This window comes from Pinus tabuliformis, chromosome 1_2 (genome assembly GCF_031772625.1).
Source record: "Pinus tabuliformis cultivar Carrire ecotype Pingquan chromosome 1_2, CPIR1, whole genome shotgun sequence".
Classification (NCBI taxonomy): Eukaryota; Viridiplantae; Streptophyta; class Pinopsida; order Pinales; family Pinaceae; genus Pinus; species Pinus tabuliformis.
Genome location: NC_142298.1, coordinates 945,539,081 through 945,611,169, shown reverse-complemented (window position 1 = coordinate 945,611,169; position 72,089 = coordinate 945,539,081). Strand labels below are relative to the sequence as shown.

Below are 72,089 nucleotides of genomic sequence, written 5' to 3'. Positions count from 1 at the left end.
CTTTGCAGGTGGTAAGGGCAGTTTCTTTTAAACTGTTCATAATGATTATTTTGATGGTTTCAAGCTGCTTGAATTCCTTTTGAAAGATTCTTTTGTTCCACTCTTTCCAAGTATTCCAGACTATAATACCAGGGTAGAGCCTCCAAAGGGTGTTAACCATATTGCAGCTGGAGTAATTTGTGCGCCAATTTGCAATGGAGTCTACAATAGAGTCTTTGTGTCTATCTGTTTGTTTGAAAATTCCTTTCATCCATTCCCACAGATTATTGGTCCAGTTACAGTCATTAAGGAGATGGTTCATCGTTTCCTCATCCTTTTCATAGAGGGGGCATCTGGACGGCCCAATAAAACCTCTCTTTACTAAATTCTCCCAGGTAAGGATTTTGCGATGCATGATAAGCCAAATAAAATATTTTATCTTTGGCCAGAGAGCACTGTTCAAGACATTTGGGTACCAAGCTACTTTGTCTTCGTGGTTCTGGTGCTCAAGATGAATTCTAGCTTCCTTGAGGTTGAAAGTTCCTTTGTCAAGTTTTCCCCACCTGAGTTGGTCCTCCTCCTGAGTGGACTAGATCATTCTCTTATTCAAATCAGAGTTTAGGTTGCTGAGGAGGACTATCATGTCTTCCTCGGGGGAGAGGCTCTAGGTTCCATTTCCTCTAGTGCTGGTTCTCATTGATATTAGACCAATATTGATGGACTCGTATCTTGCCCGTTGCCTGAAACCATCTCTGAAGGGCTTGATAGTTGGGGTTTTCTAGTTTAGGTAGCTGTTGCCATGCATCCTCCCAAATAAAGCCTTGTTGCCATTTCGAATTTCCCAGAAGCAGTGGTTTTGAATGAGGTGGTTGTTAGCTCTGGCCAGATTCCAAATAGGGGAACCTTCAGGGGCATCTGTCATTCTGATTAGGTCCTCCGATCTCCACGTTTCAACATATTTGGCCTTCCATAATTTTTCCCAAGGTGTATGGGGTTCCTTGAGCCATCACCACCAAAGCTTGGCTCCATAAGCTTTGTTAATAGTGTCCGGGTCTTGTAGCCCTAAGCCCCCTAGAACTTTGGGCTTGCATAATTTAGTCTAGGCTACAAGTGCCCACTTATGCTTATCTGCTTTGCCCGACCAAAGAAAGGCTCTTTGAATATTCCTAATTTTATGTATAACCATTTTTGGAGCTGGGAGGATAGAGAGCATGTAGAGAGGAATGGCTTGCAGAACCACCTTAGTCATTACAAGTCTTCCTGCAAAATTTAAAACTCTATTGGTCCAGTAATTCCCCCTGTCCTCTAGCTTGGAGAGAAAATGCTCCCAGTGGAGTTTTTGCCAAGGCTTGCCAGTGAGAGGAATGCCAAGATATTTAGAAGGAAGGTTGCGCCTCTTGAAACCAAGGATATTAGTGAGGTGCTTTTGGACCGCCAAGTGCGTATGGAAGAAAAATTAAAAGATTTAACCAAGTTAAGATCCATACCAGAAGCTCGGCTGAACAGGTTCAAAATGGCTTTGAAACCTTGGGCCTCCTTAACTGTAGGGGCACCATGCAGCATAGTATCATCCATGATTGCTAATGGGTCATTGTAGGAATGTGAATCAGGGGCTGAAGACCTTTGATGTTATTCTTGTCCTTAGCTGATTTGATGTTGCGATTAAGTCCTTCCATTAAGATAACAAAAAGGAAGGGGGAGATGGGATCTCCTTGACGAATGCCTCTAGAAGGGAAGAAAGGGTCTGAAGGGGCTCCATTGACTAAAATAGAGAAGCTGGGAGATTTTACTATGGCTAAAATCCAATTGATCCAATGCTGGGCAAACCCAAAAGCTTTCAAAATTCCCTCAGGATAAGTCCAACTAACCTTATCATATGCTTTTGAGAGGTCCAGTTGAATGATCATTCCAGCGTTTTTCTGAGACTGAAGGGTGTGGATCATTTCCTATGCTATTAAAACATTGTCCATGATTTGCCTCCTTTCCACATATCCCGACTGCTCTTCAGAGATGATCAAAGGGAGAATATGATTTAACCTATTGGCCATGACTTTGGAGATGATCTTGTACAACACATTACAGAGGGCTATAGGTCAAAATTTAGAAGGTGTGCAGGCAGCCTCTTCTTTGGGGATGAGGGCAATAAAAGTGGAGTTTATGGATTTGAGAATGGAGGAGGATCTTCTAGAGTCTTCGAACACTGCCCAAATGTCTGCTTCACTATGTCCCAGCAAGCTTTGAAGAAATCAATGGTGAATCCATCTGGTCCTGGGGCTTTGCCATTGGCCATATATTTGACTACCTCTTCTACCTCCAGGAGGATGACCGAGCAGTCTAGAGATCTATTCTGTTCCTCTATGATTAGCTTGGGAATAGAGGTAATGACTGTATTGATTTCCTCTTGTCTGTTGATGTCCAGTTCTATGGCAATAGGACTAAAGTGGTTCTTGAGGATAGAGGAAATCTCCTGATGAGATTGAAAGGAGGTTCCTTGTTCATCCTTAAGCTTGGTTATTTTATTAGTGCCTCTGTAATCCATGGATGAACGATGGAAAATTTTGGTATTTTTCTCCCCTTCATTCAGCCATTGAATACGAGATTTTTGTCTCCATAAAGTATTTTCCTGATTGCATCTATCATTCCATTTTTGCAGGAGTTCACGCTTCGTGTTAATGGAGATTTGAGATATGTCCCCCTTGATCCAGTTGTTATGTATTAGAGTCATCTGATCCTCCAGGGCTTGCTTGTCCTCAAAGATGTTGCCAAAAACCTCTTGGTTCCAAATTTGAAGCTTTGCTCTAATGTGCCTCAATCTAGCTTGGAGTTGAAACATTTTGGTTCCTCTAATGTCCAGATGCTCGTTCCACCAAAGTTGGATGTTGGTGGTGAAAGTTGGATGACTGAGCCAGAATTTTTCAAAACGAAAGGGTCTATTTTTTGGTGTGCCTAGAATGGTTTCCTGTAAAGAGATGGGCCAATGATCTGATCCTCCAGATGGAATAATCTCAGATTCCACTGTGATTCCTTCAAGGAGAATGGTATCCGAGATTAGAAACCAATCAAGCCTAGATGCGATCAGCCTGTCTCCTCCTCTCTTATTATTCCAAGTGAAAATGCCATTTTTTGGTTGGATTTCCACCAAGTTAGTCGTTCTTGTGAAAGATATGAAAGCCTTTGCATCTCTGTTTAGGGTTTTAAGTACTCCCTTCTTTTCCCCCAAAGAGGTAATCATGTTGAAATCTACTCCATAGATGGCCTTAGCATGAGAGTTCCTTTGTTGAATCTTGGATAGGTTGTCCAGTAGCTGTATTTTATCCTCCAGCCTTTGAGGGCTGTAGACATTTGTGAATAAGTAGGTGCCAGCTTCTCCCAAGATTTGCATTTCAATGGAAATGTATGATCTGGAGGCTTCGGCGTTAAGGAGGAGTAGGGAATGGGGGTTCTAGAAGATGGCTAGGCCCACTTCCAGACCATTACCCTCTACACCCAAATGCTCCATTCTCTTTCCCAATCTTATGCCAATTCCTTCCAGCTTTAGCCTAGAGCATTTGGTTTCCTGTAGGAAAACAATGTCCGATTTTCCTGAGTGACTTTATTTTTCAATAATCGTTGTTTGGTTTGGCTGTTGAGCCCTTTTGCATTCCATGAGAGTATCTTCATAGTTAAACTATAATTATGAAGAGAGAGGGAAAGCCTCCAGGACTTTCATCTTGCCCGATATGATGAGAATTTGGCCGAGCTCATGTAGTGCCTCATTGTTTGTTCTTCTGCCCCATTTATTTTTGTGTTTTGCATTAGAATAGGTTTGGTGTAGGTTTTGTGCATTGACGCACAGTTCTTTTGTTGCGCCCATACCCCTTTTCTGCCCTCTCAGGGCTGCATCCTACCTTGAATAGGATTTTAATTTTTATTAACCTCTAAAATTAAAATAAATATGAAATAGTTAATACCTTTTATGTATTTTTAATGTAAAACCCCTTTTAATTTAATAATAGTATAACTAACAATTGATTTAATAATTTGCTAAATTCTGTAACTTTAACTTATTTTAATTTCAATTTTTAATTAAATGCTCTCCTTTCCCTTGGTCTGGTCCAACTAGCCATTTCCTAGTCAAATATAGCCATGAGCTGGTCAATTTAGCCATTGCCTGGTCAAATATAGTCGTTGGAGGTTCTGCATTGATTATTTAACATGCAATCTAGACCTGATTCTTTAGCTTGTCCTAATGATGAACCACACTAGTTGGTTCGAAACGCATTGACAAATGAAATATCATGTGATTTACGCCAAAGAATTTCTCATAAACTTTTTCAACTCACTTAAAACTTCATATGGTTGAATTCTTCACTTTCGTCTTGTCAATATGATTCTAGAAATATAATTTTTTCTTGATACAAAATTTAGATCAAAAGTTATGACCACTTAAAGTTTTAAACCACATCATCAATTCACCATGTGGCATCCACGTGGTTCCTACGTGGCTATCCCAGTTTTCCCTTCAATGCCACTTGGAACTAGTGCATTGGTTGCTAACCTGTTCATGACCTGTGGTCATAACATAAAAATACATGTGTGCATACAACTTCGCTCTCTTACGTCAGTACAACAAGCCACTACTACCATGTCACCCTAGAGGAAACTCTTCCCAGAGAAAACCATCTCGGAGGTTTGAGTGGAGTAGCACTACGAGATACTTTTAAGATCTGAGATTTCAAGATCTTGGAGAAAACCATCCTGACAAAAACCTTGGAGGAAAATTTCTCGGCGAAAACCATTCTTGGTGAGAACCATTCTCGAAGAGAACCTACCTTGAAGAAAATATGCAATAATAAGTCCTTCTCAGGATAACTATTCTCGAAAATAACCCATTCTCAGGCCCACTCCCACCATGTCATCTTAGAGAAAACTCCTTGGAAGAAACTCTAAGAGACTAAGTTCATAATCATCGAGATTGACAATTTTTGTTGGAAAATGATGGAAGAAGCACCTATTAAGTAATGAAAATACCTTCCATCTCAGGTGTTTGGTGAGTCAAAGCACATAGACAAAGTCTAAAGCATGATGGTGACAAGAACCCCTTTTTTCGTCCTAAAATAAAATTCTCATATATAATTTCCCGTCTTGGAATAAACTCTCAGAGGAAATTCTCCCCAAAGAAATCAAAGGGAGATGTAATGTCTTGGGTTCCAAAATGTCAAGATCTAAGATTATAGGATCTTGGTCACCAAAAAAATGTCATATGAGCTAAAATCTAAAGAGTTGAGGGCCAATTCAAATCTGGTTGTGTTTATAATAGGTCATAAGCCACTCTTGAATGACTTAGTCCATATCTCAGTTGCGATGGTTCTAAAGAAGTTTGAGACTAACTCCAAGACTTGGACATCGCCCTTAAGGTTTTTACATGACACACCTTGGACCAATATATCCTAATATTTCACCAAGAGTTATCCCTCTTGAGCTTAGAAGTAATAAAATTGGAATTGCTAGCAAATTATTTTTCCATGCCATATATAAAATAGGGAGACTTGTCCATTCAGATTACATAGAACAAGCACCTTTGTTCCCTTTACCAAAGCATAAGAAACTTAACCAATTTCCTCAATTGCAACATGAATGCATAATCATGCTAGTATCAATCACGAAAATAGTGTACACATAGTGATGACCATAATACATGCCAATCACCAATTTCATCAAATTTCACAATCACACATAGAGATTTGTTTAGTCCCTTAAATGAAGAATCACTATAAATCATGTTCACATAACACACACATATAAATTTAGTCATTCCTTCAATTATTTATACAAGGAACTCAATATCTAATAACACACAAAGAAAATCACATTTCTCAACCAACATAAGCTTACTGCGAGAATGTTGAGCCTGTACATGTTACTTAAACATAACAAGCATAGTCAGATAAATTATCATGTATGGTAAAAATGATTGGTAACTGAGAGTGTCACTTAAACTCTCCAGCCAACCATAGACAAGCTACATTCGCTATTACTTGTAGTTTTCACCCCTGAGCCATATTCCAAAGCTTGAGGTGGAGTGCTTTTAAGAATTTTAACCAAATCCACCAGCTACACACTTTTCAATCAAATTGTTTAAGCATATTCTCATCCATGCCAACACATCACACTGCAAAGAACTATATCTCACTTTCAGGAGAAGAGAGTCCATTATAAAGAAGTTTCTTTAGTGGTTAAGCTACTAATGGGTAAAGAAATCATTTCTCCAAGTGGTTCCTCAGTGAGTCAAGCACCAAAGCTTGAACCCCGAGGAAACTTCTGGTGATTCATCAACCCTAAAAAACACCTGAGTGATTATTACCAATCCAACAAGTTCATCAATCCAAAAGCCTCTAATTGGTTTTCTAGCCCTATAGGTAAGCTACACTCTCTAAAATAAATCACCCAAAAAGACTCACTCAGAGGGTTCCTCAGCTGGTGCCCTTTTCCAGGATTCGATTCAATGTGAAAAATCACTTGATCTCTCTTTCAACATTGTGTTCTTATAAAAAAATTATAAACATTGTGTCTTATGCATATGCCTCCTCCTTTGTGGGGTAAAGAGTGCAAAACATGTATCTACCACAGTGATAATCCATGTTCTCCTTCAAAATGAATTAACTACCTTCGCTCTCCACGATTGGCATAATAGTCCATAGCTTCACAGTGTAGCCCATGCATGTCTTTAGATTTTTCCTTTTCTTTACTTATTGTTGGATCTAAAGTACACCTAGACCAACCTTCCTCTTTTAGTTAAATTATTGCATAGTATTCCCACTCAACAACTAGGACCGATATTTAAAACAACAATTTCCTCAAGCATTCTCCTTCCTCAAGCACTGGAATCTATGTCCCTCTCTCAACCATTTTTAAAATAATCACTATTATTTACAAGAGATAAATATTAACTAGGGTATGTCACACCAAATTTCTTGTTGATAGGGATGAATGTACCAACAATAGTCATATTGGGTTCTCTCGAGTATGAGTTCCCAATTAGACCCCACACTAGTTGGGATAAGAGACTCATCCATATTTTGGCTTGAAACAATGCTTACTTTGTTAAATGTTGTGTGATATTGAATGATTGTCACAAAAAGGAGGCATTCAAACCAATATACAACTATCTAATTGAAAAAGTAAAACTATTGTAAACTACCTAAATGCTGAAATATAGATGAGGACACGAAGAAATGAGCTACTAAACACAACAATAGTTATATCAAGAAAGAATTAGTTGATTTATTCACATTTAAATGTTTAAATTACTAGAGAAAACAAAGAATAGTCATTCTCTAATCTAGAAGGTTCTCACTGAAGAAAGCAATAATGAATAATTAGTAACAATGTAAGAAGCGTTACTTTCTCAAGTGCAATAGATACAAGCACAACGCTTCTGAAAACTAATAATTACTTCAAATGACGTTGATTTTATTTTATTTTATTCACTATATCATTAAGAAATTACACTTCAAATATTCAACCATATAAAAGTAATAGGACAGTAGAGATCTCGATGCAAAAAGAGAGCACAAGATCTACCCTGGGAAACCCACTAGGGGGAAAATCCCAATGACCTTTTCAATAGAGAAATCCTTCTTTTTAACAAGAGAAAACCTAGACCTTCTAGTCAACAATTAGGTCAAATTTACCTTCAATACATCAATGTTCTAACCTATTCAACAACCCTCTAGTAAAGTCACCAATCTACCCAACAAGTTTGGCATGGTCTTAACTTCCTAGGCCAAAATTCGACCTCCTAGTTTTCCCAGATATTCAACCATGTAATCTAGAATTTGTTGCCTAGAACCCACAACTGCAACTTTCCATAAACTTATGTGAGTTGGAGAGAGATATATTCCACACGTGTGATCTATATATAGAGAGAAAGAGATGAATTTTTCCTTTATATTTCTTCCTCCTTTTCCTTCTTGTCATTCGATTAGATGCCCATAAACTTCCTTGACTTGTGAGGTCAAGTTGCTACTTTGAGGAGGAGGTCGAATTGTCTTTATATAGTGATATGTTGGGTTGAATGGGTGTCTTTTCTACCTAGGTCGACTTGACTTGTAGGAGGGCCGAAATGATTAGTTTTGGAGGCAAAAATTTGATTTTGAAAATTCAAATTTTCTCTTTTAAAAGTTCATAAGGAACATGACTCAAAAGTAAATTTTTCTTTTGACTCTAGCGTGAAGCACATGCTTTACATTGATCAATATAAATAAATCAAGGGATAAAATATACATTATGAAGACCAGCCATAGTTACAAAATTCAACACTCCCTCTCAACTAGGGAGGTATTCATAATGATTGTTTTACATGTTCTCAAGTTAAAAAATCTCTAAGAAAAGGTTATAACAAATCATCATCAACCTTGTCAACAACTTTGAGATAAGGTAAATCATCAACATCAAATAGTTGTCACAACTGGTCGGTACCGCTAACCCATAATCTTGGTCAGTACTCTTGACACATTGAATAACAATTAGCATCAAATAGTAATCATAGCTTTGGTTAGTACTACTGACCCATAATCCTCGTCGGTACTCCTGACCTATACTAGTCTTGGTTCACCATTCTCTGGGTCGATACCTCTAACCCCTTGGTGGAATTCCAAAGGCCACACTCTACATGATAAATTGGGCTCAATTTTAAATGTTCTCCTCATCCTATATGGAAAGACTGAGCCTAATGTTGAAATTAAACACTCAGCTGAGTAATCCCGGGCTTCTAGGACCATCTCCAACAATTCAACATATTTTACATAGGGAGAATGACTATCCATGATACTATCATATAAACACTTCCTCTCAATGACAGGGGTAATCTCTGCAAGCCTAAGCTTGTCCCTGAAGTATAAGAACTTCGCTCTAGGTAGAGGATTTGTCAAAATATCAATTTTTTTCTCATCAGTGGAGATGTACTTGAGCTTCACTGTTCCCTCTTTCACCATGTCACAGATATAGTAGTACTTTATTTTGATGTGCTTTGACCTATCATGGAACATGAGGTTCTATGAAAGCTTCACACAACTTTGATATCACAATATATCACAATCGGTTCCAACACCTGATAAAAAAATCCTACAAAAAACTTCCAAAGCAACACTACTTCAGTACATGATTCACTAGCTTGGATATAATCTACTTCTGCAGTGTTGAGTGCGATATATTTTTCCATCCTGCTTATCCAAGAAATTATAACTGAGCCCAAAGTGAAGCATACTGCTAAAGTACTCTTCCTATCATTTACAGTCCCTACCTAATCAGAATCTATATATCCCTATTATTGTACATCATTGATTGAGACATGTCTCAAACCATAATTAACAGTGCCACGTGGATATTTCAATATGTGCTTTTCCACAATCCAATTTTCATGTCTTGGTTCCACTTGGAACTAGTTTAATCTATTTATTGCAAAGAAAATGTCCAACCTAGTATTAACCAAATACATCGACGGGCCAATAAACTATTAGTACATGGATGGATCTACCAAATCAGACTTAGAACCTCTTAACTTCTTCAACTTAGTTACCATGGATTTACAGTACATCATGCCAAACTTTTAAAGGGTATTCTGAACATAATTTCCTTTACCAAGGAATATTTCACCAGGGTTCTACCATACTTCTAGTCCCGAATAATAATGCATCAAGCCAAGATCCTTCATGTAAAGTTCAGAATCCAACTCCCTCTTACACTTAATAATGAGAGACTCTGCACCTATAAAAAACAAGTCATCAACACATAACAATAAAATCACATGTGCATTTTTCATAACCTTGAAATATAGGTTATGATCAACATCACTTTTGGAAGGCACGAGTCTCATTAGGTAGCTATCAATTCAAACATACCAAGCCCTTGGAGCTTGATTGAGTCCATAAAAGGATTTCTTCAATATGTAAATATGAGATTCCTTCCCATGCACATCAAAACCTTGAGGTTATTCGATGTACACTTCTTCTTGAATTACACCATTTACAAAAGAAGTATTTACATCCATTTGATGTAAATTCCAACCCATAGAAGTAGCAAGAGAAATAATATATCCAATATAATTCTACCTAGAAACTCAAACAAAGGTTTCAGCATATTCCTCTCCCTCTTTCTGGGAGAACCCTCTAGCCACAAATTGTAACTTGTATTTGTCAATACTACCATCTATTGCATGCTTGATATGTATATCCATTTGGAATTCACCATTGACTTCCCTTGAGGTCTTGACACAATCTCCCATACATCATTCTTCATTATAGATTTTTATTCTTTAATCATAGCATCCATCCACACTTGTTGGCTAGCTTCTACTTCATAAATGGGAGGTTCTACATCAATGCTATTAATGATAAGAGCTACATAACTAGAGAACATTTTAGGTCTCTTAATTTCTATGGATATTTCATGTGGAGTTGCATGTCTTGCTTCTTGCAAGGTAGATCTAAGCCATGTTGGTTTTTTCCCAATCTCAGGAACAACAATTGGTTCTACAGGTTCAAAAGCCCTTTGGTCTCTACAAGATGTTTTGTAGGACTTGAACCTTTTCCCTTAGAAGCTTCATGCTCTTGTTCATCATTGGAGTCCATGGAAACTTCTTTAGTCTTCCAATATTGAAGCACCTCATCAAAGATAACGTCCTGAATTACCTCAACCTATCATTTCCCTAGAATGCATATTCAATAAGCCTTTGACGATTCATTATAACCAAGAAATATTCCATTATTTCCTAAAGGTTCTAGCTTTTTCCTCTTATCCTTGGGAACATGAATGTAAACTGGGCACCCAAAGATTCTCAAATTCCCAACCTTTGGATTTTGTCTAGTGAATGCTTATTTAGGAGTTATATTTTAACACTCCCGACAATATTTCTATTGTTTCTTTTATAATAAATGACTAATCAATATTTTTCATCAATACTATATCTGACGTACAAATTCTAGGCTTCAACATTGAACAAGGATCCTGAATTGCGATGAAGTGCCCACTATTTATCACAATCATCCAATAAAACCAAAAGGGAGATTGTATCATATCCTTATATATGATCATTGCCTTATGAAAAAAGGAAATATCCTTTGCTACCTATATTTATATGTTTTACATTGACTGCCTACATGGTAGACATTCTGGGCTACATTCTCATTTCCCAATTGCACTATACAATCTTTCCCAATTATGAGACAAAATGAACTTCTGAACAAGGAATATATATTCAATACTATAATTGAAGCATAATACCAAAATCACAAGGAAAAAAAAGATACTACCACATTACCCAATTTGAAATTTTGATCACATTCATTGGGAGGTATTCTCTGCCCCAATTATGAAATGAAAGTTATGGAAGAATTGTAACAAATATTTTCCTTGTAATATTCTGCGAGCATTATCTCTAAATGAAATATTGTTTTTTAATTTCAAGGGTATTTTTAGATCAAATTACTTGGCATTTATTTATGTTGTGGTAGTGTGATCTTATTACATACTCAATCTGGTTGTTGATTTGTCTAACATTCAATTGATTCATCAATTCTTGTACAAATAATATCCTCAATAGGATGTTTATACTGAAACATTTGGCATCATAATAAAAGGTTTTACATTTGGAATTAAAGTGGAGTAACCTATAAAAAAGGTATTACAGGCGTAGATCTAAGGAATTGTGGCTCAAAGAGAGCTACCTAAGGAATGACATTCACATCAGATGTGAGAATGAGAAAATTTTGATGGAAAATTATTCAATCTATGAGAACAAAGAATGAAAAGACCCTAATAGAAAAGGAGCCTTGGTCATGCAAGACACAAAACCAAAGGATATGGGTGACAACCATTGCAAGAAGCCAATGAAACTCTACAAGAGAGTCAAGACCTGAGAGTTGTATTCCAAAGAAAACATCATATCAGTGTTCTTGGTTTGAGTTCTCACACAATTTTGTGGTTTTAGTCTTTGCCTTTTTATTGTAGTCTTATCCTCTTCCAGTTTCTACTTTAGTTGTTTTCAACTTTTTCCATGTATTTGTATCGGTTAAACAAAGGACATCCTCAAATTTTATGTCCATGGCCTTGGTCCTTGAGTAAAAGGATCCAATGAAATTGTGTTTGCCTTCCTTCTTAAATATATTTCCCTCACATTCAAGATGAACATCATCATATTGAAGGATACAACCAACTGCAAAATTCACAAGGAAAAGGCCATGCTCCTTGCAAGCATCATCCAAATTCAAATGTCCTACTACATTGGTTTTAATAGTCTGCACCATAAGTTTCACACCAATACTAATAATTCTTATCTTTCACCAACTACAACATTAAAAGCACGACTAGAATGGATGTTCTATATGTTAATAATCCATTTTAAACTGGGCCTTATTCTCCAATATTCCATTTCCATCTTCATAGGTATGCTTTACTTCTTGCAGATCTTCCCAAGAATTTCTTCAATCTAGCCATTTCACCTGTAGATCAAGAACTTCAACGCAGGTTTCTGAATAAGGCCTATTGAGGTATCTAGCATGTAATTCTTCTGGATGACATTTGGAAAATGATATGCCACGTCAACTATATCCTAGGCTTTCGTACACCTCTCAATTCTAACTAATGTGAGCATACTTGGATTAGATAATATATCCCCAAACACATCAACCCACCAATCGTTTTCTTCAATACTTATCCCCATTTAGTCCTCTTGGACCACCCACATCCATGAATTTCTTATCATCTAAACAATATATTTGGTCATTTAAAATCTTATTATATACAAACTTTATAAATTTCTCTCTATCCAATGAAAATAGCATACATATATCCTTAGCCACATCAATGACCCTTCTCTTCCTTTATGTACTAATGTCATAAAAAAATGACCGACTTCACCTCTGTGAAGAACAATTTCAAAAGCATTGGCCATATCCTCACAATACAAATAACTCCTAATGTTGGATCTATCACCATGAGTTAAGAGTGACTTACCTTGTGTTGCAAGGATAATGCACTAGGGTATGCATTTTTCAAGAATCTATTTAGGAAGATTTACATTGTTACCTCTTGTGGTGATCACAATCACATGGTAGGATCTTCCATAGGCTATGACCAACATCTATGCTCCTACCTTCATGGCATAGCAAGGATTTGTGGGTAGAAGATGACAAACCTCACGATTTCGCTTGATTGCATTCATCTTTGTTTCATCATAAAATTTAACTAATGCTCATATGAATGAATCTTTTGTTTAGTCTTGTCACATTGCATGCTTCAAGAATGGCATGTATTCCATATATGTTCATCTTCAATGAATTTTCCACATAGGTCTATGCTACAAAATGAATTTGGGTATCAATTTAAAATGTGACCAATAGATAGTTTACCATATCTGCACTCCAAAATCTCTCTTCAAAGACTTGAAATAGGGGGAGAACTAAAGGGCATAAGATTCTTGAGATTTGAGCAATTATCGATTTTTTTCAATATCACAATATTTTCTTGTGATTATTTCCTCAACAGCTTGTTGGTTGCATGATATGCAATCAATCCTACAACATCGGTGATAATAATGTTCTTGGCACATACATTTCATAATAGTATTCCATTTTTCCCATAGATGACAATTTAAAGCACAATCAATCAAAAGAAATTATTAAAAATATGTGTGCAATTAGGCATAGATCTTGCACTGACAACATAGGCCTTGACAGATGCAAAGCAATTCAAAGTATCAAGATACATGAATTCAACAATGTGGGTGACCTCAGCGTTCACTGGCAATAAGTATGGTCCAAATATTCATGCAAGATGATGTAAGAATCTACCTTTAAACAAGATAAGTCTCACTTTAAGGCTCACTTCCATTGTTTGTACAAAAGGGTCTAGTGAGAAATTTACTTTGCAATTGATCAAACCCCAAAATAAGAATTCAAAAATATGGGTGACCATACAATTCTTTCCAATCCCCTATGGCCCAAATATGAATGCCATAATATGCAATCCCATGCTTTTCAAGGATGTAGGTGAACAAAACTTTAATTGCCAATACTTATGACCCAAGTATTAATGAGATGATGTAAGCCTTTACTTTTAATATGAATTATTCAATTTACTAGCCTTACTTATAAATTTGTATGGGAATTTGGTGCTAGCCAATAATGAAACAAGAATCAAAGGATATGGGTATCCTAAGGGTTCACTATTAAGAATGAATGATTTGGTTTGTTATATTTCCTTATATCTTGAGAGATATATTAAAATAAACCAATGTCATCTCTACACATAATGAATATACCCAAAGATGAAGATAGGGAAAATAATAAATGAGTATGGCCTCTAGTATTTTCCATGATTCCTAGATGAAAAAAAACTATTGTGAGACCTGATTCTATTTGAGGAGTCAAATTTTCCCAATAACCAAAAACGAGGGAATTCTTGTTGTCTAGGCCACAATGTTTATGAACTTCCCAAGCAATAAGAAAGCATCGCAACCCTAACAACAATAACACTTTCAGTTCCTTTTTCGAGATAATCTGGTGGCATCTCATATTAAACAAGGTGACCAAATCAATAAACAACATTCATCATTTTATGAAGTTGTGTGAAAGTGTTAGTTAGAGGAAGTCACACTAATCTACACATCGATCTAACTCGACAAATGGTATTAACAATACTCACATAGACATAGGTCACTCTTCCACAAATAAATTAATTAGTTTTTCTATACCTGACTAATAACCCATTGTGGCTAAAACATGAAGAAAAACTTCCAATCCAGAAAGTCCATATATATATAGCTTATTATTTATCATAATATAAACATATGACATAACAATCGTTCTTTATACACAATGTTTAATGCATAAATATATATAGCAGTTTTTGGACCTTCCATTAACATCAACCAACGACCCTATTCCAAATAGTTATGAGAAGTCGAGTAAGCTAACAAGAGAGGGGAACTTATCTCAATGAAAATAACGATTGAGTTAGAGAAAATGGTTCTGCTCCCAACCATAAACATTTGCAACCAATTTTATTTTGTAACAGTCACCCCTGAGCTAGGTTCTAGAGCTAGAGAGGATTGCTCTAGGGAAAAAATGATCCTACTAGTTGAACTATGTTAAGTCCCTATAAGACTAGTGATTACCCCATTACTATTGTAGTTGTATCCCTTATTAATATTGTTGAGCCCCTATTGTCCCCATATTTTTATTACTGTGCCCCATAGAATCCCTCTATTGTTATTTTTGTGGCTTTATATTATTATTGTTAGGTCGGCTGGGTTATATTATGACTCCATAGACTCCTATATATAGAAAGGAGGTTTTGTCATTTGAATGATCGAAGAATTGTTCATTTATGTAATGTAAAGGAGGTTGCCCCCTAGAAGAGGCTGAATTCTAAAGCGTTGATCTATCTTTTTTATCTTTTTGTGAGCTGGTTTCATAACATTTGGTATCAGAGCTTTGGATTCTAGGGTTTCGCTGCTCCAAATAGGTCATTGTGCCATTTTCACTATAACCTTTCTTCTGTGACGTTTCAGAAGCTAAAAAAACCCATTTGAGAAGATCTTGCACTGAACCTTGGGTCCGAATTTCAAAGCTTTTCGCGCTATATTTTTGGAGATATGATCTGAGGAAGTTGGTATTTTTGCAGACTCCTGAATTACATTCCAAATAGGTGACCTAGGGAAAATTGTCATAACTTTCTCTCTAAGCATCGGATTGAAATTTCGTAAGAAGGTATAGAAAGAGGATGGACTGTAGTTTCTTGTATATATTTTTCAGTGCCATAGGTTGAAATAGTGACACGTGGCACTTCATACAAGTTCCCTCTTCTGGAAAGGTCTATAATTTGGTCATCTTGGGAGATTGTGCATAACTCTTTCTCGGAGAATCCAATTTGGATTAGACTGGTGGCATTGGAAAGAGGACGCAGAGGGCTACTACAGATCACAATTTTAGAATTGGATGATCCGAAATTACAGAGATACATCAGATTCAATATCAAGCTCCTGCAAAGTGAAAAAAGGTGTGTAGTTTTTTTTTTAATTTTTGCTTAAGCTGGGTTTGAAAAATTAGTTTGAAGGAATTCAAAGGGCATAGTAAAGCATTATTATCGGTAATTGATGCCCTGAGGAAAGAAAATGCAAACACCTAGTAAGAAACCTGAAAGCTCTAGCATGACTCATGAAGAAGAGGAAGAAATGCAACATGATATATCAAAATTACGAGACCAAGTGCAACAAGTGTCACTTGCACAAAAAGCAACAGAATCTAAGATGAAAGATGTAGAAGCTAAGATGGATGGTTTAAAGAAAGGTGTAGAAGCTAAGATGGATTGTTTAAAGAAAGGTGTAGAAGCTAAGATGGATGGCATGGAAGCTAAGATGAATGGCATGGACGCTAAAATTGATGGCATGGATGATAAGATGGAAGAATTGAAGATAAATATGAATAAGTTGCTACAAGAAATGGTCACTAATAGTGAAAGGGTAGTAAAGGAAACTCATGATGAGAACAAAAAAATGTTAATCATGATTCCATAGACTCTAATGTTGGATCGAAGACCCACCATATTCCAAAAATCGATATGAGGAAGTTTGATGGCAAGGATCCCGCAACATGGATATTACAGATGGAGAAATTTTTCAATCTCAATAATGTGAAAAACACACAAAAGGTACGTATTGCAACTTTATATTTGGAACCAAATCAGTTTGTATGGTATCAATGGCTTTGCTCTTGTAAACAAATTATCACTTGGGCAATTTTTATGGAAGAATTGACAGCACATTGTGAGGATACAAAAAGCAACACTTTTTTTAGCCAATTGATAAGTCTCAAACAAAAGGGTTCAATAATGAAGCATATTGAGGAGTTCCAAAAATTGAACATAAGGGTAAAAAATATTCCAGAGGAGCATAGGATTGATGTGTTCATAGGGTCTTTAAAGGATAAGATCCAACATGATGTTCACCTTTGGGAACCTGATTCATTAGAGAAGGCATTCAGGTTAGCGAGAAAAATGGAAAGCAAAATTATGGCAACCATGAAGCATACTAGTCACAACTATAAAGATGGAAGTGTTGTTACCCCTAGCCTTCCACAACCTATAAGGTTGACACCACAACAATTGGAAGAAAAAAGAGCAAAAGGGCTTTGTTATAGTTGTGATAGCAAATACACTAAAGGTCATAAGTGTGTTGAGAAGAAATTATTCTACATAGATTGTGAAGAGGAAGAAGAAAAGGAGCAAGAAAGGTCAAAGGAAGAGGATATACTCCAGGAACAAAGCCTAGATAAAGAAGAAATGAATCCGACCATATCTTGTAATGCATTGGCTGGAATTACCACTCTTCAAACCATCAAGATAGAAGGACAAATCAAGAAGAAAAAGGTAATAGTGTTGATTTATTTAGGAAGTACCCACAATTTTATTCATTGTAAGGCAGCAAAAGAATTGAATTGCTTCCTATATCCAGCACCAAAGTGTCAAGTGATGATTGCAAATGGAGGAAGGATAAATTGCTCTGGAAAGTGCCATAATATCAAGCTGTCCATGGGAGAATATGTATTGACTAGCCCAATGCTTTCCATTCCAATGGGAGGTGCTGATGTTGTACTAGGAGTCCAATGGCTACAATCCTTGGGTACAATAGCTTTTAATTTTCAAGAACTTTTCATGAAATTTTCTACCGAAGGAAAGGAAGTTGAATTAAGGGGTATTGCAGGGAAACCAGGAAAGATAATTAGCTCTAACGGTATGACAAAGCTTCTAAAAAAGGAACAAAGAGGTGTAATTGCTCAATTATGTTTGCTAGATGTTTCCACATCGGAATCATCTATTTCTCCAGATCTCCAAAAAGTCTTGGACAATCATTCCAAGGTATTTGAGACTCCCAAAGGTCTCCCACCTATTCATGATCATGATCATGCTATTCATCTGATTCCAGGAAGTGTTCCTCCAAACATTAGGCCATACAGATATCCCTATGCCCAAAAGAGTGAAATTGAATGTATGGTTGTAGAAATGCTAGAGGCTGGTATAATTCAACCTAGTCAAAGTTCTTTCTCTGCTCCAGTAGTATTGGTGCACAAGAAGGATGGATCATGGCGCATGTGTCCGGATTATAGGGAGCTAAACAAGCTCACTATTAAAGATAAGTTTCCCATTCCTATCATTGATGAATTACTGGATGAATTGCATGGATCAATTTACTTCACCAAGTTGGATCTTCATTCAAGATATCATCAAATCAGAATGAAGACTGAAGACATTCCGAAAACAACATTTAGAACTCATGAGGGTCATTATGAATTTTTGGTCATGCCTTTTGGCCTTACCAATGCACCTTCTACATTTCAAGGTTTGATGAATTCGATTTTCAAACCCTTAGAAAATTTGTGTTAGTATTTTTTGATGATATACTAATCTACAGCAAGTCTTGGAAGGATCATGTTGAACATGTTGACAGGGTGCTACAACTATTGAAGGAGAAACAATTATATGCAAAAAGATCCAAATTTTTCTTTGGAGTACAGGAGGTGGAATATCTGGGTCATATTGTATCTCATGAAGGAGTCAAGGTAGACCCTAGCAAAATTAAAGCCATTAAGGAATGGAAAATCCCCACATCCATAAAGCATCTGCGAGGATTTCTCGACTTGACAGGGTATTATCGCAAGTTTGTTAAGAATTATGGGAGAATAGCAGCACCTCTAACAAGTTTGTTAAGTTTGTTAAGAATTATTGAAGAAAGATGCATTTTCATGCACTCCAGAGGCAACAAAGGCCTTCAAACATCTTAAAGAGGCAATGTGCCAAGCATCGGTCTTAGCTACACCGAACTTCACAAAAACCTTTATTGTGGAATGTGATGCTTCAGGAAATGGAATTGGTGTTGTTTTAATGCAAGATGAAAGACCCATTGCTTTTGAAATTCGTCCAATCAAGGGAAAGTTTTTACACAAAGCTATTTATGAGAAGGAAATGTCGGAAATACTACATGCACTTAAGAAATGGCGACCCTACCTAATGGGAAGACACTTCAAGGTAAAAACAGATCATGATAGCCTTAAATACTTTTTAGAACAAAGATTATCCTCTGAAGAGCAATAAAAGTGGGTCACAAAGATGTTGGGTTATGACTTTGAAATCATCTACAAAAAAGGGAAGAAAAATGTGGTGGCAGATGCACTCTCAAGAAAGGATGAGGATGTGGAAGCATTGTTGTGAGCCATTTCTATTATCCAACCAGATTGGATAAACGAAACAAGGGACGAATGGAAGAATGATGAAGAAGTGTGGGCACTTATTCGAAAGTTACAACAAGATTCCAGTACATCTGATACATTTAGCTGGAAAAATGATTCGTTATGGTACAAAGATCACTTATACCTCTGTAAGAATTCGCAACTCAAACAAAAAATTCTTATGGAATTGCACACTTCTCCCTTAGGAGGGTGCTCAGGATTTTTAAAAACTTACCACAGGGTTAAGAAGGAATTTTTTTGGGATGGCCTTAAATCAGATATTCAAAAGTTTGTGGCCGAATGTTTGGTTTGCCAACAAAATAAAGTTGAAACAATTAAGACCCCAGGTCTATTACAACCTTTGTCCATTCCAAGCCAACGTTGGGAGGAGGTTTCAATGGATTTTATCACAGGTTTACCCAAGTCTGAGGGAAAGAGTGTCATCATGGTGGTAGTTGACAGAGTTACCAAGTATGCAAACTTTTGTGCATTATCACATCCATTTAAAGCAAGTACAATTTCTACTGCATTTATGGAAACAATTCAAAAGCTACATGGAAACCCAAAGATTATTGTAAGTGACAGAGATCCCATTTTCACTGGAAATTTTTGGATAGAATTATTTTCTTGTCTTGGTACTCAGTTAGCTCATAGCTCATCTTATCATCGTCAATCTGATGGGCAAACTGAGATAGTAAACAAATGTTTGGAAGGATATCTTCGTTGCTTTGTATCTGATAAATAGACATAATGGGTCAAATGGTTGCCTTTGGCTGAATGGTGGTATAACACTTCCTTCCATACAGCAACAAAAATGACCCCATTTATGGCACTTTATGGATATCAACCACCATCCATCACATCATATTTAAGAGAAAATTCTAAGGTTCAAGCAGTGGAACATCACATCGAACATCAACAACAAGTCCTCCAACTCTTAAAGGATAACCTCGTGTTTGCACAGAATAGAATGAAACAACAGGCAGATCAACATTGCAGCGAAAGAAGTTTTGATGTAGGTGACTGGGTATTCCTATAGTTACAACCATATAAACAAATGTCCCTCAAGCAAGCTAAGAAGGATAATAAGTTATCACCAAAGTATTATGGTCCGTACAAGGTGTTGCAAAAGATTGGTACTATGGCATACAAATTGGAGCTTCCTGCAGCGTCTCGAGTGCACCTAGTTTTCCATGTTTCATGTTTAAAGAAGGTTATAGGCAACAAGCTCCCAGTTCAAACAATATTGCCAGAACTTGACGAGGAAGGAAAAATTATATTGGAACCGAAAGCAGTCACAGAAACCCGAAAGCTACAAATCGATCAATTTCGGAGTATCTCATCAAGTGGAAGAACTTATCCGCTGAAGATTCTGCATGGGACGATGAGAATTTTATACAGAAGCATCCAGAACTACTCAAGCATTGAGGACAACACTTTTTTGAAGGAGAGGGGCATGTTAGGTCCCTATAATATTAGTGATTACCCCATTACTATTGTAGTTGTATCCCTTATTAATATTGTTGAGCCCCTATTGTCCCCATATTTTTTTTATTGTGCCCCATAGAATCCCTCTATTGTTATTTTTGTCGCTTTATATTATTATTGTTAGGTCAGCTGGGTTATATTATGACTCCATAGACTCCTATATATAGAAAGGAGTTTTTGTCATTTGAATGATCAAAGAATTGTTCATTTATGTAATGTAAAGGAGGTTGCCCCCTCGAAGAGGTTGAATTCTAAGGCGTTGATCTATATTTTTTATCTTTTTGTGAGCTGGTTTCATAACAAACTAGAAGTCCTAGAAATGATGCACAACAACCTGAGCTCATCTCTCCCACATATCATCACTTCGTACTTTAAATAAACTTGTATACCTCTGCGCTACCTCGTAGTGGGTACAAGAATCAATTTCTAGTTGAATCTTCCTAGACATGCCTCTTCCACCTCAGAAGAAAATCCCCTTAATAAGTTATTTTTTGTTCAAACTTAACCTACTAGTAGATAGTGTCCAATCTACTCCAATTATTTGGACCAAACAAGCATGTGTCATTTTCCCCCTATTTCCATAGTTTTATTAATATCTACCTACCAATATTGTAATTCAATTAGCTGACTGCCACAATCTCTAGCTCCTTACTTACCATCTGTCCCAAACAACATGTCCTCCTCGGCCTTGGAATCAGTGCCTAGGAGGAAATGTCCAATATTGTGGTAAGATTTGTTCATATGAAGCGAGTAATCTCATGTTTGTTCCTACATCATAGATATACAAATGCCATGAGACTCGTCATAAATAAAAATGTAATGAATGTAAATTATACCTCATTAGAAATTTATCCTTCCAATGAACTTGGAAATTTCCATAATTCCTACAGCCAACCAAGTTAGTGCATATATCAAATCATCATAAACAAGAACATATCATTGGGTTAGCTCAAAAAAATCCAAGCTATCATAAATCATGCTCATAATTTAAATATTTAGAAGATCAATAAAGCATTGGTACTTATCTTGATTTAATGGCTTCTTCTTTTCTCATACCCAAATGGGGTCTATTGCCTTTCTCGACAAGTACCCAGATGATAGCATGTCCTCCACGACTAAATTTCCGATGAAAAGTGGCTTCTCTAAAGATCTCGGTATCCTCCATATTATTTTTCAAGGTACCATCTCAACAAAAATGATGCTCTAGGGCTCCAGGTACCATTCAAGCTAACTGCCGAGGTACCTGCCCGAGAGCCATGTTGGATAATCCCACTCGCACTATGGTCACTGCCAAACTATGTTGTGTTTAGTCGACAAAAATATTTGGAACCAGAGGCTATCCCGCCTCCACCTAGAAACAATACATAGAACATGGGCCTAGATAAGTAACAAACACCTATACATATACACGTGGTGCCAAACCACATACACATAACATGATGCTCTGTACACATATCAAAAAAACATATATGAAATGATATAACATATACACATTTGTACATGTATGCCACATGCACATATACATAAGAATAAGGGCATCCAAAGGCTCATACCTCCACCCTCAAATCAATACATGAATCTAGAACTCTATTTGAGCTCCACCTATTGCACAACAAGAGTTTAGAGCGCTTGCTCCACCTACGTATCTTTTTACTCAATGTACCACATGCATCCATCATTCTTCCACAACAATAACTCCTAACAAAACTTGTGATTCAAAATGGCATCTTCATATTAACATAATCATGTATACAATATATAAGCACATGTGCAAATAAAATTAGAGTTGCAATAACTCCCTTTTACCATTTTGTTGTCCATTGTTTTTATGGAATTGACCAACCTACTTGGCTGTCATATCACATTCCACTTATCTTTTTCTTTTGCATATGCCCGTTATCAAGTTCATGCCAAGTTTCCTCATGGTGTTCCATGTTACCTTTTCCTCAACATGTTCTTATCCATGAAAACCATACATTACATTTTCCACATAAATCCGTGGCTCTCCTGCCACCATTTGTAGCTCAAATTTTAGTTTTACAATATATATATATATATATATATATATATATATATATATATATATACATACATACATACATACATACATACATACATACATACATACATACATACATACATACATACATATATATATAGATAGATAGATATATAGATATAGAAGAAAAAAGAGAAAATGTTTTTTGTGGAATGGTTAGAGCCAAATTGTATTGTTGTTATTACAATCTCTAACCTTTTAGGCTCGAAAAATATTAAAGTTTGTGTGGGCCCACATAGATAACCATGGAGGATTAACAAAAATTCACTTTTGATGACAGATCGTGCTACATTTTTGGGTAGTCACATCACATTAAACTGTTCCTGACCAAATTCCACGATCTTTAAAAATTGGCAAGGGTGGTTCAAAGTTGATTTGAAATCCTATCGATCAAACAATCGATGGTCGAGATGCGTTGTGCCAACCCTGACCAATTTGTCAGAAACCACCAATGAGGAGGGGCACAAGGTGGTAAATGATTTCTTGAAACCACTTTTGGCTTATAACATGTGATCATTCCACCTATGATGTGAGGTGCTTAAGCGAGCCTGCTCACCACCTCACCCCACCACCTCTTTTGCCCACGTCACTATCCACATATTTCACTTGTCACATCATCACTATGTCATTCATACGCATTAGTTAATTGGTTTTCCTGCTTGACACAAAGGGTTAAAGGGTTTGTTGAGTGGTTTCTACCCATTAGTTTCCTTTCATATACTTCACTCGGACAACTCTACAGTCAACGTCCAAGTCAACAAACAACCAACAGACCTCATATCCTCATGTATTCACGGCAGTACCAAGTATTTAGACCTCATTCTAAACCTAAATTTTCCATAATGATTAACCTAAAAAAGGCTTTGAAGTCAGCCCCAAAACCAACAAACCCTAACCCTACCACCAAAGATCCATTGATGGACACTGAGGGTGAAATTCACGATTTGTTTTGTCCCCTTGACTTTGAACAATTTAGGACTTTGACTATTTTTTCCATTTTCTAAAAAAAGAGGATTATTTTAGGGTTGTACAATTTGGTTTATGCTACATTTTGGCTCCAACCATATACCATTTCCCTGAATTCGTAACTTGGTTAACCTCTACCTAGATGTCCCAAAATATTATGTTGCTTCATCCAAAGGGGAAAATATCATTGAGGTTACAACTGACATCATCCACAAAGCTTTATGTTTCCCTAATATTCAATTCTCGTAGCCATTCAATGAGGCCTCATTACTTTTGAACTTTACTCAGCTATCAAAAGAAACCAAGAAATCCTTATCTACACTGTTTTTTCCTTCAGGTACACTAATTCCTTCAGCAACTAAAACCTACCCTATGTATTTCATAAGTAACCATGCTAGGATTCATAAGTAAAATATTGCAACCAAATGTGGTTTTAGATATACCTTCATATCTAGATGAATCCATCAATTTCCAATTCAAGAATTTTCACCTTGCCAATTGTTTCAGACGTCCTTCCATTTTATTTTACCTTTTTCTATATACTCATGTAGAAAAGTTTGAATATCTGGGTCTGAGTACCTTTGACTCCAAAAAGAGAAGAAGTTCAGTAGTAGATTGGATGAATGTGGTCAAAAGAAAACCTGATAATGAAGTGTTTTCTCAATTCTTGTCCACCTACATGGCAACTGCTTACACTATTTTGAATGTTGCACCACCCCTAACAATTTTACCATAATAGAAGAAATTGTTACATCTTAGTAAGGATATAAGGGTTGGGGATTGGTACCATTTTGAATATTTTAAATAAATAAGGCTATATTGGTCTGAAGTGCAGCCTTATCAGTTGTCAATCTTCCTACTTATAAGGATATTCTCCTTGGAGTTCATAAGACAGAGCTTGCATGTACCCCAAGTCCATTTTCTTCCTAGGGGTAGAGGATACCTATTCAATGGAAAATGTTGTGGGTCCTTTCTTAGAAAATTCTAGGCAAGCTCTTTATCAAGTAAAGGAGATGATGAAGGAATTTCATTTTGAAATAGGGGATAAATGGTAGTATGACCCTCGCAATTAATTTATGAGAGAAGGAGGAATGTAAATTTAACACCATACTCCCATGAAAGCAGGCCTGAAATTGAATGGAAATAAAATCAAGTTGTTTGGCTTATCAACTCACACTTGAAAATTGAGACTCCTCTAGTCAAAGAAAAATATTTGAAAAAATATTTGCAGAAGCAATGGATGTAGATATCATGGAGGAGGAACAACCATCAAAGAAATCCAAAATACAGTCTAAAGGTGAGGAGGAAACATAAGTGAAGTCGACATAAGATATCTTTGGTCAACCAGGTTTTCAGATGAAGCTAGGAAACCCTAAGCTTGGTGTGCCCTCCAATATCACAGATTTGATAGTGCCCACAACTGAAGGGAGCTATTCTATGATAGCTAAAACATTAAAGGATTACAAAGACATGATTGAATAGAAATGTCAAAAGTTGAAAGGGGAGACAATTTCTTAGTTGACAATCCAAGCATCCTCTTATTTTTAGACCAAATTACTTTCAACAATGGACCTAGATAGAAATCAACTCAAACTCTCTCTTTTGCATCCCATTATCTAGTCACTCTCCTCGAGTGCTGAGTTTAAGGTCGTAGATTTATCTCTTAATGTTGTTGATGTTCCTTTAACTAATAAGATAAATTTTCATAGGCGGACAAGAGAAATGTTATACAATGATTTGAGTAAAGCCTCATTAATAGTCCACAAAGCAAGATAGTCTTAGAAAAAGTCTCAAGCATAGTCAAATAAGAAAAGGACAACTCTAGAGCTCTATATTTACAAAATGAAGGTTTTAAGGAATTGATCATTAAGATTGGTGTTGACCCCAATGACAGAGAAGGCATGAAAGTCCTGATACACAAAACATAATCTACAATGTAGTCGCTAAGCCAAAAGTTAAAAGTGCCTATGACAAAACATGTTCAAACTGTTGAGTTAGCCTTTGTGGAAAAAGAAAAGGAACAATTTAAAAGAAAAATTCTAATACCTGGAGAATACTATCAAAAATCATGTGTGTACCATTGTTGTGTCTAGTGAGTCTGAAGATATTGTAGAAAAATTGTCACAGTTAACAACCAAACTCACACTATCAAGGGTAGAGATGAAAAATATCCAAGACAATCGAACATTGTCTCAAGAAGAGTTGAGTGCTAAAGAGAAGCAATTGAGCTCTGCAAAGATAGAAAATGAACAAATCTATGAAAAATATAAGTCAACAAAAAAAGAGATAAAATATCCAAAGGATAGACTGAAGGGTAATATGTCCTTATTTGAAGATAGACAAGTCATTTGGGATGACATCATCCAATAGGTGCATTATACATGGGTTTTATTTCAAGTTATTTCTGAAGAGAGAGCGACAATCACTAGTATTACTAAACTTGTAACTTCATGTAAGCAGGAGATGCAACAGGAAGTGTAGAAGAAAATAAAATTATTAAATTCTTGAATGAAAAATCTATAGTAGAGTTGAAAATAATGCATATTGTTGAGAGGGCTACAATTATTATGGAAATCAACAAAATCATTGAGAAAAACCACCTACACATTTAAACTGAGGGAAAATTGGAAATAGTGAAAAATTTTGTTGTTACTTTTGATTCCAAATTTGATCAGAGATAAAGAGTTGGGTTGCCAGGATGCTAGGGTATAGATGGGAGCTTGTTGCCTTGGGAAAACTATGAGCCATGACTAATAGCTACCAAGTGTAGACTGGACTCATCACTTGAGAAAACTATAGTGTTGAAGCTAGATGCACTTTTCAGATTTACTATCCAACTTTGTTCTTTTCTCCTTTGGAACATGTACATATGTATCACATCCAAATACCCTCAGATGTGAAAGAGAAGGTTTCTTACCAGTCCATACCTTTTGTGGAGTCTTATCCTCCAATGCTAATGAAGGTGATCTATTGACCAGGTAACATGTAGTCTCCACTGCCTCTGCCAATTCCCGTCCTAACCGACACCACTAAGCATGCTTCTTGCCCTCTCCATCAATGTCTTGTTCATTCTTTTTGCAACTCGATTTTGATGAGGTGTGTATGGAGTAGTCTTCTGCCGTGGTATACCACAGTTCTTACATAACTCTTCAAATTCCTTCTTGCAAAATTCTCCACTGTTATTTGTCCTCAACACCTTTATCTTATTCTCTGACTGGTTTTCCACCAGAACCTTAAATTCTTTAAACCTGTCAAAGAATTCAGATTTCTTCTTGAGGAAACATATCCATGTATTCCTTGAGAAGTCATCTATAAATGATACATAGTACACAGACTTTTCCAGTGATGGAATCGACACAAGCCCAAACACATCACTGTGCACAAGCTTTAATATCTGTTTTGCCCTCTTACCACCAGAGGGGAAACTCACTCGATTCTGCTTCCCATATACACAATTTTCACATAAATCAAAATACAGAGAGATATTAAACATACCTTCTACCATACCTTTACCATGAAGTATTCGAAGGCCCTTCTCTCCAATATGTCCATGCCTTTGATGCCATAACATGGTCTTTTCTCCAGAGACCACTAGATTTTTTGCTCCACTTTCAGGAACCACATAACTATTGCACCCATCAATAACAGTGCTACCTTCTGATCAGGAGCTCAGGACCAAGTGTCGTAAAATGGTCAAAAATTAAAGTGATCAGAACTGATTGGAACTTGAACAACCGGATAGAGCTCGTCTTCCTGATTCTGGCGCCGCAAACGGTTCGAAAAACGGTCGCCGTATGAGAAAGTTATGCCAAAAATAAGAATTGCCTAATAACATTAGAATTTTGAATTTTGAAAAAAAATTAAAAAAAGAATATTCCGCAAAATATTCCTTAGAATATTCTAGGGAATATTCATTTTCAACAACCAATCACAGGCTGCCACGTGGCAAGCCCGGAGGCCGCCACGTGGCCCATGATGACGTCAGCAAAGGTTGTTGGGTGCGTTTAAAAGTTTGGTCGGATGGAGGATCAAACCCACGACCTCCATATTACAAGTGAACTAACTTACCGTTGGGCCACAATGGCAGACGTCGAATGGATGGTGGAACAAACTTTATTTAAAATTTTAAATTTTCATTGGTGGGAAAGGAAGGGGGCTAGCCCCTAAGGGCCAGCCCCGCATGCCATATGACCTGAGGCCGAGAACTAAGGGCTTAAGCCCCAACCGCCAGCCCAAACGGTCAGCACGAAATTCGAGGCCAGCATTTAATATAACTGCAGTTAAGTTGGCGGGATTCTTGGTGGACTGCCAAATTTGGCGGACCCGCCATAATTGGAGGACTTATCTGGACCTCCACTACAGTTAGCTGGAGTTTTTCTAGGGACAAACTGGAGAAACATTAAATGGCCATAACTTTGGCTAGGAAAGTCGTTTTTGGACGATTTTATTTTTGATTTTGGGTCTCTTAGACCTTCTGAAGCCATTGGCATAGGTTTCACAGCCAGCTGAGGTCATTTGTAGGTTTTTTAGCTTCGTGGAAGTTCCAGGAGCCACTAGGGCCAAATCAGTTTGGGAGCTGCATTGGGAATTGTGCAGCTAGTGAATGTGGAACGAAGGTCAATCCTGAAGTTTTCCTGCCTTCTGAATCCATTTCTACAGCTCGTTTTTCCTTTTGAGGCATTCTTTTCACTTTTTAGCTTCAGGGAAGCTTTCAGGGCCACTAGGGACATTTTAGTGTTGGAGCTGTTTGGGGGCTATGTTCATCCGTTTTTGGTGATTCAAAAGCCTGTGTATGCTATTTTCAACCTCCTGAGTCTAATGGCAGAGGTTTCAGAACCAATTGAGGTCATCTTCACCTCGAAATTCTCCATGCAAGTTTAAAGGGCCACTAGGGCCAATTGGGGAAGGTACTGTATAAGGTACCAAATTCACTGTTTGGTGTTTGGGAAAGAGCATGTTTGGCTAATTCCTATCTTCTGATTCTGTATTTACAGTCAGATCTGTCCTTTGAGACACCCATATTCTTGTATTAGCCTTTGTAGCAATTTTAATACAAGAGGACAAGCCTAGTTAGAGAGGTTTGGTCCAGCAGATGTAGCCTAGGAGGGGGTGAACTGCTTTATCATTTTGATGTCTTAATTTGCTGAAGATGATATGCTAAACAAAACTGATATAAAGTATTAAACAACAAATAAATATAACTTGCACACACACATAATCACCTTTTCAGCTGCAGAAAGTTACTTGTCTTTTTGCGCAAGACTTTAAACTTCAAGTATGTGTATGTCAAAGACTTCTAAGTGTTTACTTTGTTATTTCTTTAGGCAGAGCCTGTAGAGGGCCAGGTAGCCTATGGAACTCATCCTCTTTTTAGAGGTGACATGTTCGGTGAATGCCCCTACAGTCTATCTCTGTATAAGAAATAATAAGTTTACACACTTTCAGAGGTCACTTGGAGTGTATAGCTCACAGTTGAAATTATGGGAAATGGATACCTTGCACCCGTAAACAAGTACATTCCATTTTCAGATCAGATGGTATCAGAGCACTAGGTTTTCTTGACTGACATCACTAGCTTGATTGTGTAGCTTGAAAGGTGTCTTAAGCAGTGTTGAAGATTGACTGCTTCATTATTCTGCAAACTACTTATTGTTTGAGTTGCTGAAGCTCTTTTGTTCATTTCTATAATGACAACTTCCATAAGTGAGTTCTCAAAATCGTCCTCCTTCACAAGATTCTTTGATGAAGGCTTGAAGCAAGAATTTTTCATCATGATGAATATGGTGAGAGAAATGTATGAGGATGAAAGAAAGAGCTCTAGACTTCAAGAGCAGTTGAATTCCATGAGGGAAGAGAATCAGTTGCTTTCTAACCAATTGCAGGAAATGGAAGGCCAACTTCATATTGCAAACATGAAGTTGGAAAGGATGCATGAGTTGGAGACACAACTCCTTGTTGACAAAGAAGCCTTAGCCAAGTATCAGCTTGAAGAAGAGGTAAACAATTCTAGTTTGTCTTCAAATTCTTATAAGAATGTTTATGTTGGTTCTTTTGAGAAACGTACCAGAGGCATAGGGTCCAAGTTGATATCCAAAATGGGATATGAAGGAAAAGGATTGGGAAAACATGCACAGGGTATAGTTGAACCAATAATGGTTGAGGTAAGGCCTAAGAATTTGGGTCTTGGCTATGGACAATCTTGTGGAGAAAGTTCTAAAGCAGCCATGAAGGCAATTGAAACAGTTCCTAGAAGGAGTTTCATTTCAGGTTCTCTATCTCAAGGTTGTAAAGGTTGTATCCTTGATGAATGCAATAGTTTGAAACATACCTTGCAGGAAGAAGGTGTGCATAAGCATACACTTGAACAAGAGAATTGTGAGAGCTCTAAAACCATTGAAGGGATTCATGGTGTTCCAAAAGGAGCTTCTTCCTCATTTGATTCACCTCCTCATGAAGGTAACGAAGGTGAAAGAGAAAGGTATAAATCTGATTTCAATCATATTTCCTTTGATCATGTAAATCATGGAAAATTTCCAGACAAGCATTGGAAAAGAATTGCATGTTCTTTCTGTGGTTTGTTTAACCATAGTATTTCTAGATGTTGGAAAAGAATGGCAACATGTAGGAAACTTTTGAAGGAAAGGAGGCAAGAAGCCAAAGTTCCATTGAACCATGCAAATCATGATGTCAAGAAGATGAACATGTGTTGCACTTATTGCCATAAGCATGGACATACTGCTGAAAGGTGTTGGACTCTGAATCCAACCATGCTTCCACGAAAGTTAAAGAAATTGGAGCAAGAGTATGGCAAAAATGGGAAGGAAGTTTCCATTATTGATATGTGTCAGGATGATACACATGTTGATATTGATGTGCAGTTAAAGGAAGCACCTTTGAAATGGATTGGTAAGAAGTGGTTAGAATTCTTATCCAATTAATGTTGCATGTCTTTTGATTGAATGCATTTCTTGGTTAAGGGAATGCAAGTTGCAGGATGGAAAAACTGAGTATGAGACTCACTCTATCATAGCGAAAGTTATATTCATTTCAGTTTTGGAAGTACATGTACATGTGATTGAGGATATTGTACTTATGATTGTACTTAAGAGAAAGTTGAAGGATAAACTGCATGCATGAGAATGATATGCATGAGCACAGGGATCATGATGATTTGCTTGTATTTTAAACATGTATGTGTGATTAACTTGAAGGGTTGATTACTTTATTTTTAACCATGCATGTAATGTAATATTGACTTGGAAAAAGTTATTTTGATCTCCAAGATTGTAAAGAGGAGAAATGATGAGGTGTTTCATCTTTGTAAAAGCCTTCTTATTTGGGAGGCAGCTCTTCTTTTGGAGCGGAGGTGCCATGGATGGGCATCGTGACAGCTAGCAAGCCCAGATATTCAGGGGAATAATTCAGCTCATATATCAGCAAGTTTCATTGCTGGTTCCTGCAAACTTTCATTTTGTCTGGCAAAACAAGCTTGGTCGGGATTCAACGAGTACTTGGTTTATGCAGCAACATTCGCCATGACGACAGTTGATAAGGCAGGACATTTTGGCATCAGTATGCTCTTTTGGCTAAATGGAAGAGGATATTTCTATTCCTCAAGTGCTGTACAATTCAGTTAAAAGATTCAGTAAGCTTTTGGGGACCAAAAGCCTTCTCATTTGGGAGGTGTGATCAGGAGCTCAGGACCAAGTGTCGTAAAATGGTCAAAAATGAAAGTGCTCAGAATTGATTGGAACTTGCACGACTAGATAGAGCTCGTCTTCCTGATTTCGGCGCCGCAAACGGTTCGAAAAACGGTCGCCGTATGAGAAAGTTATGCCAAAAATAAGAATTGCCTAATAACATTAGAATTTTGAATTTTGAAAAAAAAAAATTAAAAGGAATATTCCGCAGAATATTCCTTAGAATATTCTAGGGAATATTCATTTTCAACAACCAATCACAGGCTGCCACGTGGCAAGCCCGGAGGCCGCCACGTGGCCCATGATGACGTCAGCAAAGGTTGTTGGGTGCGTTTAAAAGTTTGGTCGGATGGAGGATCAAACCCACGACCTCCATATTACAAGCGAACTAACTTACCGTTGGGCCACAACGGCAGACGTTGAATGGATGGCAGACCGAACTTTATTTAAAAGTTTAAATTTTCATTGGCAGGAAAGGAAGGGGGCCAGCCCCTAAGGGCCAGCCCCGCATGCCATATGACCTCAGGCCGAGAACTAAGGGCTTAAGCCCCAACCGCCAGCCCAAACGGTCAGCACGAAATCCGAGGCCAGCATTTAATATAACTGCAGTTAAGTTGGCGGGATTCTTGGCGGACCGCCAAATTTGGCGGACCCGCCATAATTGGCGGACTTATCTGGACCTCCACTACAGTTAGCTGGAGTTTTTCTAGGGACAGACTGGAGAAACATTAAATGGCCATAACTTTGGCTAGGAAAGTCGGTTTTGGACGAATTGTTTTTTGATTTTGGGTCTCTTAGACCTTCTGAAGCCATTGGCACAAGTTTCATAGCCATCTGAGGTTATTTGCAGGTGTTTTAGCTTCGTGGAAGTTCCAGGAGCCACTAGAGCCAAATCATTTTGGGAGCTGCATTGGGAATTTTGCAGCCAGTGAATGTGGAACGAAGGTCAATCCTGAAGTTTTCCAGCCTTCTGAAACCATTTCTACAGCTCGTTTTTCCTTTTGAGGCATTCTTTTCACTGTTTAGCTTTAGGGAAGCTTTCAGGGCCACGAGGGCCATTTCAGTGTTGGAGCTATTTGGGGGCTATGTTCATCCGTTTTTGGTGATTCAAAAGCCTATGTCTACTATTTTTGACCTCTTGAGTCTAATGGCAGAGGTTTCAGAACCAATTGAGGTCATCTTCACCTCGAAATTCTCCATGCAAGTTTAAAGGGCCACTAGGGCCAATTGGGGAAAGTATTGTATAAGGTACCAAATTCACTGTTTAGTGTTTGGGAAAGAGCATGTTTGGCTAATTCCAATCTTCTGATTCTGTATTTACAGTTAGATCTATCCTTTGAGACACCCATATTCTTGTATTAGCCTTTGTAGCAATTTTAATACAAGAGGACAAGCCTAGTTGGAGAGGTTTGGTCCAGCAGATGTAGCCCAAGAGGGGGTGAACTGCTTTATCATTTTGATGTCTTTATTTGCTGAAGATGATATGCTAAACAAAACTGATATAAAGTATTAAACAACAAATAAATATAACTTGCATACACACATAATCACCTTTTCAGCTGCAGAAAGTTACTTGTCTTTTTCTGCAAGAATTTAAACTTCAAGTATGTGTATGTCAAAGACTTATAAGTGTTTACTTTGTTATTTCTTTAAGCAGAGCCTGTAGAGGGCCAGGTAGCCTCTGGAGCTCATCCTCTTTTTAGAGGTGACATGTCCGATGAATGCCCCTACAGTCTATCTCTGTATAAGAAATAAGAAGTTTACACACTTTCAGAGGTCACTTGGAGTGTATAGCTCATAGTTGAAATTATGGGAAATGGATACCTTGCACCCGTAAACAAGTACATTCCATTTTCAGATCACCTTCAATAGTACAAAATGACTAATTAGTTACTAAAAAAACAACTAAAATTTGCATATAAACGATAATTTTTCAGTCGGTGACCAATAGTATCTGATTTATAGTATCTTATAACACGACCAAATTTTAGCCATTTTTAGCTTAGTCATTAATTGGTTTCCTCAATTTTACCATCTAGTAGTATATTTAGTCATAGATTTGGTCATTATTTTTCATTGGTTTAGTCATTAATTGTCTCAATTAATGACCAAATATACAAAAAAATATATTACTATATGAATCCTCGAGAAAACCAATTAATGACCAAAATGTTGGTTGTGTTATAAGATACTGTAAATTAGCTACTAATAGCCATATATATGCAAATTTTAGTCATCATTTGAAACCAATTAATGACCAAAGAAATATGACTAAATTTTAGTCATGTTATAAGATATTGTAAATTAACTACTAATAGTTGTATATATGCAAAATTTAGTCATCATTTTAATCAAAAATTTATGATTGCATTAGTCATTTATCTTTTTTTGGTATTTTCATATTCATTATATAAACGATTGATTTAGCAGTTTCTGTTCATTTTATTTAATTTCATTCATAATCATTATAAACAACTAATTTAGTCATATATTCATTTTATTTGTGTTCATCATTAATTAATATAAACTACTAATTTAGTAGTTTTAGATTGATTTTATGTGTTCATTATCAATCAACATAAATTAATTAGTATGATTTTGTGACTAAATTTTAAAAAAATTCCATACAATGTGCATGTTTATCTAATATGATAACACAATGTTACATATGTTAGTTACAAGGCTAAATAATATCAAGTGCAAATAAAAATAATTTCAACCATATAATTTTTATTATATAAAATATCAAGTATTACAATATGAGTTTCCAACTTAATATCGGTTGGACCACAATTTACATATGAAATATTATTTCATCATTTCAAAACATTATCACTATGTTTCCAAAGCATTGCAAGTGAATTCGCCAACTCTAAATGCTTGACCATCAATCACTATGAGTGTGTCTTACGCAAGATATTGGCTCTAAGGGTATCACTATACAGATTCTCTTCTCTCTCTCATTTTTCATTTGTCGCTCCAGTGTTATTGTTCTCCTCTTTCTTCATTTGTTGCTTCTTACCATCAATATTGAGTTCCTCTCCTAAAAATGAAAGAAGATCCAATGCAGAGTATAAGACATGAAATAATATGAATACTTGAATATAAGATAAAGTAGACTATCAAATATTTATACGACATATACCTCAACATTCGATAGTGGCCACTATGTGGCTAGATCATGAATTGTATAAACAAAGAAAATAAAATGTCACCATTGAAAATAACACCTTAGGAACTTAGTATTCAACCTTCAACAAAACCTTAGGCACAATCATACCAACTAAGTTACATGTTAAAAATATTAGGCAATAGATTACTTGTGAAAACAAATGGAAAAAAAAAAATCAGTGTAAAAAATATTGCTTATTCTAAAAGAGTCATGTTCCTTAAATTTAGATATTCTTTTTCCCATTGTAAAAGTTCCTCACTATTATGACCTATGTTTTTAGGATCATGAGATTGATGCAACATCATATTGGATTGTGGAGACAAAATGATTCAACTTTCCAATAAGAGTACCTTACTTTTTTTTTGTTGAATGAAGGTGCTAGCTGTGAGTAGTGTCAAAACCTTAGGGAAACAAAACAATAATACCTAAGAAAATATATCACCACTTGTCAACTGAAAGAAAAAATTTCAATCCCACGATGGCCTCTGGGAGTACATTTCATTGGATGGATATCACACTCTGAGATATGATTATCTAATACAATGAGAAGTGTACATATATTGTCACAATGCACCTCACAGTCAGACCCTATAGTTGTGTCCTATAATATTAATCATATTATACTATTTAATTATAAATTATGACTATCAGATAATTATTAGTTTGAACAATTAGTCTAAAATTGCATTTTTAGTATTTCTGTATACATGAAAATATTCGGAAAAAAAAAAAGGTACCTTTTGTGACTAGTTAATTTCGAGTGAATCTAAATACACAAGAAATTATGGTGCCTCAGTGTTTCTCTAGCGGTTATCCGCTCATTGTAACAATTGCTCCCATGTCCTCTACTGCTTTTGGTGAGTTCTTCTTTGATGATGTCCAATGCCAATGCAATGGACATTTATCCTTGATGTGTTTTTGAGCCAAAGGGAAACTCCACAAGTAACAACCAAAAAGTAACCTGAAATACATTATTGGGGGCCAAAATGCAATAATTATATGACAAGCCAAGAAACACTACACGCTAATCATCTTCCCTTTAATATTGATTAATACTTTATTTGCATGATCATGTAATATTAAAGTGTCAAGTAGGGACATTTAAATTTAGTCTTCCATCAATATCACCTTTGAGAGTGCTTAGTAGTTAATACTTCCTATTACACACATAGTAGATCAGTAACTTCAAGGATATCAATATAAACACAACAAAAATGAAATTAAAAGAAATGCTAGGAAGTCAAATGCGAATAATCTTGATTCAAGAAAATACCAAGCCCTTTACATTAGCAAGGAATTCTTAGGAACTAAAACAAAAAAATACTTCCATTGCATCATTTTCACTTTTTCTTTAATTTCTTTAATTGAGAAGAAAAAAACATTGAAAAAGGTCTCAAAATCCTAACAAATGCTCGAGTGATTGTCGTATCAATGAAACAGAGAGACAATCATTCGATATGCTCTTAACGTGTGGAATATATTGAAGAATATGAATATTTCTCATCCCTTGCTCCTAATCAAATTGTAATCTGTGGGTTCTAATCAAGTAATAAATTTCCCTCCAAGATAGTTAAGAGATCACTTTGGATAAGGACTTCTAGAAGCATTGGGATAGTAGAAATGGAATTAACTAGGAGGAAAATAAAGCACTTTAGTGGGTGCTCCAAAAGATTTGAATGCAACTGCAAATGATTTTATACTCACTCCACACATTTTAAAACAGAAACCATTCAGCCGCATCTCATATATTTTCCACCTTTCTGTAATATGTAATTCTTTGAGCAAGAATAGAGCATTCATAATATTGTCACGAAAGAGGATTCTTCATAATCCTAATAAGTTGGGCTCTAACAAATAAAAAATTTCATGTAGTGAATAAATCTTACATGGTAGATTTTAGTGACTAAAATGACAACTTTATTCTTATTCTCATTACAACAAAAACAAATTCAAACCTAACTAGTTCGGATCTAACAAATCAAGAATTTCATGTAGTAAAGTAAACTTACATGGTAGATCCCAATTATTTGGAATGACAACTTTATTCTCAATTTTATTACAACATAGATAAATTCAGGGGTACATACATATTTCCTTATCTGAGACAAGCTTTGAACACATTCTGAGATTTCATAGAAATATAATGATACAACTTACCTATAGGACATGAGAAAGCTATCCACATCTAGCACCCGTCACTGGACAATATTGTTATTGAGACACCATCTCATGGCATTAGAATCATGTAGATAGATAGTGTTATAGAGATACCTTGCAACACCTGTTCAACACTACCTTCAAGCTTCAAATTCATCAATTGATTTACTTTAGTAGCAAATTTTAGTGGGATTTCATTAAATACAACCCGACAAAAGCCATTTATGATAGTTGTCATTGCCTTCTCTAGATCTATTCCCCTCTAGAAATAGAATAACTGATATTCCCCAGTTTTTGTGGTACTTGTTTCATGTTCAACATGGGCTATTGGGTTCTTCACGTGGAAAAGGTTGCAAATATTAGATGTATAATGGAAACAAACATGCAATTCAAGGTTTCTCCTAAAGTTGTCCACCTGGGGTAGCTCAAGTGGTAGTGGCCATGGAAATGAAGTCTCACCGAACCGGAAGTCTTGGGTTCAAATCTTGTGCTACCCTCCCCCGTAGCGGGGTGAATAATGGACAAGTAAAAACACGAAAAGAGGAGTCCTACCAAGCTTACAAAAAAAGGGGTTCTCCTAAAGTCTCTTGGGTGAATTATAAAACACCATCTACTTAAAACATGATATATGGTAGTAACAAAAACCTACCCAAGATCCCACTTAAGAATTCAAAATGTTGCAAATAGGAGATGTCTTAAACAATATCAACAATTTAATTGCATAATCACACTAAATTAGACAAATCTTTAAAATGTTGAAAAGTGTGAAAAAAAGGGAGTTGGAATATTATAGTTATGTCAGGGTAGATATATCTATGTGAAATGTAAATTCTATCTAAAACATGTAAATGTAACTTCTATAGCTACATGAAATGTAACTTCTATATAAAAAATGGAATTGGAATATTATAGTTACGTCAGGGTAGATATAGCTACGTGAAATGTAACTTCTATATAACATTCTAAATATCCTTTTTCAGTATGTTCGGTTAATAACTTAATACTCCACCAAAAATAACATTGAATTGGTTCTTCACCAACCAAGGGGAAATTTTAAACTAGTGTGAAAATGCTTACTCATTCCCCTGCCATATTTTTGATATTTTATTTGTGTGCAGATTTAAGCTAGTGTAATGTAACTTCTACATATTTGACAAGTTAAATGTAAAACATTACGCAGATTGAAGTATACAATTAACATATGCACAATAAGATACAATATGCATGAGTTACAAGTAATATGATGTTTACATGTTATATCAAGACAAACTTTTTCTCATCTCATTAACTCTTATCTTATAGTTGGTGATGGATATAGCCTTTAAAATTATGAGCCATCCTTGTCATATATTATATTTAATGATGGATATAGCTTTTAAAAGCATCAACCTTGTTTGTTATTTTATGTATGGTCAATTTATACGGAAGTGCTAATAATTTTATTCAATATCGTATTATACAACTGGATATAAAATGATGTGGGGGTGGTGTTTCTAGTGATTTTCAAACTTGTTTTAATTACCTAAATTTAGCATATTTAAAGTAAATAGTTGCATTGGGCATCTTATCTTCAAGTCAGTAACTTTGCTTGAGGGAATCTTCATGACATGCACCATCTCTGGAAATTATGAAATATTAGTAGTATCTTGCACTAAATAGACAATGTTGGCATATAATCTTTTATTGTGTTTTTTACTATGTGTCACAAATTTATTGATATTTTATGATTCTTGGTTTTGATTTCCATGCTAAGATTAGATTCATCATGCCTGCTAGGAATTTTGGTTGTGCACACATCATATTTCCCACTTTTAATTGTATAAAAAATAGATAGTATACACAATGACATGTAGTGGCATGTGGGTGTCTATTTTACTCAATGATATGCTTGATTCTTTAACCCATTCCAATCCTAGCACAATAAAATTAAGAGAGACGAGGACACAAGAAGTACTATCAATAAATGAAATTAGAGACTTTAGAATGCAACTCAAATTGTAACTGAATGTAGCGATAAGTATTTGTAGTTGCCTGCTCATGGATGAGCATCGAATCAAACTATGAAAAAATCCCTGCATTATGAGAATTTGGTTGCACCTACACTAATCCTCTATAGTAGTTCCTTGACTTTCCTATAGATATAATTTTAGAAACAATCCTACTCTTGCAATTCTTCCCAATATGGATCATCTTTGTCCCCACTATTGATAGTTACTTTTCAAGGAAACAGAATAGAACTCTCCAATTGCATCATCGCCTTTTAAAACAATGCTCGAGTATTTCCAGGTGATTGTCTAACTAGTCTCTACTCAGGTCCATGAAATCCTTGATTTTTCTCCATCGCACAAGCCACTTTTCGTAATAAAATTATAAATCCCACATCTGCATTCCTCTTCCCCGACATACCAATTCTTTACAGTGGAATACTTTATCGTTTCTCCCTTGGTGCAATAGAGATCTAGTACTATGGCATGGAGATGATTGGTGTCATAAAATGGTGTAGTGAATCCTTCAATATATGTCACATAACTCCTCTCACTTCACAAAACTCCTCTCATCTACAACAATAATATTCCTGTCAGAATTCCTGGTCTCCATCTCATTCATCCTAAAATAAGTGGATATTTCCATGGGTGACAAAGTATGCTTGGGGATTTAATAGAAGGAGCTATCACTGAGCAAGAGGAACAACTCTGCCAAGCTAATTCCTAAATATATCAAGATACTCCTGAATTACCTCTTATAATGAGCAAAAGATAACCTCAACTACCTATAGAGTCTACCTATGCATGGTTGAAATGAAAAAACTGTCAAAACAACATCTACAACAACGTTGGCCAATCTCTTCTTCTAGTTAAGGGCATGCCCAACTTTTGAAAAGTATCAAGCAGGTTAGGGTCCACCTCATCCAAGCTCCTCTTCTTCTTCTACTCTCTCTGTTTAGGTTCAAAATAATAGCAAAGGTCTTGGAAATTTATGGGTGGGTAAAAGTTATGAGACCATTTGGGTTCTTCCATTTTTAATCATTCTTTGTAAGCATTGAGTCTAAATTTCAAAAGCCATTCAATTTCCTTCTTTTTAGCTGAAATAAACCTAAGCTTTGGAGAGTTGTAAGGTTTAATGGATCTAAGTATATTCTACTTAAAATATAGTAACATGGTTTAAAACTATAGGCATTGAGATCAGAATCTAAGGATAAAACAGAAAAGATTGTATGTTCATGATTACAAGAAATTTTAATTTCATGTAACAAAGTTTGAGGAAGGTCTAGTATTTGCATCCTCCCAGAAAATTTGCTTGCATCACTTGAGCTCTTTGAATTTGGGCATGGTAGAGTCCATTACACAAAAATTCAACCACTAACAAAAGGTGAAAAAAATAAATAAAATTTCATGCATTCTGACCCTAGAAAAGTTAGGGTGGAGCGAACTTAAGGAAATGCAAAATGCTTACTTTTCCATTGTCTTTTGATGAATTGTTGGCCACAATCAAGATCTGCATTATCATAATCATTAAACCCTTTGTACGATAAGGACATGCAAAATTATTTCTTGTGCATTGTCTTTCGATGAATTGTTGGGCGCAATCAAGATCTGCATTATCATAAACATTAAACCCTCATCTCTAGATGAAATTTATCCTTTGATGATATAAACCCTCAAATTTCTTACCCATAAGAACAAAAATCATCTTTAGTAAAAATGATCATCTTTAGTAAAAAGGAAGAATAACCATATACAAATGGCCAAAATATCCACGCCCAATGACCGTGCCCTTCCTCCATGATGCTCTCCTAAGGTGTTTCCCATCCAAACTCCATCTGCGGTTCGAATCCCATGAAATCCATAGATCACGTTGATGGTCTTCCTTCTTTTGGAATTTCCATGCAGATATCAACAAGGCAGAGAAAAATGCAGTGCTACAATGTGGTGTTCTAATTTGTGAATATTTTATTTGAACCCAACCCTAAAGTAGAAATGAAAAAGAAAAGAAATGTCTATAATGGAAAAAATAAAATAAATATTTATAATATAAAATAAAATATATAAATTGCAATTGTGTCAAATCATTAATTTTTAATATGAATTTCTTATTTTTGTGTAAGATGCTAAATTAAAAAGAAGAAGAAGAAGTTAAAAATGATATTGGGATGGGTGCAAACATTTAAATATGACCTCAATTAATAAAAATGTTAAATTAATAAAAATAATAAAACTCAATTTGTTATATTTTGATTTTGTTATTAACTTGTGAATAGACTTTGTTACAATACCATGGGCCAATACCATGGCTTATCAATAATACAAGTCCAAAAACCATAACTTATTTCACAACCAAAATATTTTATAACAATATTACAAGATTCTTGACCATGGATACCCATATTACCGTAGATAATTATTTAACAATCAAAATGTTTTATAACAATATGACAAGATTGTTAACCATGGAAATTCACCCTCACTTTACCATGGATATTAACTTGTAAATCGGCTTTGTTACAATACCATGGGCCAATACCATGGCTTATAAATACCACATGCCAAAACACTTTAATTTAATTTTACAACATTTTTTTAATTGAATCTAATAGTAAAATGTTACAATTTGATATATATCTAAACCCTCTATCCTCATGCTACTATAAATATTCCCATAGAAATTAAATTAAGGTTTTAATAAAATTAAGCTAAGATGGATCGATGTCGATTCTATATATATATATATATATATATATATATATATATATATATATATATATATATATATATATATATATATAAAGAAATCTTAGCTAAGGATTCAAAGGATGAGAACAAGCAAATTGACTAATTATAATAGATTAAATATAGTGCATGATTTTTTAAAGTTTTTCATTATTTTATTTTCTTTGACATGATTTATCCAAAATATAGGTTTAATATTTTACAACCAATTAATTTTATTTTTTTTAATTTAGATAATTTCTTAAACACAATACAATGTGATCAAATTTAAGAGAGAGATAGGGAGGGGATGGAGAGACGGAGGGAGATAGTGAAATAGTTGGAGGGAAGAGAGAGAGAGAAAGAGAGAGTGATGGGGGGGAGAGAGAGTGAGGTGGGAGAGATGGAGTGAGGGGAAGGAAGAGAGAGGAGAGAGAGATGCAGTTGGAGTGGGAGAGAGAGGGAGGAAAGAACAAAGACATAGAGAGATAGATATGGAGAGAGAGAGGAGTGAGAAGGGAGTGATGGAGAGAGAGGAGAGGGGGGAAGAGAAAGAAGAGGGGATGATAGAGATAGGGAGAGAAGCGGAAGGGAGAGAGATGTAGACATAGATATGGAGAAGGATAGGGAGGGGGGGGGCAGATAGTGATAGAGTTGGACGGAAGAGAGAGAGAGAGAGGGAGAGTGATTTGTGGGGGACAGATAGAGCAAGGTGGGAGATAAGGGATAGAGAGGAAGGAAGATAGACATGAGGAGAGAGAGATGGAGTCGTGGGGGGTAGGAGAGGGAGGGAACAAGAAAAACATAGAGGAGAAAGGCGGAGAGAGAGAGAGGGGGTGACAAGGGAGTAATGGAGAGGGAGTGAGGAGAGTGGGAGGGAATAGAGAGAAGGATATAGATAGAGAGGGAGAGAAGGGGAAGAGAGGGAGATAGTGTGCGTGTATGTTTTGGGGGGTGAGATAGAGAGAGGGAATAAAAAAGAGATACAAATACAAATATAGATATTATATAGTATTATATAACCAACCTAGATCCATATTAATTCTATAAGTATCAAGTGCCGAGAGGGATCCAATCTCTCGAGGTGCAAACCTTTCCTCAAGTTTTGCACTAGAAAAATAAGTTTGCACCTTCAGAGATTGGATCCCTCTCAGCGCTTGATAGATCTGGGGTTAAGATGGATCTAGGTTAGTTAAAATGAAATTAAAGTAGTTTTTATTTGATATTAGTCTTAAAAATTAAAATTTCTCTTCAAATTAATTTCAAATTGGAACTAGATCCAATTAGATTCAATGAATATATTTTTTAAAAATACATAAAATATTTTATTTATTAAAATATATATTTTTAAAACTAGAAATGATGAGAGATAAATAATGCAAAGTTGGCTCACCTCTACACCGTGTGAGGATGAAGAAGTGTTTAAGGAAGGATAACCTCTCAACCAATCTTTAACAATGTTTCAGTTCCCTATCACTTGTAAGTTTAGATTTCTTCACACAATTAAGGTGACTAACATAAAAAACTAATTCATATTATTGTAGTACTTGTTAGGTAGTTGTATTTTTGTTCTTAGACTAAATTAGTCATTCATGTTAGTCATTTTTAGTTTTTTTTTTTAAGCTTGGTAGGACTCTCTGATTTTCGAATTTACATGTCCATTATTCACCTCACTACGGGGGGAGGGTAGCACAAGATTCAGACCCAAGATCTCCGGTTCAGTGAGACTTCATTCCATGGTCATCGCCACTTGAGCTACCCCAGGTGGACTAGTCATTTTTAGTTTTATTACTTATTAGCTAGTCACATATTTTAACCCACAACTAAATTACTGATTTATGTTAGTCATTTTTAGTTCGGTCACTTAAGATTGCTAATTTTTGGTAGTATTTCACTTGGAAAAGCTATGGTGACTAACTTTTTTAGTCACCTAGTCACTAATTTCTCATTTTCTACTAGTGCTTGCATCTTGTACATAGTTCCAATCTAAACTCCCTGCATCAATACCAGTGTTCCCCGAACCATCTTGCAGGTATCTTTATCGAACACTGTTTTTACACCTGCATCATCCAACTTCCTTATAAAAATCTGATTTTTAGCCAATGCAGGAATATGCAGAACACCTGGAAGTGTTCTAATCCTTCCACTTGCAAATTCAACTTGACTTTTCTGTGCCCAATGATTCTAGCCTTCCTGTAATTCCCTAAGGAGACATCACCGTCATTATATTTCTCATACTCGCAGAACCATTCTCTATGGGGGGTGAAGTGAAAGGATGCACCTGAGTCAATAAACTATGCCGCATGATCTACATGTGTGCTTGAAGAAGAGGCCAAGTACACATCCCCACCTTCATCTGTGGTGGTTTTCACTTTTGCAGAAGGAGCATCATTAGATCCCTTTCCATTCTCAGGAGCTTTAGATTTACAGTCTCTTTTCTAGTTCCCTTCCTTTCCATATTTGCAACACACCTTTACAGGTTTTCCTGGAGATTTAGATCTCCCTCTAGATTTAGATCTCCCACTCGAGGACTTATTTTTGTTTCTGTTCTAGGACTGTCCTCGTATAGACAAGGCATCACCATTCTGACCCTCCATATTTTTCCGTCTCGTCTCCTCCAACAATAAGGATGAGACTATTTCATCAAACTGCAAGGCAGTTCCATTGTTTCCTATTGCAACAACTAGAATATCCCACGAATTTGGTAGAGAACACAAGAAAATGATGCAATTATGTTCATCTGAAATTTTAATATCAATAGATAATAACTTACTTACCATAGTATTAAATTCGTTCAGATGCTCTGTCACTAAGTCACCATCTTTCATCCTTGGGTTATACATTTTTTCTGTAAGAATAGTTTATTCACCAGAGACTTAAATTGGTATAAAGTACCTAACTTGTCCCACAAAGCCTTTGTCGTAACTTCCTGATCCAGGTGGCTCCAGACACAGGCAGAAGTCCCAGAGAATTCAGAAAGGGGGGAATTTAAAGTCGTCAGATTGCTCCCAAAACAACACCAAATTGAAGTGCTCGTCACCCTGATTCCAATAGTGTGAACGACACTCAAATCCGAGCTTGTATGAAGGAGAAAGAGCCAGTCAAAGTTTTTGTCAAAGTTGGGTTATGGGCTAGGTTTAAGTGTCCTACAAATTGACCGAGTCCCAGTGGTGGAACCTAGCACCTGAAAATGGGTGAATTTGTTGGATACTTAATTTGTCTAATATCCTTTATATTAGACAAAATCAAAACAACATTTCTTGTATTGAAAAATAATATATATATATATATATATATATATATATATATATATATTATAAAACAAGTGGCAGGCCATGACCCCCGCCACCCCCACTGGAAGCCAAAACCATGTAAGAATTTTATTTTTAATTAAATGGGGTGGCGGGTGGTCAAACCCCGCCACCGCCATAACCATACAAATGACATATATTACATATATGGGGTGGGCGGGCCACCTCTGGTGGACCCAACCCCCACCCCCACCAAACAAACATACCCATTATAGTTATGGGTCGGCGGGAATCGAACCCGCCCGACCATGTGGCTGGCCCACTCCACAGGCGGCCCAACCCTAACCACCTCACCACTTAAATGCAGCCATACAACAGTAAAAAAAATCCTTGCTCAAAACAAACATATAATCGTTACTTGGATTTTGGTTAATGCACCGAGTTTGGGAGAGGTAGGATTTGATCCCCTGACCTCTTCGCCTCCATTATTCTACCTAACCACCGTGCCCCGAGTGGCAGCTTTGTAAAGTTCGCCACCCTAACACTATATAAACCCACATTTCTTAATGCACTAGGGGAGGAGGCCACAAGGAAGAGTGGTGTAGAACACACGGAACATAATAGAACAGAGGCCAAGACAGAGTGCATTTTTCGAGACATTTTTTCTTAATTAATTTGCAGGTGGAACCATGAGTGAGGAAAAGAGGCATGTGGAACCATGATTGAGCCCAATTTTCAGGAGGGCAAAATTTTACCAGTGTCCAAATTGGACAAACCTTATGTCTATCCTACACCTCTCAGCAACACGAACCTGATGACATAGACATAATTTTGATCTGAGAAACAAATATTCAGATGACCCGGAGGAGGGAATATTTGAGGAATCTAGGGGGAATCTAAAAGATTCCTATAGCCCCAGATTTCCACTTTGTCAGAATTCAGAAGTTTGACAGTTGATTTTACACTATTTGATGCCACGAAGTTGATGGCATAATTAGATTTTCCATTTGATCATTCCCTTGTTTGGCCACTTTTCAAAGTGGAGTGCAAGTGTCAGTATTCAATGTGCGAGTAGTCATTTCCATGATATTCGACGCCGCATGATTGATGGTGCAACTAGATCTAGAAGTTTATCATCCTCTTCTTTAGATAACTCCTTGATGTGAGGTATATGCAGTGTGATCATGTTCTTCTTTGTCTCTTTGATTGAGATGCATTGTGCTGTATCGATCCCTGTTTGATGTTTGATGTGGGATCTTGTTTTGTTCTTGATGTGAGATGTACTTATTGTCATGTTTTGATTGAGATCCCTTTGTCGTCATGTTGATAGGATAATCCTGTGTCACCGTGTATGTTTGAATTGAGATCCCTTTGATGCCATGTTGGCGGGATACTCATTATTAACATAAGTGAAATTATGTCATGCTGATAAGAGTCATTTTTTGAATGAGAGTTCCTGCAGTGGAACATCTCTTGGAGCCACTCCTACATGAGGACATATTCCTTGTATGATAGAGAAAACACATGCATGTACATCATCACCATTTCTAGCACTTAATGCAATGGTCTACACCATCTTGACATCAGGGCTCGAAGACGTAGTCACTCCTGGATGAACTCCATTATCAACATCTTGTATTTTATGTTGTTGATTCTTGGCATGTTCCTTCTTCTTTACAACATGCATATATGTTCCTTTATGCTAATTTTAAATGCAATTCTAATCACATCAAAAAAGTAAAATATCTTGGTTAAATACGGGAGTTGAGTCAACTCGGATCAAGTTTGGTATCAGAGCGGTCTTTGCATGGATGTGAATTGCGAGCATGAACAATGGAATGTGCAGTGATGGAGGATGACAAAGCAATGTATGAAACCATGCTCAGAATTTTCCAAACGGTGGAGATAATGTATCAATCCCTACCAAAAGAGAGAGAGGAAAAGCAACAAGTGTAGCTTCGGTTGCAAGCCACAGAAGAGGCCCTAGAAGAACTAAAGCACAACAACTAGAGTCTTCAAGTAGAGAACACTAAATTGAATATGCTTCTACAAGAAGAGAAAGAGAAGAAACATAGTTTTCTATGACAACTACAAGTTAAGGACAAAGCCTTGGAAAAGTTGTAGCATGACCCATGTGAGGTAAAAAGTAACTCTATGTCTTCATGTATATTTCCTGATGATGATTTCATTGTGTTTGAAAATCATACCATAGTAATTGGCTCCAAACTGTTGAAGAGAATGGAGTATGAAGGAAAAGGCTTGGGCATTAATGGCCAAGTCATTGTCAACCCCATCAAAGTAGAAGAATTACCTTGTCAGGCAGGACTTGGGTATGTCAGGAAAGAAGTTGGGGAATCCACCAAGACAGACAGTGAACCACCAACAACAGATGATGAGCAACCCTCATCAGTTATTTCGAACTTGACAGTGGAGGTAAAATATGTCGAATCCCCTTCATTTTCATCTTCCCATAGTATGATTTATTTTGGAAATGTGGAGATACCAATCACAGGAACAAACATGAGGTTCCTTACCAGGATGAGGTACAAGGAGGAAAAATAACTTGGTGTTAATAACCAAGGCATAACTCAACCATTGGAGGTTATGGACAGACCTCAATTTGCATGCTTGGGATACACTGAAGGAGAATGCTTGAAGGTGTTAGATGCTTCCGAGACATCATCGAAATTATCGAGGAAATAGAATGATGGGAACACATCACCATCATCCCATGGTAGTGCCCATTGCAGGGAAAAAGTTGAGGCAAGCTCTCATTTCCATAATGACACCAAAGGTAGCAAGGAAAGGTATAACCAGTCTCGATATTCGAATGTTCATTTCAATTGTATTCATGTTATTAATGATGGACGTAAAACATGGAATAAAAAAACATGTACTTTTTGTGGATTATATAACCATACATTTGTTGAGTGCTTGAAAAGAATAACAACACACAAAAGGAGGAGGCGTGAAAGACCCTCTCAATACTAGGTAAAGAAACATGTTAAGAAGATCTAGAGGAAGAAGATGTATTGCTTCATTGTAACAAAGGTGGCCATCAAAGAGCCACTTGTTGGAGGATCCATTGAGAGCAGTGCCTTAAAGACAAAGCATTGGTGCATGAACCAGATGAAACACTTGTTCGACCAGCGAATGCGCCACTACGAAATGACCCATTCACATTGATAAGTGAGAAATGGTTCTTCTAGGCGTGATAGAATGTCATGTTCTTATTTTTTCCAATCATGTGTTTCATTTTAAAATGTAAAAGTGATGATGTGTTTTACATCACTTGTTAAGAAACAATGATGTCTGGTCTTATTTTGTATTGCATGTTAAGCTGTGAAAGTGATGTTGTGTTTCCATCACTTGTCAAAGAAACAATAGTGTTTGGCCTTATTTTTTAAATCATGTGTTGCAGTGACGATGATTTTTCCATCATTTGTTGAAGCAACAATGATATGTTGGCCTTTCTTTCATAACTGGGGTATTGTTTCCATTTTGATGTAAACTTGACCATTGAGTATGTGTTATAAACTCATGGAAAGTATGAGATGCTTGGTTCATTAGTTGGTCATGAAAGTCAAGCATGTAATTTTAAAAAACAATGTACTACAAGTTTGCAGGGGTTGCAGGTGTCGGCTCATCGCTTATGACTCCGAAGGAAAAAGGTGAAGGAGAAGGAAGGGTGACTTATCAGATACTTATAAGTGCAGATAGGGTACAAAGAAGTGGTAGATTATTTTCATGCTTTTGGTGGACCAAAAGCTCCTCAGTGGGGAGGATTGATCCAGGTGGCTCCAGACATAGGCATAAGTCCTAGAGGACTAAGAAAGGGGAAAATTAAAAGTGGTCAGATTGCTCCCAAAATAGCACCAGATCGAAGTGCTCGTCACCCTGATTCCAACAGTGCAAATGACACTCAAATTTGAGTTGGTATGAGGGAGAAAGCTAGTCAAAGTTTTGGTCAAAGTTGGGTTGTGCGCCAGGTTTAAGTGTCCTACAAATTGACCGAGTCTCAGTGGTGGAACCTAGGTCCCGAAAACGGCGAATTTGTTGGATACTTAATTTGTCTAATATCCCTTATATTAGACAAAATCAAAACAATATTTCTTGTATTAAAAAATAAAATAAAAATATTATAAAATAGGTGGGCAGCCATGACCCCCGCCACCCCCACCGGAACCAAAAACCATGTGACAATTTTATTTTTAATTAAATGGGGTGGCGGGCCACCAACCCCGCCACCCAAACTATCGGCATACCATATATGGTGGTGGGTGGTCAAACCCCGCCACCACCGTAACCATACAAAAGACATATATTACATATATGGGGTGGGTGGGCCACCTTTGGTGGACCTGACCCACACCCCCACCAAAACGACATACCCATTATAGTTATGGGATGATGGGAATTGAACCCACTCGGCCACGTGGCTAGCCCGCTCCATGAACGGCCCAATGCAAACCACCTCACCACTTAAATATGACCATACAACACCAAGAAAAAATCTGAGTTCAAAACAAACATATAATCGTTACTTGGATTTTGGTTAACTATGCGTCAAGTTTGGGAGAGGTAGGATTTGATCCCCCAACCTCTCTGCCTCCATTCTTGTGCCTAACCACCGGGCCTTGGGTGGCGGCTTTGTAAAGTCCGCCACCCTAACACCATATAAACCCACATTTCTTAGTGCGGTGGGGAAGGAGGCCGCATGGAACGGTGGTGTAGAACACATAGAATGGAATAGAATGGAGGCCAAGACAGAGTTCATTTTCCGAGACATATTTTTTTTAATTAATTTGCAGGTGGAACCATGAGCAAGGAAAAAGGCAGGTGGAACCATGATTGAGCCCAATTTTCAGGAGGGAGAAATTTTTCCAGTGTCCAAATTGGACAAACCTTATGTCGATCCTACACCTCTCAGTGACACAAACCTGATGGTGCAAATAGAATTTTGATTTAAGCAACAGATCTTTAGATGACATGGAGGAGTGAATCTTTGAGGAATCTAGGGGAATCTAAAATATTCCTATAGCCCCAGATTTCCACTTTGTCAGAATTCAGAAGTTTGACAGTCAATTTTACACTATTCGACGCAACGAATTTGATGGTGTAATCAGATTTTCCACTTGATCATTCCATTTTTCGGCCACTTTTCAAAGTGGAGTGCAGGTGTGAACATTCAATGTGCGAGCAGTCATTTCCATGATATTAGACGCCGCATGATCGATGGTGCAACCAGATCCAGTGGTTTATCATCCTCTTCTTTATATAACTCCTTGATGTGAGGTATATGCAGTGTGATCATGTACTTCTTTGTCTCTTTGCTTGAGATGCATTGTGCTGTATCGATCCCTGTTTGATGTTTGATGTGGTATATTGTTTTGTTGTTGACATGAGATGTACTTATTGTCATGTTTTGATTGAGATCCCTTTTTCGTCATGTTGACAGGATACTCATGTGTCGCCATATATGTTTGAATTGAGATCCCTCTGATGCCATGTGGGTGGGATGCTCATTATTAACATATGTGAAATTATGTCATGCTGATAGGAGTCCTTTTTTGAATGAGAGTTCCTGCAGCGAAACATCTCTTGGAGCCAATCCTGCATGAGGGAATATTCCTTGTATGATAGATAAAACACATGCATGTACATCATCACCCTTTCTAGCACTTAATGTGGTGGCCTACACCATCTTGACAACAGGGCCCAGAGACGTAGTCCCTTCTAGATGAACTTCGTTATCAACATCTTGTATTTTATGTCGCTGATTCTTGTCATCTTCCTTCTTCTTTACAACATGCATATATGTTCCTTTATGCTAATTTTAAATGCAATTCTAATCACATCACGAAAGTAAAAGGTCTTGGTTAAATCAGGGAGTTGAGTCAACTCGGATCACTTCCACTTATATGTTCAACGATATTGAATCTGAGACACAGAATCATATTTTTCTTTTTGCCTTGCGATCCAACTTCTTCCAGTCTTCATCGGACATTGTCATTGCTATAGTACTTGTATCTACTGCGATCCACTGATCTTTATCCACCAACAAATCCTCCATATTGAGTTTCCACAACTCAAAACTCTAACCATTAAATTTTTCGGTCTCTATCTTTCCACTTCTCGCCATCTTCTTTCACCACAAGAATCAATCCCGTAGATCTCCCACTGAACAAGGTCTACCATAAGCCCGAGAAAAACCCCTCAGCAACAAAGGCGTCCCCTTGAAGCCAAAACAACTCTAATAGAAAATGTAGGTTTTAACCCCATAGAAAAATTACCTGCATACGAACTCTAGAAAACAAAAAATAAACAATGGCAAGAGCATAAAACATAAAACAGATATACACAGAGATTTTCCTGTGGATCCCAGAATCGGGACTACCAGCTTGATTTTTCATTATGTTCCTTTCAATGTTAAAATACATATATATACATGTCGAAGCATCCATAAACGCCAATCCATTAACCCTAGATTAGAACATAACCGTAGTTCCCTTAGTGGCATCTATAAAATACCATGGACTGAAAACCATCATGCCCAAAAGCATCTGTGAAATCCATGCACAAAACCATAGATAGGTCTGTCCACCTAATATAGGGTTAAAAAAAAAAATCTTCGGGGTGCTACCACGGACCCCATGTAGGTGGGCTACCGCCCCCTTGCATACCCCCCTATGACTCCCCGACAGTGCCCGATGCAACGTAGAGAAGGAGATTCCACCCCCTCGCACATGGACTAGTCGTGGAAAGAATATAACACAACCCAACAAAGCAGATGTACAGGAAGTTGTGGGAACATGGCCAGGGGAGTGGCTACACCCCACAGATCTTGGCACAGGTACCAGTAAAGGAGGATAAAGCTCCTTCACGTAGACAACAACTACATAGAAGCAAAAAGAGGTAGAGCAAGTAGCAGCACGAGAAAAGGCCACTCAAAAAAGAAAGAAGTTGCTCCCAAGGTAGCTGTTGAAAAAGAACGCCTCATGAAGGAGACCATAGTGGAGGTTGAGGAGTCGGCTTCTCAACATATTGTAGAGAAGGAAAGGGTTCAAGGGGGAAGGAGGCAGTTGCGAGGAGCAGAGTACCCATTTTAGGATTAGAAAGCTGCAGAAGGAGACAACTACTAGACCCAAGAAGAAGCAGAAGCCAGATAAACATGCACATGTTAATCCAATGGTCCTCACAGAGGGGGACTTGGGATGAAATCGGCGACAAGGTCTGTGACACAACCACATAGTTGTGGACATAGCTTGAATAACAATATTGGCAGGCACTAGGCAATGTGTAGAAGGATCTGCGCGACTTACATATTCAGAAAGGTCGGCTATAGGCAAGCATGGGTCAAGCAACAGGGATTCAAGCGAGCACGTAGCAAGTGAACGCATCGATATTAGACTCAGATAGAACTTTGGACCTCAAAGTTATATTGTTATCGGATGGTTCGCTGTGTGCAAATGTAGCTGAAAAAAGCACCCAGCTCGGAAAGCTAAAGGATGTTGGCATCAATGTATCAGTGCTACCCATTCAGACCCTTCATGCACTCCATTAGGGAGTATCAGATGAGCTTCTAGTTAGAGAGCAGCATGCGCTATTAGTAATCAATGAGGTAAAGCTAAATAACGAGTAGATTTTTGCAGAAAAGGCACAAGTACTGAAGAAAAAGGAATACCTGGCCGCACGAAGCCAGAGCTTGGAGGCATCAATTACACAAGCATGTCAGACACTGTCATAACTTCACATTCCAGAGGATGCAGAAGCAACAACAAAGATTCGGAAGTTGGTTGTCGCTGTCATAGAATCAAAGGATGAGATTGGCCAAGTAACATTTGAGATCCAAATGAATATCTCAGAGCTCAAGTTAAAATTGCAACCAACAAATTCGTTAGAAGTCAAGGAATAATGTGGAGCTGCTATCAAGGAGAGTATGGTCGCTTCGGATGAAATAGTCACAGGTTGCATGCTGATCTTCGAACAGGCGATGGAACTATGCAAAACTTTGCAGGAGGACCTAGACCTACAGAAACTAGGCACAAATATCGAAGAGATGCAACACAAGTTTGATGAGCTCAGACCGACTACACGCACTTTGGCTCCAGTCCAGTGTTTCGGTTGGTTGATCGAAGGTAGACAGATTCAAACGCAGATTGAGGAGCTGTAAAGGCAATATGTTGTCTTAAAGGCCAAAATAAAACCATGGATAGACGAAGCATGCCAGCTTACTCTGTTAATCCAGGAAAAGCTGAAGACACTCTAGCAGACACAGAGGACAATGTGGCTCATGATGGAGGGCCCGACTACAGAAAAGTTGGTAGAGGAAGTGCAACAGGCCATGATGTAGGGTTCTATTGACATGGCAGTGTTGAAAGTAGAGTTCAGTTACCTCCACAACAAGATCGAGGCACCATTTGAGTGAATCGAGGGTGAATCGCCCAATTTATGTTGGGGGCATGTTGGGAATGGGTCCCTAGCGTCAATTTTTTTAATTTTTGAGTCATTTTTGCAATATATTTTTGTAGTGAAGGTAAATTCTCCATGAAATGTGGAAAGCATAGTGCGAAGCTAGTAGAAGTCAAAGGGGATTTAGTTCCTTAGGTGGGTAGGTGATAGAGTTGTTTTGAGACCCACCCATGGTTTGTGAACCATGGTATTGTAAAGAAAATGTTATAAATTGTTGAGGCATATCAAGTCTAAGGATTAGTTAGTTGTCGAAGAATCATTGTAAAGGAAAGGTGCTAAGGCAGGAAAGGTCTGTTTCTTGTACTTAGGCAAAAGGAGAAGGCTCCTGTAGCTGAGTGTGCAGAGACCTTGGTAACTCCGCAGGCTAAGTGTGCAGGCCCCTGCATCTGAGTGCACAGGGAGAAAAATTATATAATTGAACACTTTTATCTAATAAAGATTGTTTTGGGACAATTCTGATGCATCTAAACCTTGTTATTTACTTCTATTAAAGTTTATGTATCTTTGCTCTGTGATATGCTTTATATTAATTAATCTGTATTTACTACGTGAAACTGGTATGCATGAATATTACAAATAAGTACCTTTGTGAACATCCAGAAGTCATTTACATATAATTACAATAGTTGTCCATTGAAAGGATTAGAGTTGCACAAAGACAGATCTAAGCCTCGGAGACTGAAGGAAACACATCACACAAACCCCTAGATGTAGAAACCTGGTTCTAGCATCCCCCAATACTACTTCAGGTGAGGCTACAACCTATGGTACGTAGGTTGTTTCTGAAAGGGCCAACAATGTAGGGTTTTGTTGGTTGGCGCAATTAAAGTTGAACCTAGGTTAGACCCCATCAAGCCATCAAGCAATCCAGGATACCACTGACATGGCAATGTTGAAAGTAGAGTTCAGTCACCTCCACAACAAGATCAAGGCACCAATTGAGTGACTTGAGGGTGAATCACCCGATTTATGTTGGGGACCTGTTGGGAAGGGATCCCTAGGGTCAGTTTTGTTAATTTTTGAGTAATTTTTGCAATATCTTTTTGTAGTGAAGGTAAAGTCTCCATGAAATGTGGAAAGTGGAGTGCGAAGCTAGTAGAAGTCAAAGGAGATTTAGTCCCTTAGGTGGGTAGGTGATAGAGTTGTTTTGAGACCCGTCCATGGCCTGCAGACCATGGTATTGTGAAGAAAATGCTATAAGTAGTTGAGTCATAGCAAGTCTAAGGATCAGTTAGTCTTCGAAGAATCATTGTAAAGGAAATGTGCTAAGGCAAGAAAGGTTTGTTTCCTATACTTAGGCAAAAGGGGAAGACTCCTACAATTGAGTCCGTGGAGACCTTGGTAAGTTCGTAGGCTGAGTGCACGGGCCCTTGCAGCTGAGTGCACAGGGAGAAGAAGTTTGTACTTGAACGCTTTTATCTAATAAAGATTATTTTGGGACAATTATGATGAATCTAAGTCTTGTTATTTACATCTGTTAAAGTTTATGTATCTTCACTCTGTGATCTGCTTTATATGAATTAATGTGTATTTACTACGCAAAACTGGTATATCTATAATGTTTATGCATGATTAGTACAATTAAGTACCTTCGCGAAGATCTAGAATTCGTTTAGATAGAATTACAAGAATTGTCCATCAGAAGGATTAGAGTTGCATGAAGACAGATCTAAGCCTCAAAGACTGAAAGAAACACATCACACTGACCCTTGGATATAGAAACCTGGTTCTAGCATCACCCAATACTGCTTCAGGTGAGACTATATCCTGCACTACACAGGTTGTTTCCAAAAAGGCCAGTAGTGTAGGGTTTTTTGGTTGGCGCAGTTAAAGCTAAAACTGGGTCAAGCCCCATCAAGCCAAAAAATTTCGAACAACAAAGAAGGCACATTATTATTTGTTTGTGGTAATTGATAGGTTCAACAATATGTGCATTTTAATGCCTTCTGGAAATACCATCAAAGGACAAGAAGCAACAAACATGTTCTTTGAACAAGTTTGGGTGCACTTTTGGAAACAAACATGTTCTTTGAACAAACATCCAAGGTGGAAGATAAATTTTTGTTGCAATTGAACAAAGAAAGGTTATAAGATCCTAGTAACAAGATTGCAGCTTGGTCATAGGATTCTTTTGAGGTATTTGAGAAGGTGAGCAATAATTAGGACTTTGTTGTATAACCTTTTTGAGGAAACTAATGAGTGGGCCCTACCTACTACAGAGAACTTAGCACAAAAATATTCGTTAGAGTTGACACAAGGTATTGTTTTGAAAACTAATTCCAAAACTACTAGACAAGTGCAACATGATGTTTGGTAAATTGGGTTGAAAGGAGAACTAATCAAGGAAAAATGGTGCTTAAGTGATAAGGTAGAGAACATATTTTATCACCCTATTCAATAAAAACTTTTAGGGATGAAAGTCCTTCCTAAATTGGGAGATATGATATGGAAGGGATCATTATATAACTTGTCATATATCTTAGTATTTTCTAAGTGGAAAAGATGGAGGAATTGTCTTGTGGTGGCTATTGTAGTGGCAGGTCCCATTTTGGATATTTGGGGTTTGAAACCTTCCAAACCCATTTGGATGTGTCAAACAACACTTCTTGGGATAAAATTTTACATGCATCGCTTCAAAACCCTCCATGTTGTTCTACACACAAAGAAAAAATCACCTCAATTAAAGTTTGTATGTGGAGGTTGTGCCTCACACAAGTTGACCTGCCTTGTTGATCACCATGGTATTAAGTGGATGTCAAATTATACACCATTACTCACATGTGGGTATGTTCATGTGTTGAATTTCAAGAACATTTTAGAAGGTCCAAAAACCTAACACTACTTAAGAATTTAGGCATGCAAAAACCCTAAACCAAAGAAGCTATGAAAATATGTCAAATACTAAACCATCAAGAAGAGAGGGGGTTCCATTCTTTTAGCATTGTATTTTTTCCCGAGTTAAGCGAAACATCTAGGAGAAGGATTTGAGATTATAACAAGGGAGGAACAAGATTCTATAACAACCATTTAAGGCATATTAGCATAGGAAACTCCACAGTGAGTGGCCCTTTCTTTGTATTTACATTTTCATCACTACAGAAAAGAGAGTGGATCATAGTACAGACCGTGTAGCTAGGCTTCCTCTAGTATCAAGCTTCTTAGGATTCATATTGCGCTTAGTAGTATGGAAAGTGTGTTCATCTTCTTGTTCTTTCATTTTTTCAGTTTAGCTATTTTCATAAATTTGCGCATTAAGCTAGTGATAACAAATATGGAATCTAAGAAATAAATTGAGTAATAACAAATTTCAAAGTATTGCTAATTGTTTTGTGACAAATTGTTCCAATAAAATATTTATGACAATTTATAAACCAAAATTGATTTTAATAACCCCTTAAACTAATTAATAGTATATGTGTTTATTAACTTAATCACAAACAACTACATCTTAAACTACAAAAAAAAGAGTTGTATATTATATTAAAATTTCTTAATATAATTGCAAGAAATTAATATTATTAAGAAATGTAAATTTTAATTCGAAAACATAGGTTGAAATTGAAATTATTAGGTTTGTTTTAAAATATTTAACTTAAATTAATATTATTAATATTAAAACCAAATAAATTAAAAAATTGTACTCCAATTTTGTTTCTGAATTATTAGAAGAAATTTTCACAAATCACTAACACATCATTTTATTTAATTATTAATTTGTTCAAAAGCAATTGCATGTAATGAAAATGTGAGAGGCACTTTCATTCATATGTTTAAACATATAAGTATTATAAAAAAAACAATTAGATATTCATCCCCATGCCCTTCTCAATCATCTTCATGAAATCATGAGCAACATTCCATTTTTACTAATCTAAAAATGTCTTTCTCCCTCTTTACCTCCTCAAATTGTCCACTATTACACACATATCCATTCTTCCTCTTTTTTCATTATGACAACTCTAACATGGAAGTCATGGAAATCTTTAGGTGCAGTGGTGGTTTTCTCCCTAAGCAACATTTAATTAAATTTTTCCGCATAGAAAAGCAAACTTGCAAGTCCATTTCTCTTCATTTTCATGAACTTCACCCTCATATATTACCATCAAAGTTTATGGTTAATTATGAAAAATGACAACCTCATCGGATAAATTATTGTTTATAGATCATATCTTTTTTTATTATCATATCTTTTCTCTGGGCTTGTTATCTTAATCCCAATGCACGTTCTCTATTTAGTTTTCATTGGTGTTTTTTCCAAGTATTAGACACCTTTGTAAGCTTAACTTCAAATCATTCATTAATGGGGATGGCTCTAATTTTGTTGAAGATTTTGTTATTTCATTGTTATAAATATATAATATACTTTTACATGTCAGTTTTATATTTTATGGGATGGACCATGTCAAATGTTTTCTCCATATGTGATTTTGTTTGTAGTTTTACTTTAAAAAATAATTGGGTAATTATTAATTTCCTTTCTATATATATATATATATATATATATAATTGATTTTTTACCAACTTTAAAAAGTCAGAATAATAATGTTTCTATTAATATATACATTAGATTGAGAAGTACAAGGTAAAAATGGTATAAATTTGCATATATCAATAAATAATAATTTTTTTCTTTTATGGGATAAAGATCAAGTTTATTTGTTTTCCATAAAATTAAATTTTTCATTACATGCTATTTAAAAAAAATGCTATTAAAAGTAAAATCAAGTATTTCTTAGCAATGAAATTTTCATGAAATGAATATTGATTAAAACTTGTGTTTTTTTACATATACTAATTAAACTATTAAAGTTCACCAAAAATTTATTGGTTTTTATTGAATATTCTTTTTTTGGTCAAGTAAGAATGGAGATTTCTATTAACTGAAACAAGTACATTACATATTTTACATGGTAAACGAAACTTCCTTGTGTTTACAAAAAATGGTCCACATGACCTAACTGAAGCGGAATTGGCTTAAATCCTTTAAAACTTGGAACCATCACCACTATTGAGAGATAAGGCTAACATAGGTAATACACAAAATCCGACCTGCAGCCGATAAGGTCGAATTTCAAAATTATCACATTCGTGACCATAAATAAAAACGGTGGGTCCTCATTCCCGGTACAGTGCCCTCCCACTGCGCTCATCCAACCCCGATCACTGATCGGCCTGAGATCCTTTGTCCAACCCATTCAATGCTCAACGACTAATGTTGAATCGTATAATCGCATCTAACCCTTCACTTGCACAATCGACCCTCCACCATTGATCTACCCTTCATGGATCCTACGGTCCACGAAGATTTTGGGTGGACAAGTAGCTCGAGGATTACCCACCCAAAAAGTGGTATCCTCTTTCCTTCTCTCTGCTACGTGTCACTTGAAGAGTGGAAATGGAAGCCTTCCTCTCAATACCGGTTACCACTCAGATCCCTTCCGAAATACCACTTGTGGTACGAGAAACCCCTTCCTCGCAAATTAACTTGCTCATTATTCTGCTGAGCAATGACCATCAATCCAACCCATTGGGCGCTTCATGTTCCTTCCTCCCTACGCCATTGATCTTTTGTTTTTCGATGTATTTAGGCTTAAACCCCAGTTTCTCTACTTTTCACTGAATCACTGTGTCGCCATTGATCCATACAGTGATCAATGAATGGACAAACCTGCAACACTTCCAGAATCGGTCCTCACACCACTGTATCCTTGGTCTTCCTCCACTGATCTCAACCTTTCCCATTGCTCCATATCTTTGGTAGCCTGACAGAGACAATCCTCTAACAGTTTTCCTAGGGGTAACAACTCCCAGATGTGCCGGGTGTCCCTTTCCTTATTAATCCCTCCTTCGTTCGCCAAACGATCTGCTACCATGTTAGCTTTTCTTTTCACATGGGCAAAGAATACAGTTTTTAAGGTTTGCAGGTGGGAGTAGATATGGTGAAAGCCTTCCGAGAGCCTCCAGTTTTTCGACACTTTATCTGGTGATGTACCATTGCATATCTTCTTGGCCACTCTAATAATCAATTCTGAATCTACTTCAATGATGACATTATGTGAATCAGAATCCACCAATATTTCCAAGCATTGCTCTAGGGCCATGAGTTATGCCATGTTACTAGTGGCCTTCCCCAAGTGGCCATGAGAGATCTTATTTATTTTCCCCTGTTCATCTCTTATAACACCTCCAAAACCAGCTGACCCTAGGTTTCCCTTAGATGCTCCATCTATATTGACCTTTAAGAAACCATAAGGAGGAGGCTTCCAAATGTTTATATCTGAATTTATTTGGCTCACTCCCTTGATAGTGCCCTGTGGGCTTATGGACTGGAGACCCAAATGTAGTAGAATACTTGCATATTAGGGCAGAGGAGGGTCCTTAGGAAGTGTCCTCAACAAGCTATTGACTGTGTCTTTGAGCTGCCTTAAAATTTGGTTAATTATGTGTTGGGGCTTGCTTGCTTTGTTCTTGAAGATCTAACTATTACGCTCTTTCTAGACATTCTAGATGACAAAGCCTAGAACCAGGGTCTAGGCTCTATTAATAATTTCATTCCTTGAGATGTTTTTCCTCCAATTCTTCAAAGTGTTGGAGATGTTGAGTCTGTCCCTATCAGTGTGCCTAAAGATTGAGGCCACCCATTCCCACATGATGGAGGTGAAAGGGTAGAGGTTAAGAAGATGATCCATCATCTCCTCTTGTAAATCACAAAGTTAGCATTTGGATGGTCCAGTGAAGCCTTTCTTTAGGATATTCTCCCAAGTTAAGATTTTCCTTTGATGAACTAGCCAAATAAATAATTTTATCTTCATCCAGTGGGGGCTTTGCCAAAGATTCTTCCAAACTTGATCCAGATTGTGATAGTTAAATACTGTTACTACCTGTTTAGCTTCTTTGAGGTTAAAGTTTCCTTCGGTGTTCTTTCCCCATCTTAGTTGGTTAGGCAAGGAGGATACCAGAATCCTTCTATGCTTTAGATCCTGGGTAAGAGAGTCTGCCTGCGCCCTCAGAGGACTCTCTTCATTGTGGCTTAGATCCTTCCAAGTTCTCCATTTTCCATTGTTCCTTTCCTGGTCCCAGAAGTCTTTTACAGTAAGTAGACCTTTGTTGTCTGTGTCATTCTTGAGAGCTGCTAATCCATCCTTAAACAAGTTAGGTTCTTGCTGCCAGTTTTCCTCCCAAAAGCGTGTTAGGTTCCCAGCTCGAATTTCTGAGAAACTATGTTGCTGAACAATACTTTTATTTTCCTAGGCAAGGTTCCAAATGTGGGAGCCCTTAATGTTCCCTGACATTCTAATGTGATCTTTTTCCTGCCAATTCTTGGCATATTTTTGTTTCCAAAGCTTAGCCCAGGGAGTTTCCAATTCCTTGATCCATTTCCACCAGAGTTTAGCTCCCGAAACCTTGTTGATGATTTCAGGATCGTGAAGCCCCAAGCCACTGTGGCTCTTGGGTTTGTAGATGTTATCCTAGGCTACTAAAGCCTATTTCCTTTTCACTTCTCCTTTGCCCCATATAAAGTCACTTTGTATTCTCCTGATCTACTGCTTGACTCCTTTAGGAGCAGGAAGAGTTGAGAACATGAATATGGGAATGGCCTGCAGGACAACCTACATGAGCACAAGGCACCCTGCCAAGTTTAAAGACTGGCATGTCCATATTTGGATCTTGTCCTGCAGTTTATTTATAATTGGCTCCCACAATTCCTTGCTGAGAGGTTTATCTGTGAGAGGTATGCCCAGATACTTGGAAGGTAGTTGGTACCTTTGAAACCCAAGAATTCTGGTGATATTTCTTTGAATAGAAATATTAGTGTTAAAGAAAAAAAAATTTGATTTGTTGAGGCTTACCTCTGTGCCAACAGCCATATCAAAGTCATTCAAAATTTGTTTGATCGTTCTGGCTTCCCTAACTATGGGTAAGCCCTGCAGCATTGTGTCATCCACAAATTGTTGATGTGTGTTTTCCTTTCCATCCAAGGTGAGTTTGATGACCTGGATTCTTCCTTCAGCATTAGGTATTTTGATTGCTCTACCAAGCCCTTCCATCATGAGAACAAAGAGGAAGGGTGAGAGTGGATCTCCTTGTCTGAGACCTTTGGAGGGTGTGAAGAGCCTTGAAGGAGTGCCATTAAGCAGGATGGAGAAACTAGTCATAGTAACTAGTGCCATAACCCATCTTATCCAATTTTCATCGAAGCCATAGGCTTTTAGAACTGCCCTTATATAAGACCAGCTTAGCTTGTCATAATATTTCTCTATATCTAATTGAATGATCATACCAGCTTGTTTGTTGCTTTTGAGAGAGTCTACCACCTGAGGAGCTTGGATAATATTATTAAGGATTTGTCTTCCTTCCACATAGCACGTTTGCTCCTCTGAGATGAGAGCTGGTAAGAGTGGCTTGAGTCTATTGGCTATCACCTTGGAAATAATTTTATACACCACATTACATAGGTCTATGGATATGAATCCATCCGGAGTCATGGCATTTTCCTTTTTTGGTATCAAAGCTATGAAGGAAGCATTAAATGCATTCAGAACCATTTTGGATCTTCTTGAGTCTTCCACCACCTCAAAAACATCTTATTTGATTGTTTTCCAACATGTTTTGAAGAAGCCTACATTAAATCCATCCAGGCCTAGAGCTTTTCCATTTTGCATTTCATTGATCACCTCACTAAATTCCTCTTCTGACACTGACCTATTAAGATTGTGGTTATCTTCTTTGGTGACCAGTTGAGGGATGTACTGAGTGAAATGGTTGATGAAACTAGATTTGTCCTCTAGAGGCTCCTCTGCAATACTGAGGAAATGTTGTACAAGGAGAGATTCCATGTCTATGTGAGAGAAAAATTCTCTCCCCTGAGAGTCTTTGAGCTTTGTAATTCTGTTGTGTGCCCTGTGATCCATGATGGATTTGTGAAAGAACTTCGTGTTTCTTTCTCCCTCTCTAATCCACTGTATCCTTGACTTCTGTCTCCATAAGATCTCCTCTTACAAGCACTGATCTTCCCATTCTTCCTGCAAAGATTCAGCTAGCTTTTTCCACTCCTCGGTAAAGCCCTCTACAATGTTGATCCAATTGATTTCCTGGAGTTTCTGCTCAACTTCTCTTTTGAATTTGAAGATATTGCCAAATTCCTTTTTGTTCCAACCTTTAAGCTTGGATTTGATATGTTTAAGTTTCTTTTGGATCATGAACATTCTAGTGCCTTGAATGTTTAGATCCTCTTTCCACCATTTGTCAATATTACTATTGAATTCAGGGTGAGAGAGCTAGGCATTCTCAAACTTGAAAGGTCTGTTTCTTGGTGTACCCATGAAAGTGGCTTCCAGCTATACAGGCCAATGGTCTGAACCTCCAAAGGGAAGAATAGAAGCTGTCATGGCAGGGCCTTAGAGAAAGAGTTCCTCTAAGATAATAAATCTATCTAATTTAGAGGTGACTTGTGAAGCCCCTCCCCTCTTGTTGTTCCAGGTGAAGGTCCCATTTATTGTTTCCATGTCCACTAACCCCATGTTCATTATGAAGTTCTGGAAAGCCATGGAGTCTCTGCCTAGCTGCCTGATGCCCCCTTTTTTCTCTGTAAGAGATCTTATCATATTGAAATCTCCTGCAACAATCCAGGGCATATTAGGGTATCTTTCTCTTAGTTCCTCAAGGGAGGTAAGAAGCTTGAATTTGTCTTCTTTCTTTTGAGGGCCATAGACATCTGTGATCATGTATATCTCCTTATCCCCTAAAGGTTGACATACCAAAGAAAGATAGTTCCTAGATGCCTCAGCATCTAGGATTCCAATTTTTTGTGGATCCCAAAGTGTGAGAATCCCCCCCGCTGAGTTTTTTTTCTTTAAACTCTAGATACTCATACTTGATTAACCATTTATTATGTATTTCTCTAATCTTCTCCTTCGAACATTTTGTCTCCTAAATAAACACCATATCTGGTTTTTCTTCTTTTATTCTATTACTGAGATTTCTTTGTTTCCTTCTATTTCCTATGCCTCTGATATTCCAGGTTGTAAGCCTCATTGAGAAAGATTAGTAAAGGAGTAACTGGTAAGCTCTTTCATCTTACTTGAGTTAATTAATAGTTTCTCACATTTGTTCAGCAACTCCTTCTGTTTTTTCCTTCCTCCTTTCCTACCTGGGTTCTTTGGAGATTGTGCCTGTGTCTCCTCCATCATTTTGACCCCTCTATATTCCCGGATTTCATGATTTCTTTTGATTCCAGTTCCCTTTGATTTTGATATCCATAGGAAGAGTTGTTGAACCTTGTCATATTCCTCTTTTGGCAAGGGAGTCCACTCCTTTGGTCATTCCTTGTTCCAAATTTTTTTCTAGATATATATTTTCCCTATCTAGAATCTCCTGTAGTTCATGGTCCTCCGTTCCCGCCTCACTTGGAGTCATATCATGGTTCTTATTTATCTCCATCATGGTTTCTATGATATCTTCCATGCTTTCATCTCTTTCCTTCTCAGTGATAATGTTCTCCATTTCTTGGTTTGTTTCTTTGTTTCCTTCTTCTACTTCTAGGATTTTAAAGCTATTGTGGTTCGGTTGTTTTTCCTCACTGATCTTATTTTGCGGCCTCTTTCTGCCTTTCCCTTTGCCCCAACCTTGGTAGAACCCTCATGATTTTTATCCACTGTGGTTTTCACATTTCTCTCCATGTTTTTTTTTGGGCAGTCTCTATATAGATGCCCATGCTTATGCCATTTGCGGCATCTAAATGGGATGTGTTCATATTCCACCACCTGTACCCATTCTTCGTCATAAACTTCTAAAATTATCACGTCCGGAAGTGCTCCAAATAAGTTCATTTCCACACATATCCAGGCGAAGGAGCTGTATTTTCCTTTCAAAGTCGCATCTGAGATCTTTAGAAAATGCCCCAGCTTGTTGCCTATTGTTTTCAGAGATTCCAGTAGCCAATAATCCAGAGGAAGGGAGTATAGTCTGATCCATAACGGTACTGTCGTGGCGGAAAAAGTCGTTTGTGCGGACACAACGGACCTCCCTAGGAGTCTAAACTCTCTAGCGACAAACAAGACAAAATGGAGTGATCTTTCTCTAAATATACCTTTTACAACATGAAAACTACAAGTGTTTAGGCTTACCTTATTCCAAAACGCTATTGTTGTAGTCCGTCCTTGCCGATCCGGATGAGCTCCTCCTTCACATCAATTCCTGCAACCACAAACAATCAAACAATTACCGAGCACTTTCATTTCATATAATAAAACATATATTCAACATGTAGACCAAGGAACACATGAAATAACTCATTAACACAAGCTATTGAGAAAAATAAACCAGTTTGTATTAATAACGAAACAAAGAAACTCTTACAACCTGGCCTTGGTGTTGTGCAAGTTCCTCCCAGGGTCCATCAAGGGTTTTCCTCTACTTTGACAAAGCTCACCCACTTCCAAGTAGAATCAAGCAAAGACAATCTCTCCTCACAAGGTTCTAAATGGGAGACCTAAATCCTGCAGCATTTACCCAAAGAAAATGTATAGCTCCAACCTCTCCTCCTTCTGGCTCAATGTCTTTATTTATAGTGCTCTAAAGAGGTTATTCAGGTCCACCATCAATGGGATAATCCCCCTCTTTGGGTGGGATAGCTCCCTTATTGATGGGATAAGTTCCCCCTTAATAGAGATACATGAACCAACTGGAGGTGCATCCATTTCATCAAACCGACCTCTAGAAGGTTCTAGAAGTAACCACAAGTAACTTTTTTAATATGAAACTCGCGCATTTTGCCTTTTACAGAAGGACGCACCTGTCCCTTAACATACAGAGCGTCCAAGGATGCAGCTTTTGTGAACATCGTAAGCGTCCCCGCAGGTAAGGCTAGAGAGAACCTGCGTCCCCAGAGATAAACACATTTTTACAAGACTTTCTCTGTTCTTTGAGTTTGAGATGGATAACAGAGGCATAAGACTTGCCTAAGAGGGTAGCATGACTGTTGATTTGAGCCATACTAACTGTAAGTAGTCAAGGTGACATTTTTTAGTGTAACAGATTGCCCCCTAAAGTGCGAAGCCTGGAATAGATTAGGGTTTTGTAATTCTAGGAAGGGTGAAGCGCTTTATCATTTCAAGGATTGTCTTGTGGATGACCTGGTTGGAACCTGCAATTTTCAACACAAAATACATGTATAAGATTATATCATCACTGAGGTAGGCATTCCCATACTCAAATTCAAAACTTTAACTAATGGACTAACTATTCTGATACAGGAATGATCTTGCAGTACATCATTTTTATAGACTTTTGTAGACACGGTATGGACGCAGCCATCGGTTTATGATTAGTCTACATAGATAATGAATACAAAACTCCTCGCAACCTGGATGGTAGAAACTAGATCCAGGTTCTTCACTTCTACTTCCCGAATTGGTACGATTCTAACCATGTGATTAAATGATTTGATGTCGAACATGTTAGAAACCACTTGATTACCAGTCGATGATGTAAACTGTTAACAAGCGTGAGAGAGACCACCAATAATGTCAATGGTTCTCAAAGTACCAAGCACAACCCGTGAAATGTGAATAGATGTTTTGATGTCGAACACTTCACGGAATCCTTTGATCGAAAGTCAATGATGTAAACTGACGTCAAAGGCGAGAAACCTGCCATTGATGCATGCAGACTTCAAGGTACTGTCGATTCCTAAGTCATCTTTCCAGATAATGTGTCGATGTCAATAGAAAGCGACCCGTTGCAGGCAAGCCTGCAACACGAAATCATTGTTCAAGTTGAAGAAATGTTGTTGTAAGGACTGACTCAGGGATGGTCAAATGGATGATAAGTATTTTGCAGATGAAAGTTTTGCTTGCAGACCTCTTGAACACATAACGACACGACAGATGGTTTGGTGACGAATAACTCAAAGTTAATCCCGGAACCCTGTTAAAGACTTTCAAAGTGATTTGGTCAACTGTGAGGTAAAAGATTTCCCAACCCAGGTGAATGAAAAGTGTCGTGTTCAAGAGTGGTAATAAAGTTTCTTTTGAGACAAAAGGTAACAAATAGGCTCATTCTTCTCTCTTTTCCCCCACCATTTCTGGCAAGTACCTCTTTATTTTTAACAAGCTTGAGGAGGATAACATATGCTTGATTATAAGCTCATCCTTCGGACGAGTCCAACCTAGTTTAAATTCGAACCCTAGGAAGGAGTGGTTCATTCCTGTTTGTAATTGAACAGGTCCTCTACTGTAAAAGTTTAACGTGCCCAGTATAGGAGAAACTCGGCGTTTTTCAATTTTAGAGAGTCTGAAAAACTTAAGGAAACTCCACGTTGAACTTTTTCGTAAATTTGTGTCCCTCAAGCCCGAAAAAGTATAAAATAATACCTGGGGGAACCGCTTGATCTTGCGACCAAGGAGTACTTTCATAATAGTGTCGTCGACCTGAAAAGTAAAAAGCGATCAAGGACACGTCGTTTTATTTCCTTATCGAGTTTGAAACGACAAAAACCCGACAATCTTTTCCTGATTTTACGGTCGGAAAAGAGCTAAAAGGGGACCGTCTTTTAATTCTGTTTTAACGAGTGTAAAGGAAACGCTCGGCGATCTTTTCATGTTTTAGGAGTCAGAAAAGGGCTTAAAAGATGACTCTGATGTTTCACTTTTTCGTAAGTTTTAAAGAGTTCGAAAAAGGGATAAAAAAATGTACTCATGGTTTTCACTTTTTCGTAAGTTTTAATGAGTTCGAAAAAATGATAAAAAATGTACTCATATGGCCGACTTTCAATTTAATTTATGAGCAGGAAAAGACGGAAAGAACTCGGCATTTTCATTTGTTTTACGAGAAAGAAAAATAGCAAAATAATCTCGAGATTTTCATGAGTTTAACGAGTCTTGAAAATAACTGAAATTGACTCGAGATAGGTTTCATTTTTACAGAAGCTTGAAACAGAGAAAAACTATGCTTCAAAGTAGTTTCATTTTTTCACAAGCTTGAAACAGAGATAAAACTGTGCTTGATGCCCCCTAAGCATAACTGTTAGAGCGCATGCCCCCCCAGCCTCATTTCATTCAACCAGTTGGATGAAATGAAGGTTGAGTTACGAGATCACTTGAAAGACTCGACCTACAACTATAAGAAAATTACGCAAAACTAAAATAACTAACCTAAATACTTAACATTTATGAGATCTAGTCAATCTCTCGATTCAAGTAGAGGAGGATTTGTTTCATTTTTTAACGAGCTTGACACAGGAAAAGAACCATGCTCGGGTTCGGTTTCATTTTTACGCAATATTGAAACGAAAAACTATGCTTGTTATAAGTTCACATGCCCCCAGCATAATGATGCAAATCAAGGTACATGCCCCCCAAGCTTCATTGCATTCAATGAGGTGGATGGAATGAAGCTTTACTTTCAAAATCTTGGAAAGACTCATGGGAGTTGTTTCATTTTTTAGTGAGCTTGACACAAGACGAGGAACTATGCTCATAACTACTTTCTACAATCTACCTAACAAAAAACTTTATTCTAAAAACCTTGATTCATTTTTTAACGAGCTTGACACAAGACAAGGAACTATGCTCTAAAATCCTTGATTCATTTTTTAACGAGCTTGACACAAGACAAGGAACTATGCTCATGACTACTCTCTACAATCTACCTACTTAACCTACCCTTGTTTCATTTTTTAACGAGCTTGACACAAGACAAGGAACTATGCTCAAAAAGTTCGCATGCCCCCGGGATAATGATGCGAAGCGAGGTACATGCCCCCCAGGCTTCATTGCATTCAACCGGCTGGATGAAATGAAGGTTTACTTTCAATAATCAACTTGAAAAGGGAGTTGTTTCATTTTTAAGGAGGTTGACACAAGAAAAGAACTATCCTCATACCTGATTCATTTTTTAACGAGGTTGACTCAGTAACAGGAACTGTCCTCATACCTGATTCATTTTTTAACGAGGTTGACTCAGTAACAGGAACTGTCCTCAAAAGCCTATTGTCTACAATCTACCTACATATTCTAAAATCTAGCTGATTCATTTTTTAATGAGGTTGACTCAGTAAAAGAACTATCCTCATAACCACTGATTCATTTTTTAACGAGGTTGACACAGTAAAAGGAACTATCCTCATAACATCCAGTTTCATTTTTTAATGAGGTTGAGACGGGAACAAACTATCCTCACACACACTGATTCATTTTTTAATGAGGTTGACACAGTAAAAGGAACTTTCCTCACACACACTGATTCATTTTTTAACGAGGTTGACACAGTAAAAGGAACTTTCCTCACACACACTGATTCATTTTTTAACGAGGTTGACCCAGTAAAAGGAACTTTCCTCACACACACTGATTCATTTTTTAACGAGGTTGACACAGTAAAAGGAACTTTCCTCACACTAGCATGTTTCATTTTTTAACGAGGTTGATACAGGAAAAAACCATCCTCGCGACATTGATCATGGCTTCCAACTGGAAGAAAGATATGTCAATGGACACACCTTGATCATGGCTTCCAAGAGGTCTTCATCAGAAGGAAGAATAGTTCTCTGGAAGGAATCCATGTCAAGGGACTCGAAAGGGATAAGAACATCGTGTCCAAGTAATCCCATAGAGTTTTCCATGTCAATTACCGGATCTAAATCAAAGGAAGATGAGCAAACAGTGAGAGGCTCACTTACACCAGTAACTGAATACATGGGACCAGTTGCCACATAATTAACCCGTGGTAGGGTAGATACCACTTTAGAATCATGAACATTTAGGGGTGTCATAGTATTGGTAGTTGAGACAAGACTAGGGAACGAAAGCTGGTCTACAGTCACAATATTGCCATTGTGAGGGAAAGACATCACGCGAAAGAGTGTCGATACGACAGCTTTCATTGCATAAACATAGTCTCGCCCAAGGAGTAAATTGAAATCCAAGGGACCTCGAACTACCATAAGATCAATACAGACAGTTTTACCTTCCAAGGTAATAGAAAACTTAGGAAGGATCCCTAAAGGTTCACTAATGGTTCTGTTAAAAGCTTTCAGATTCTGCGTAATAGGCACAAGCTGAGGGGAACCCAAAGCTTTCCAAACAGTTGAGGATAAAATACTAACAGAAGCACCTTCATCTACCTGAGTACGATGTATGTCCCTACTACCAGCTTTGACAATGATTTGGAAAGGGATGGAGGAAGGAAGACGAGGTTCTGTCAGTCTATTCCAATCAAAGGAAAAGACCTCAGTGCTTGGAGGGGGTTCTGTAGAAACAGGTGAAATGCCCCCGGCATAGAAGAATCTGATGTAACAAGAAGAACCTGAGCAGTATGAAGTTCACTCTCTAAATGGAAAGTGGGATCGACCGAATGTGAAATTGAATCGACCACTTGATCAACTAATGGATCATCAACCTGAGTGACATGAGTTTCACTCTCCAATGGGAGAGTGTGATCGACTATACTTGAATTTAAATCAATCACTCCGTTAGATGACGGTAGGTTGGGAGAAATTTTACGGTAACCAGTTGGAAATTCTTGTTGTGGAACAGTAAGGTTTTCCAACAATGTTGAGGCTTCATCCATGTGAGGGCAAATGTGAGTTTGATGACTCCCTTTGCATAATTTACAAGGAAACCTAACTTTACCCTTTTTCCCAGGAACCTGACTATCACTGGTTGATGGATCAATGGAAAGTTGATGAGAGTTTTTTGACCATACTTCCAAGACCTTTGGTATACCAGGACAATTGACAAGGAAGTGGTCACCCTTACAAAGTCTGCAAGGGTATTTGGGTTTACGATGCATGTTGGAGTTTTCCTCAACACCATTAACACTTACAGTCGTGGTTGGTTGGTTGACTTCTTTCTTATCTTGCTTCTTCTTCTTCTTCTTCTTCTTCCCTTTCTTCTTCTTCTTAGCCTCCTGGTTACTAGCAACAAGGATTTTACCAGGCGAAGAGGAAGAAATGGAGGAAGAAAAATTAGGCGAAGAAGGTAAAGGGTCAACAGAAGGTTGGTGATGTTGAGATGGTGAACTCTGTTGAGGTGAAGCATCCGGTTGAGATGGAACAATTGAAGTATTTTGGGCCAACGAAGTTGAAAATAACCATATCGGTAAACCTATTGTAAATCCAGGTAATGACAAAGTAGCCATATAAGGAGGACCAACATTTCCAAAGTAAGGAAAAGTACTAGGATTCTCATTAGGAGGGGTTCCTAGGTTGATAAATTCCGGAACATTTGCCATTATATTCAACTTCAGTGAATTTTATTAACAATTTAAAACTAAAATTAACAATTCACAATTCACACCTAACAATTAAAATTCACAATTCAGACCTATGGTCTCTAAAAGTAAAAACAAACAAATTAACACGCGCTATCAAATCTAGGAGTCAAACCACACACAAACAGTAAGCTCTCCGGACCGAAAACACTAGTTGGTGATTAAGTCCAACCTCGCAGAATCCAGTACAGAAATAGTGGGTGGAACAGTTACCCCGACAACCTGCTTAATGAATAGACTGGACCAAGTTCCTCCACTTTAACCGTCTCGAGTGAAGTGAACCCCCCAGAAAATCCAAGTGAGTATAGCCGACGTCTGCTCCAGGTACAGTGGGACCTTCCCTCCACCGTCACCTTGGGTAGAATCCTAAAGATTATGTTCACTAAGGTTACCAATGGCCACAAGTACACCTGGGGGAACAGTCTAAACTCTGACAGCACGCAAGGGCAGAGTAGCAAGCTCAATCCTCTTACCGGCTCCTTGACAGTAATCCAAGGTTTACCGATAAGTGACCCCTGGCTCCTCGATAATGGTTAATCCGAGGTTTACCGTTTGTAATACGTACTGTCTGGCGTCATTCCCAACGAGGGGGGAATGATCCCCTCACTAGTTCGGACACGAGCTCGTGCTTCTCCTTTAAGAGGAGCTTTCCTAGAGTGTAAATGTAACAATTGGATTTGATTCTATCACAAGATCAGCTACTTGTTTGGTTTTACTGTCTTGGAGAGTTAAGTACTCACCTACTCCAAGACACTAGCCTAAGCTATGTTGGTGCTTCAGAGCCCTAGAAATGTAAAAATTACTAGATGAATTTTAATTAAGCGCTGTGTTATTAAGGCTGTTATTACTCAAATGGGTAAATGGATATGAAACCAATGGTGTTATGACCCGACTCAACTGAATGCAATCAAATGTGATAATGTAATCATTTCAATTCGATGAATCCTAACTAAAGTAAGGAGAGAGTTTCCATTCACTTCCAACAATGCAAAAAATTGATCACTAAGAGAAAATATAACAAATTCTCTAATGCACTAATTTCATCAAGAAGAACTAATGCAAATCAATTCCAAACCAATTTTTATTTTTATTTTTGTGTAAATTCAAATCAAAGAAAGCTGATCTAAATCTACGATTGATTTTTCAGAATGTAAACTATGCAATTGTAATCTATGCACAATTCACACGAAAAGTATGCAAATGTAATCTATGCACATTTTTCATTCATATTCTGAAACTGAGAACTCTAATTATGCAAATGTGATCTATGCAAGAGAATTCTCAAACACAAGATGATTCTAATGTAATCTAAGAACCAATCAAGTGCAGGTCGAGAAAATTGGGTGAGAGTTCCAAAGATCAAAACATAAAAACACTCAAAGGCAATTAACACTCATACACAATTTAGCCCCCCCCCCGGCGAATGAGGGGGAAATTGTTTTGCAAAAACAAAAGAAAAAAGATGAAAAATTGTGAAAAGACTGAGAGAAACCTCCAAGTAATGACCAAAGGAAATCAAATTAAGATTTTCTCAAAAAAGAGACTCAAAACACCCAATTGATGAAAGCTAAAAGCAGGAATGCTAATGAAACAAGTTCAGGTGAAA

General features: G+C 37.3%; 1 pseudogene; it reads right to left on the bottom strand.

Annotated features, from left to right (window-relative positions):
* Window positions 1–12,669: 12,669 nt before the first annotated feature.
* Window positions 12,670–59,085, bottom strand: LOC149209066 (trifunctional UDP-glucose 4,6-dehydratase/UDP-4-keto-6-deoxy-D-glucose 3,5-epimerase/UDP-4-keto-L-rhamnose-reductase RHM1 pseudogene; annotated as a pseudogene).
* Between the last annotated feature and the right edge of the window lie 13,004 nt (window positions 59,086–72,089).